This window comes from Carcharhinus amblyrhynchos, chromosome 9, assembly GCF_965287045.1.
Source record: "Carcharhinus amblyrhynchos chromosome 9, sCarAmb.v2.hapA, whole genome shotgun sequence".
Classification (NCBI taxonomy): domain Eukaryota; kingdom Metazoa; phylum Chordata; class Chondrichthyes; order Carcharhiniformes; family Carcharhinidae; genus Carcharhinus; species Carcharhinus amblyrhynchos.
This window is the reverse complement of record NC_137332.1, coordinates 94,936,570-95,008,658: the sequence shown is the minus strand read 5'-3', so window position 1 is coordinate 95,008,658 and position 72,089 is coordinate 94,936,570. Positions and strand designations below refer to the sequence as shown.

Genomic DNA, 72,089 nt, shown 5'->3' with positions numbered 1-72,089 from the left:
GTGAGTGAGTTTGCAAGGTCAAACTACTTTAGACTGTAGATACACTGTATACAGTCTGACCATATGAACTCACAACCAAATTTTATTTATACTGCATGTATTCTGGTCATGTGAACAAATTCTCAGACCATTGTTAAACTGCACACAATCTGACCCTGTAAACTCACTCCTAGGCTGTAGAAACAATGCACATATTCTGACCCAGTGAACCAACTTTCAGACTGTAATTACACTGCACAGTCTAACTCTGTGAAATCACTCCCAGGCTATAGTTTCACTGCATGCAGTCTAACTCTGTGAACTCACTCACAGAATGTAAATACATTGCAGTTTGAGTCTTTTATCCCTTCTCAGTCTGTAGTTATACTGATGAAATTAACCCTATGAACTCACTCCCAGAAGTCAGCTACACCACACAGTTTGACCCGACAAACTACCTCACAGATTGTAGTAAAACCACAAAAAATCTGGTCCTGTGAACTCACTCCTAGAGTTCACAGGGTCAGACTGTATGTAGTGTAGCTACAGTCTGGAAGTCAAATTGGGGGCAGTGTAACTACAGTCTGGGAGTTCACTGGGTCAAACTGTGGACAGTATAACAACAGCCTGGGACTGTGTTTACAGGGAAAACATTGTGACATGTAATTACAGTCTGGGAGTAATTTCACAGGATCAGATTGTGTGCAGTGTATCTGCTGTGTAACTACAGTCAGTGAGTTCACAGGGTCAGATTGTGTGCAGTGTGAGTACAGTCTGTTAGTGAATTCAAAGGGTCAGATTGTGTGCAGTATAATTACAGTCTGGTACTGTGTTCATGAGGTCAAACTGTCATCAGCGAACCTACAGAGAGTTCACAAGGTCAGACTGAGTGCAAGGGGACTGAATTCACTGGTCAGACCGTTTGCAATAGAAAAACAGTCTGTGAGTGAGTTCACAGGGTCAGACTGTGCAGTGCAACTACAGTCTGGGAGTGATGTTACAGTTTGATTCTGTGAATTGACTCTCAGACTGTTACACTGCACACAGCCTGACTGTAGAGTGGGATCAGGAAATGAATGGGGCATAAATAGTGTGTGAGCTGGTTCCTGTTGAAAACGTTTCTAGAAATGAGGGTCACAACCAAAGTGTTGTCTTTGTCGACACCCCGATTCTGAGATGGAAATACTATATTGTAGGCTAGAACAGTGTGAGTGTATGTGATACCATGTTGGCAGCGTGATGATTCCAGTTGTTGCTAGTGTTTACATTATCCGCTCCACTCCTCTGTGACACATTGAACAATTTGTGTGTGCTGATGCCCATTTCTTTCCTGCTCCAGCAGTCGGGGAGAGTACCGGGGAATTTCCACACCTATTCTGCTCGAATGGAGCTGTACTGTGTATGGGAGAGACCCGCTCTTCCTGGGAATCCCCGGCAAGTCAAAGCAGCCCCAGTCACCAGAAACTCAGACAGACCCACAGCTAGCTCCGCTCTCCAACCGGCACTCGACGCAAAAGTTCCTGCTCAAAACCATACATTCTGCACCCCTCTGCTCTTGCAAACTCCTCCCAATATACAACATTGTCCTCTCCAAGCGTTTTCACTGTCACCAACCCCCGTCTCCACCGCACCTAATTCCAACCTTTGCTCGACTCCCTGCTTAAATTCTTCGGATCAATTTCCTGACACAGTGTGGACAGAACGGGAATCGCACTGACAATAATAATACAGGTCCAGGGCTTTGGATGGGGAGGTGGGAGGGAGCTGGGGAGATCACCGCTCCGCTCAATTCCCAAGTAAGGATTGCATGGCAAATGTCCGAGAAAGCAAACTTCCGATGGCCAATTTTCCTGCACTGGGAACCATCGAAAAATGTGACTGAAATCATGAACTTCGGATAGTTCTTACTGTCTTACATCAATAGAAAACGTTAGACCAGTTAAAGGCACTTCATAGACAACTATTGTAGTAACAAATACTGACCACCCTATCAGTATGGCACACTCAGTAGCAGCCGTGTGTACCATCTACAAGATGCATTGCAGGAACTCACAAGGCTCCTTAGGCAGCACCTTCTCAACCCAGGACCATTTCCACCTAGAAAGACAAAAGCAGCAGATACCTGAGAACCACCACCAAGTTCCCCTCCAACCATCCTGACTTGACAATATATTGCTGTTTCCTCATTATCATTGGGTCAAAATCCTGGAATTCCCTCCCAATAAATGCTGGCCAGCCAGTGACGCCAATGTCCCATGAATGAATAACACTGCCCCCCCCCCACACCCCTCTCCCATCAATTGGGCCATCCAGTCACCCCCAACTTGCAACTAGCATCCCCCATTTAAATCCCACTTAAATCCTAGCTAACTTCCAAGCCTGACCTGACCATCCCCACCCTCTGCCTGAGCCCCTCCAAATGCATCCCCCCCACCGACTGTCTGATCGCCCACCATTGCCAGACCTTTACCAATAGCCCAGCACCCCCTCAACTGCCCAGCACCCACCAACTGCTTAGCACGCACTCCCAGCACGCACCGACTACCCAATGCCCACTAACTGCCCAACCCCTGACTGCCTAACCACACCTCATTGCCCAAACCCTACTGACTGCCTGACCCCTATCTACTGCCTGACCCTGACTATCTAATCGCCATCCCATTGCCTGACCCCCATCAACTGTCCCTGCCACATTGTCTGCTGTGACTGCCCAATCCTCTCTGACTACTCAACGCCACTCCCCCGACTGCTAGTTCCAACCCACCCTGACTGTCTGACCCTGCCCAAGTGCCCAACCACCTCTGATTGTCCAACCTCATTCCTCCCCCAGATTATAACCACCTAGCTGACAAATCTAATTTCTCCCTGGCTGGACTTTTAAACACAGCTGATTCAAAACGGGGGCATGGCCTCCTTGAGTACAACTCTGATTGAAGCTCTCAACATAAGGCCCCGGTAGCACGTGGCCCTGCACATTTCAGCCCAGCAGGAGTCAGAAGTTTGGGAAAGAAAGGATTTGAAAGATTCTGAGGCAAACACTAAAGTGACAATCCGACTTGGATTACCATTCTGTGGAAGATCGGGTCCATTATTACTGCATGTGACTGAGAAAGGATCATTCCTCACCTTTCAAAACCTGTCTGCAATCTTTGACACCAATATCCTTCCCATACTTCACGACTGAGGGTCTCTCCAACTTAAGGTCCAGATTTCTCTGACTGAGAGTCTGGGTTTGTACCCTCTCTCCTACAGGAGTCTTTAATCTCCCTTTCCAAGTTATGGTCCAGTTCATTACTCTGTCGGACGAGACAATACTCCCTTGGACTGAGGATCTGTCTTTCCTGTGCATTGCTATGTTGTGTATGTATATATTAGTGTGAATGAGTGATATGCTGAGTTTATGTGTATGAATGTGAATGTGTAATTGTGTGTGCATCTATGTGAGGTTGTATCTTAGATTAAGGGCGGGATTTTCTGCACAATCGCCGCATCTTTCGCAGTGCCAGAGGCAACCCAGTATTGACCAGCGGCGGTCCAGTTGTTGTCAGTGGGGTTTCACATTGAATGCACCCCTTGCTGGTGGGGAACTTGCAGCTGGGGCATGCCATTGGTGGGACCAGAAGATTCCGCCAGCATGAATGGCCAGAAAATTCTGACCTAAGTGTTTGATAGCATACATTTGAGAATGATTGTGTATTGTGTTTTAGTATGTATCTCTGATTGAGTGTGGATTTGTGTATTTAAGTGTGTGATTTATTTTGCGTGATGTGTGCATATGTCTGTGTGTTAGCAAGTAACTGGAAGATTGTGTTTGGTGCAAATGATTGTGTGCGACAGAATATTTTGAGTGTGAGATGGCTTGTTTGTGATTGTGAGTGTAAGTGTATGGGCAATTTGTGTGTTTGCATGTGAGATTGTAGATTTGTGAATGTGTACAAATTCATGCAAATTTGTATGATTGTGAGATAACATGCATGTGTGCAAGTGTGTGCCAGTGATTCTGTATGTGAGAATTAGTGTGTGTATGCAGTGGTGTTTGACATGATGCAATTGTCACTCAAATAATGGTAGTTGTTAATTACCTTTAGGGCTGTGCCATGACTGATTGTGGTGGTACATGTGGGTGCCAGCGACGTAGGCAAAGTGCGGACTGAGGATCTGGGGAGGGAGTATGAGAAGCTGGGAATGGAATTAAAAAGTAGAACCGACAAGGTGGTCTTCTCTGGGCTACTGCCTGAACCGAGTGCAGACGGGCGTAGGGTTGACAGGATAAAGGAAGTGAATGGGTGGCTCAGAGATTGGTGTGGGAGGAATGGGATCGAATTTATGGGGCATTGGCACCAGTATTGGGGTAGGTGGGACTTGTTCGGGCGGGATGGGGTTGGTCTGAATCGTGCTGGGACCAGAGTGCTGGCGAATCGAGTAAAGAGAACTGTAGACAGGGCTTTAAACTAATTAGGGGGGGGGAGGGTGCGAGGGTAGGTGATGTTAGGAGGTCTACAGTTAAGGATAGGGTACAGGTAAGGGAAGAGGCTGAGGATGTCCCAAGTGGTGGCGTTACGGCAAATAGGGTCCAGAAGAAGGCTGGGATGAAAGCGCTTTATCTGAATGCACGAAGCATTCGGAATAAAGTGGATGAGCTGGTGGCGCAGATCGACACAAATGGATACGATCTGGTGGCCATTACAGAGACGTGGCTGCAAGGTGACAGGGACTGGGAGATGAATGTACAGGGCTATCAAGTGTTTAGGAAGGATAGGCAGGAGGAAAGAGGGGGTGGCGTAGCTCTGCTGATTAAGGACAGCATCAAGGTGGTAGCAAGGGATGATATCGGAGCCAAAGAGCAGAAAGTGGAATCGTTGTGGGTGGAGATTAGGAACAGCAAAGGGAGGAAGACGCTGGTGGGTGTCGTCTATAGGCCCCCGAATAATGATCTGGAGGTGGGGCGGGCTGTTAACGCGCAAATAAGTGCGGCGTGCAGGAATGGGACGGCAGTAGTTATGGGGGATTTCAATCTGCATATTGATTGGTCGACCCATGTTGGACGAGGTGGGCTCGAGGAGGAGTTCTTGGAATGCTGCCGGGATAGTTTCCTGGAACAGTGTGTGTTGGAGCCGACGAGGGAGCGAGCTATCTTGGATCTGGTGCTATGTAATGAGGCGGGTAGAATTAGGGACCTTGAGGTGAAGGATCCTCTTGGAGAGAGTGATCATTGTATGGTGGAGTTTCTGTTGCAGATGGAGGAGGAGAAAGTGGGTTCCCGGACACGTGTCCTTTGTTTGAATAGAGGGGAGTATGGTAGGATGAGAGAAGAATTGGCGAATGTGGACTGGGGGAGCGCGTTGGAAGGTAGGTCTGCTGAGGAGCAGTGGAGGATCTTTAAGGAGATCTTTCTTGGTGCTCAGCAGAAATTTATTCCGATGGTTAAAAAGGACAGTAGGAAGAGAGGTAATAAGCCGTGGATAACGAAGGAGGTGAAGGAAAGTGTTAAATTAAAAGCGGAGGAATTTAGAGTAGCTAAGAGCAGTGGGCGAGAAGAGGATTGGGAAAGGTTTAAATGTCAACAAAGATTGACAAAAAAGTTGATAAAGGAGGGTAGAAGAAGCTATGAAGCTGGGCTAGCACTTAATATAAAAAAGGATAGCAAGAGTTTTTATAAATATATAAAAAGGAAGAGGCTGGCTAGGGTGAACGTTGGTCCCTTAGCGGATGAGAAAGGGGACCTAGTGGTAGGGGATGGGGATATGGCTAAGGTCTTGAATAACTTTTTTGTTTCTGTCTTCACGGAGGAGGACGTGAATAATTTGCCGGGTGTTAGCGATGGAAAGGTGGTAGGACTGGAGGGTCTTAATGACATTACTGTTACTAGAGAGGTGGTGCGCGACAGACTGGAGGGGCTGATTGTGGACAAGTCCCCAGGACCGGATGGAATGCATCCGAGGGTTCTGAAAGAAATGGCGGAGGTGATAGTGGATGCCTTGGTGGTTATTTTCCAGACGTCGCTGGATTCCGGGGAAGTGCCGGATGATTGGAAAACGGCTAATGTTACGCCGTTGTTTAAGAAGGGTGCCAGGCAAAAGGCGGGGAATTACAGGCCGGTTAGTTTAACGTCTGTGGTAGGTAAAATGTTAGAATCCGTCATTAAGGAGGAAATTGCGAGGCATCTTGAAGGGAATTGCTTGATAGGGCAGACGCAACACGGTTTCATTAAAGGGAAGTCGTGTCTGACCAATTTACTGGAGTTCTATGAGGATGTGTCTAGGGCGGTGGATAGAGGAGAGCCGGTGGATGTGGTCTTTCTGGATTTTCAGAAGGCGTTTGATAAGGTACCTCACAAGAGGTTACTGCAGAAGGTCAGAGGACATGGAGTTGGGGGTAGGGTGTTAGCGTGGATAGAGGATTGGTTGTCAAATAGGAGGCAGAGAGTGGGGGTCAATGGGTGCTATTCGGATTGGCGGTTGGTGACTAGTGGGGTGCCCCAGGGGTCGGTGCTGGGGCCTCAGCTATTTACCATTTATATAGATGATCTGGAGGAGGGAACCGAGTGTAGGGTGTCGAAATTTGCTGATGACACCAAGATTGGGGGAAAGGCAAATTGTGCGGAGGGTGTGGAGAGTCTGCAGAAGGATCTAGATAGGCTGGGCGAATGGGCCAGGAAATGGCAAATGGAATTTAATGTTGGCAAGTGTGAGGTGGTCCACTTTGGTAGGAAGAATGGTAGGAAGGACTATTACTTACGTGGCGAAAAACTGCAGCAGGCGACGGTGCAGAGGGACCTCGGGGTCCTTGTGCATGAGTCGCAAAAACCCAGCCTGCAGGTGCAGCAGGTGGTCAGGAAGGCGAATGGGATGCTGGCCTTCATAGCGAGGGGGATTGAATATAAAAGTAGGGAGGTCTTGCTGCAGCTGTATAGGGCATTGGTGAGGCCGCAGCTGGAGTACTGTGTGCAGTTTTGGGCGCCGCACCTGCGCAAGGATATTTTGGCCTTGGAGGGAGTGCAGAGGAGGTTTACTAGGCTGATACCGGAGTTGAGGGGGTTGAGCTATGAGGAGAGGCTGAATAAACTAGGCTTGTACTCGTTAGAGTTTAGAAGAATGAGGGGAGATCTCATTGAGACGTATAAGATGATGAATGGGATGGATAGGATAGAGGTGGAAAGACTCTTCCCGCTCAAAAAAGACAGTAGGACTAGGGGGCACAGCCTCAAGATAAAGGGGGGGCAGTTCAGAACGGAGTTGAGGAGGAACTTCTTCACTCAAAGGGTGGTGAATCTCTGGAATTCTCTGCCCGTTGAAGTGGTGGAGGCTGCCTCGCTAAATATTTTTAAGAAGCGGGTTGATGGGTTTTTGGTAAGAGAGGGGATTAAGGGTTATGGGGAGAGGGTGGGAAAGTGGAACTGAGCCACGACAGATCAGCCATGATCTTATTGAATGGCGGGGCAGGCTCGAAGGGCCAGATGGCCTACTCCTGCTCCTATTTCTTATGTTCTTATGTTCTTATTTCTGGGAAATTGCGTAACAGAAAGTCCCTGAGTTTGGCAGATTGTGAGCTTTCAATCTTTAGCTAAATTGCTTCTCGGCCTTTTGGCTAAGGTCAAGTGTAGTATCGACATGCTATGCATGGTTGAAGTCATTAGGTTACATTTCAGCTTCATTTGAAGCAATTTTTAAAAGCGGCATCTGGGCTTTTTGACTAAGATGCAAATGAGATGAAGTTTTGGAGGAGGAGCTATGCCTACTCCAATCAGCTTGGATCATGTAGATCAAGCCCAAGACTGGGGGTGAGAGCCCTGTCTTGTCAGCTTGGATCGGGAATGTCTCAACTTGTTAGGACTCTGAATTGGATTTGATTTGATTGAATTGAAATAAAAACAAAAAACACAGGGCACAGTGCTGTGTCTTATAGTCCAACCAATAGAGAATAAACAGTTTGCAGCATCAGCAGTTACTGGGTAAACCCTGTGAATTACTGTCTGCATTTGCAGTCCCTGTCGCCACTACGTCTCGCTCCTCTCCACCTGGGGCTACACAGAGGCAGCACATGAAGTTCATGCCAAGACTTCTTACTCTCTCACACTATTTCCCAATTGTTTGAAACATATTAGATCCTCAGGTGTATTGATAGGTGGATGTGGAGAGCATGTTTCCTCTCGTGGGAGAATCTAGAACTGGGGTCACTGTTTTCCCACTTATATCTGAGATGAGACAATTTTTCAATGAAGGTAGTGACTGTTTGGAATTCTCTTCCTGAAAAGGTGCTGGAAGCTGAATCTTTGAATATTTTTAAGGCAGAGATGGATAAATTCTTGATAAGTAAGGGGCGAAATGTTATCGGGGATCAGCAGGATGAAGATTTAAGGTTACTACTATTAAATAGCGGAGCAGACTTGAGGGGTTGAATAGCCTATTCCTGCTCCTTGTTCATATGCCTGCTTTCTTTCCCCCACCCCATTACCTGTTCTTCACACTCTACCTTCCTTTTTATTCCCCCCTCCCTCTCTTCCCTCCTGCTCACTCTCTCGCCCATTCTCCACTCTCGCTTCCGCTTTCCTCCCTCTCACTTTCTCATACCCTCACCCTTACTCTTTTTTTAAAAGTTTATTTATTAGTCACAAGTAAGGCTCACCTTAACACTGCAATTAAGTTACTGTGAAATTCCCCTAATCACCATACTCCAGTGCGTGTTTGGGTCAATGCACCTAATGAACACGTCTTTTGGAACGTGGGAGGAAACCGGGGCACCCAGAGGAAATCCACGCAGATACCTCTCTCTCATACTCTCTCACCTTCTCCTTCACTCTTGCCCTTTCCTTTGTACGCTCTCTTTCTCTCACTTTCCTTTTGCCTTTCAATATCCTTCTCATTCTCTCAGTGGGGGAGGCGATGGCCTAGTGGTATTATCGGTAAACTATTAATCCGGAAAACTTGGCTAATGTTCTGGGGGACCAGGTTTCAAATCCCACGATGGCAGTTGGTGGAATTTAAATTCAATAAAAAATATCTGGAATTAAGAGTCTATTGATGACCATGAAACCATTTCTCGATTGTTGAGAAAACCCATTTTCTAATGTCGTTCACTAACATTGTTCAGGGAAGACAATCTGCCGTAATTACTGGTCTGGCCTACATGTGACTCCAGAACTACAGCAATGTGGTTGACTCTCAAGTGCCTTCCAAATTGGCCTAGCAAGCCACTCAGTAGTATCAACTGCTACAAAGTCTCAACAAAGAAATGAAACCAGATGGACTATCTGGCATCGACTTAAGCATTGGAAAAGAAAACTGCAAAACAAACAGCCCTGTTGACTCTGCAAGGTCCTCCATACTAACAGCTGGGGGCTAGTGCTAAAATTGGGAGAGCTGTCTCACAGGCTAGTCAAGCAACAACCTGTTATTCTCGCATAATCATACTTTACAGATAACACCCCAGACACCACCATGACCATCCCTGGATATGTCCTGTCCCCCCCAGCAGGACAGACCCAGCAGAGGTGGTGGCACAGTGGTATACAGTTGGGACGGAGATGCCATTGGAGTCCTCAACATTGACTCTAAACCCCATGAAGTCTCATGGCTTCAGATTAAACTTGGACAAGGATATCTCTTACTGGTTACCATGTACCATCCTCCTTTGGTTGATGAATCAGTACTCCTCCATGGTTTACAACGCTTGGAGGAAGCACTGATGGTAGCAAGGGTGCAAAATGTACTCTTGGTGGGGGATTTCAATGTTCACCACTGAGAGTGACTCAGCAGCAGCACCACTGATCGAGCTGGTTGGGGCCTAAAGGATATAACTGCTGGATTGGGTTGGCACCAGATGATGAAGGAACCAAAAAGAGGGGAAACATGCTTGACCTCATCCTTACCAATTTGCTGGCAGTATCAGTAAGAGTGACCAGCGCAGGGTGCTTGTGGAGCCACAACGCCTTCACATTGAGAATAACCTCCATCGTGTTGTGTGGCACTATTATCGGGCCAAGCTTCAAACAGATCTAGCAACTCAAGACCGGGCATCCATGATGTGCTGTGTGCCATCAAGAGCAGTGGAACTGTACTCCAGCACAATCTACAAACCCATGGCCCAGCATATTCCCCACTCAATTATTATCATCAAGCCAAAAGATCCATACTGGTTCAATGGAGAGTGCAGAGGGCATGCCAGGAGCAGCACCAGGCATATCTAAAAATGAGGTGTCAACCTGGTGAAGCTACCAAACAGGGTTACCTGCATGCCAAACAGCAAGTAAGCAGCAGAGGTAAGTGATCCCACAACCAATGGATCAAATCTAAGCTCTGCAGTTCTGCTACATCCAGCTGTGAATGGTGTTTGGCAAAAAATTTATCGGAGAAAGTGACTCCACAAACATCTTCATCCTCAGTGATGGACGAGCCCAGCCATTGAATCTTTCCACACTTCCCGCTGCCTCGGCAAAGCAGCCAGCATAATTAAGGACCCCATGCAGCCTGGACATTCTCTCTTCCACCTTCCGTCGGGAAAAAGATACAAAAGTCTGAGGTCACGTACCAACCGATTCAAGAACAGTTTCTTCTGTGCTACTGTCAGACTTTTGAATGGACCTATCTTGCATTAAGTTGATCTTTCTCTACACCCTCGCTATGACCGCACTCTCTTGTTTCCTTCTCTATGAACAGTATGTTCTGTCTGTATAGCACGCAAGAAACAATACTTTTCACTGTATGTTAATACATGTGACAATAAATCAAATCAAATCAAATCAAAAAAAAAGGTAAGGCTGCAGCTTTTACAGCAACCTTCAGCCAAAAGTGCAGAGTAGATGATCCATCTCAGCCTCCTCCAGTTGTCTCCAGCAACACAAATGCCCGTCTCCAGCCAATTCAGTTCATTCCATATGATATCAAGAAATGGTTAGAGGTACTGGATACTGCAAAGGCAATGGGCCCTGATAACATTCCGGCAATAGTACTGCAGACTTGTGCTCCAGAACTTGCCGCTCCCCTTGCCAACAGTGCAGCTGAAACACTGGCATCTACCCAACAGTGTGGAAAAGTGCCCAGGTATATCCTGTGAACAAAAAGCAGGACAAATCCAATCCGGCCAATTACCGCCCAATCAGTCTACTCTCGATCATCAGCAAAGTGATGGAAGGGGTCATTAACAGTGCTATCAAGCAGCACCTGTTCAGCAATAACCTGCTCAGTGATGCCCAGTTTGGGTTTCGTCAGTGTCACTCAGCTCCTGACCTCATTACAGCCTTGGTTCAAACATGGACAAAAGAGCTGAGCTTCAGAGGTGAAAGTGACAGCCCTTGACATCAAGGCCACATTCGACCGAAGGAGACCTAGCAAAACTGGAATTAATTGGTATCAAGGGGAAAACTCTCCTCTGGTTGGAGTTATACCTGACATAGGAAGATGGTTGTGGAGGGTCATCCACTCCTGGACATCTCCGCAGGAGTCCCTCATGGTAGTGTCCTGGACCCAATCACCTTCAGCTGCTTCATCAATGACCTTCCCTCCATCAAAAGGTCAGAAGTGGCGATGTTCTTCGATGATTGCACAATGTTCAGCACCATTTGTGACTCCTCAGATAATGAAGCAGTCTATATTCAAATGCAACAAGGTCTGGACAATACACATGGCAAGTAATATTCATGCCACAGAAATGCAGATAATGATCATCAACAGTAAGCGACACTAACCACCGGTCCCTGACATTCAATGGTGTAACCATCATTGAATCCTCTACTGCCAACATCCTTGGGGTTACCATTGACCAGAAACTCAACTGGACTCACCACATTTTCAATGGCTACCAGAGCAGGTCAGAGGCTAGGAATACTGCAGTTAGGTAACTCATTTTCTAACTTCCCAAAGCCTGCCCACCATCGACAAGGCACAGATCAGAAGTGTGATGGAGTACTCTCCATTTGCATAGAAAGGTGGAGCTCCAACAACACTCAAGGAGTTTGACACCATCCAGAACAAATTAGCCTGTTTGATTGGCACCACATCTACAAACATCTTTCCCTCCATCATCGATGCTCAGTAGTAGCAGTGTGTACTATTTACAAGATGCATTGCAGCAATCCACCAAAGATTCCTAGTCAGCACTTCCAAACTCACAACCACTTCCATTTAGAAGGACAAGGGCAACAAATACATGGGAACAGCACCATCTGCAATTTCTCCACCAAGCCACTCACCATCCTGACTTGGAAGTATTTCACCACTCCTTCATTGTTGCTGGGTCAAAATACTGGAATTCCCTCCCTAATGACATTGTGGGACAACTCACAGCACATGGACTGCAGTGATTCAAGAAGGCAGCTCACCATCAGTTTCTTGAGGGCAACTAGGAATGGGCAATAAATGCTGGCCAGCCAGTGATGCCCATGTCCCATGAATGAATAAAAAAAAACCTCTCTTGCACCCTCCCTCATCCTTTCCTTTGGTTACAAGCTCTCCTTCTTACTCTCCCTCACTTTCTTAGTCTCTTGCTTCTTCCCTCTCCTTCATATTGTCTCCTATTCCCTTTCATTGCCTCTCTTACTCTCCATTGCACTTCACAGGTGGGATTCTCCCAAAAAAATGCAAAGTGTTGAAACTGAAGTAAATCCTGCTGTTTTATTCAGCAGAGTTTCAAAATGAATCTCCCACTCTGTGTACTGCAGAGTGCACTGACATGAATCTTGCAGAAAGTCAGTGGGCAGAGTCTATTCCCACTGGAGAGACCAGCAGCATAGCACTGAGCGGCCACTGTGCATGCGCCAATCTGTCAGCGCTGAGATTGGTGCATGCAGTGATCGAGATTTCAGTCCCGGACCTGCTAATTAGATGTAAATTCTAATTTGAATAAATTATACAGCCCTGTACTGATTTCTGGTGTGGAGCTGACGGCGCTAGGAATCTGGAGGCCAGAGACTCATGCAGGCCACAGTGCCCGGCAGAAAGTCTGTGAAACAGCCTCTGCTTGAGTTTCCCGGCCAGTTGCACTGCTAAAGCAATGCAGTGAACTTGGAGAATTGCCCCCACTTCTCATTCACCAGTGTCTCCTGCCTCATTCGTCAAACCCTCACCCTCTTTCTCTCTCCCCCATTTACTTTCCAGAATTTCCTTAGAACCTCTTCTCCCCTCTTTCATGCTTGAAGACACTCCTTAAAATCTACACCCATGACCATGCTTATCATCTTAAAATATCACATGCTTCAACGTCAAATATTGCTTTATAAAACTTCCATAAACTGCCTTGGACCACTTAATTACATTTAAAATATTATATGAATAAAAGCTGCTGTTACTGTTATATTTACTGTAATTCAGAGACTGAATCCTCATTGGTGAGTGTTATATTTACTATAGTTTGGATATTGGGGGCGAAGATTTCCTGTTTTTCTTTCGGCAGAGTGGTGCAGCCAGAAAGAAAAACAGTATGGAAGTCACCGGCCCCAACAATATCTTTCTCTGCTGTATCATTCAGCTGACAGACGATAAAAAAAGTGAAGGGGTGTGTCCCACAACGTCATGTTGGTCGGGTCTGCTCTGACTGAGTCCATCTGTCAGTAATTTAGGTTTTAAATTCCTGAACAACAAGCCCCCCAACCCCCTTCCCTGCCTCCTCCAAAACCCTCCCTCCTCCCCAGGCACTGCCCTGGGCAATGCTAGTAGGCTGTGCCACAGGGCAGTCCAAGGCATAATCCTCTTCCCCCAGTTGCCTGGATCCACAGTTCACCTACCACTGCAACAGGTCCACAGCAGATACCATCTCCTTGGCCTTACACTCAGGCTTAGAACATCTAGATAACAAAGACACCTATGTCAGACTCCTATTCATAGACTACTGCTCAGCCTTTAACACCATTATTCCTATGAGACTCATCTCCAAACCTCATGGCCTGGGGCTCAGATTCTCCCTCTGCAACTGGATCCTAGATTTCCTAAACCACAGACTACAGTCAGTAAAGATAGGCAATGACACCTCCTCCACAATCATCCCCAACACTGGTGCCCCACAAGTCTTCAGCCCCTTACTATACTTCTTATGCAGCTACAACTGCGTAGCCAAATTCCCCTCCAATTCAATTTTCAAGTTTGCTGATATCACCACTGAAGTGGGTCTGATCTCAAACAATGATGAGGCAGAATACAGGAAAATGATAGAGAATTTGGTTAACTGGTGCAATGGTAATAATCTCTCCCTCAATGTCAACAAAATGAAGGGGATAGTCATCAAATTCAGGAAGTGTAGTGTGGGACATGCCCCTATCTATATCAATGGGGGTGAAGTAGAAAATGGTTGAGAGCTTCAAGTTTTTAAGTGTCCAGATCACCAACAACCTGTTCTGTTCCCTCCATGCTGACACTATAGTTAAGAAAACCCTCTGTTGTAAAATCAGTGTGTTTCAACCCTTATACGGTGGACAAATAACTTTGAGTAGACGTCTTATTAGTACAAACAATTTTTATTTAAACCCACACAATCAATAACCACCCAACCAACAATAAGTTATCTTACAGAAAATACTAGAATTCAAGTACAAGACCTTGACTTCACTTTGTGTGACTGACAAGTACCCAAACAGATATTGGCCTTTATCTGTGTGCTGGTCTTGGTAGTTGTCTGTGTACTTTGGTCCTTTGCTCTGGTCTGGCATTCTGGCTGTAGTCTCTCTTTCTTCCTTCTTGGGTGTGGTGGCTCTCCTCTTGCTGGCGATGTTCACCATTGTTGTAGCTTGTTCGTGGGGTCAGAGAGAGAGAGAGATTCCTGGTTGTGCAGCGTCCTTTATACCGTTTGGTTTCACGCCCCTTTTTGGCCATTGCCAATCAATCGATCAGGACTTGATCACCCTGATCGATAAGAGTCCGATCAGGTGTTACCACACCGATCTCCGGGTGTGTCCCCAGCGGCCATGTCTGTAGGTGTTGAAGGCACATAGGTCACATACCTTCCTCCTAAATAAGGATTCACGGTGCCTTTATGTCTGGCACACAACCCAGTGTGACCAGAAAGTCTCTTTCATCCTGGAGATGGCCCATATCCTGTTTATTCACTCATTAGGGTTACAGCCTGTTTGTCTGTCTTTAAACTGCAGCCTGTCGGTTTAGTTTCTTGCCCAATTGTTCCAGAGTGCTTTACAAAACGCCATTTTAGCTGGCTCATTTGGCTACATCACCAATGCCTCTACTTTCTCAGAAGACTAATGAAATTTGGCATGTCCCCTACGACTCTCACTTACTTTTACAGATGCACCATGGAAAGCATTCTTTCTGGTTGTATCACAGCTTAGTATGGCTTCTGCTCTGTTCAAGACCACAAGAAACTACACAGGGTCATGAATGAAGTCCAGTCCATCACTCAAAACAGCCTCCATCTATTGACACTGTCTACATCTCCCACTGCCTCAGAAAAGTAGCTAGCATAATTAAGGACCTCACACACCCTAGACATACTCTTTTCCACCTTCTTCTGTCAGGAAAAAGATACAAAAGTCTGAGGACATATACCAACTGGCTCAAGAACAATTTCTTCCCTGCTACCATCACACTTTTGAATGGACTTACCTCACATTAAGTTTTTGTCTTTTATTCCGCAGGTGGAGGTCCACCTTGTGGTCAAACAAGGGGCATGCACACGGTGGGTCGTGCTTGGGCTGCTCTTGGAGGTTCCGGGAGTGGCCTAGTACTTCGTGTCGGTGTGTGTGCTTGATCCTGGACCGGTAGACGGGCGCCGCAACAGCTCAGTGACTAGCACTGCTAGCTGTGCAGATACATGGATTTGGGCCTGTGTCTGTGGGAGTTTGCACATTCTCCCTGTGGTTGCGTGGGTTTCCTCCGGGCGCTCCGGTTTCCTCCCACACCCCAAAGATGTGCTCTTAGGCTGATTGGTTTACCAAATTGACACTATTCTCCCCTGAATCTGGCTAAGTTAGGGGTTCCATTCGTAGACACGCAGGGTAGAATAGGTGTAGGATGATGCGGCGGCGCGGGCTCGTTGGGCCGAGGGGCCTGTTTCCCGTGCTGGGTTGTTCTTTGTTCTTTGTAAGTTAATCTTTCTCTACACCCTAGCTATGACTGTAACATTACATTCTGCACTCTCTCTCCTTTCTTTTGCTATGTACGGTATACTTTGTATAGTGTGCAAGAAACAATTCCTTTCACTGTATACTAATACATGTGACAATAATAAATCTAATCAAATAATAAATTGAAGTTCAGCGAAGAAAGATTCTCTGGTGTGGCTTATCTTACTGGAATGTCTGAGAAATTGAATATGTTAACGTACACAATTTCACTGAAAATCCAAAATGTTCTTTCTCAAGCAGATTAAAATTAAAAATATACAAAGAGATTTAAGACATGCAGTCACCCATCCCACACAGTTAGTCAGACTAGGTAGACTGGTTAACAGACTAGACCAATTATTCTTCTGGACTTCCCTTGATTATTGTCTTGCTCAATTAAAGGATGAAAAATTCTACTGGGAGGTCCCTCCATCCGTGGTTAAACTAAAAAATGTTAAAGATAATATCAAACTTTAAGAAAAAACATATATTTGCACAAAGACGGTAGTAGGTCAGAAGATTGGACGGAATCTAAACAGCAAAGAATGACAAAAATATTAATGAGGAGAGATTAATTAGCATTTGAGAGGAATTTGGTGAAAAATTTAAGACAGTAAGTTTTTATAGATATTTGAAAAGGAAAAGTTAACAAAGTGTGTGTTGAAGACATAGGAAGTAAAGCGGGGGAATTGATAATGGAAAATAAGGAGAAGGGAAACTAATTGAACAGATAGTTTGCATTGGATGTAGCGATACAAGTAACATCCCAGAAGTGGCTGTAAATTGGGAATTATAAGGAAGGAGGAATTCAAGAAAATTTACAAAGGATCATAGGAATGTGATACTTAACAAGTTGTTGGAACTGCAGGTTGACAAGTTCCCAGGTTGTGAAAAATTTCATACTACGATTTTAAAAGAAATGGCGAGTGAGATAGTCCTTTCCTTGGAACGATGGAGAGACTTGCCATGGTGGAGAAGCTTGAACATTCTGTAAGAGTTAATGTAAGAACATTCTGTAAGAGTGATGCTATCGAGTGTCTTAAATTCCTGGCAGAGTCACCCATGACATCAGCCTTTGATGGAGAAAACATTTCAAGGAACTCCTAAACCTTGATACAATCATGGATGAGGACATGTTTGAGGAAATCCCCCAACTCCCATCAAACATGATCTTGGACTCCCATCAAGCTTGAATAAAGTCAAAGTCCTCATTAAACACATGAAAAATGGAAAAGCCATGTGAGTGAATGGGATTCCAGTGGAGATTTTCAAACCTGGAGGAGGACCATTACCATTACTCAGTTAATGGTAGGGCGTCGGGGAGAGTTACAGAACAAAGAGATCTAGGGGTACATGTTCATAGCTCCTTGAAAATGGAGTCACAGGTGGACAGAATGGTGAAGAAGGCATTCGGCATGCTTGGTTTCATCGGTCTGAAATTGAATACAGGAGTTGGGACATCTTGTTCAAGTTGTACAAAATGTTTGTAAGGCCAAACTTGGAATACTGTGTGCAATTCTGGTCACCCTATTATAGAAAGGATATTATTAGACTAGAAAGAGTGCAGAAAAAATTTACTAGGATGGTATCGGGATTTGATGGATTAAGTTATAAGGAGAGGCTGGATAGAGTGGGACTTTTTTCTCTGGAGCGTAGGAGGCTAAGGGATGACCTTACAGAGGTCTATAAAATAATGAGGGACATAGATAAGGTACATAGCCAATATCTTTTCCCAAAGGTAGTGGAGTCTAAAACTAGAGGGCATGGGTTTAATGTGAGAGGGGAGAGATATAGAAGTGTCCAGAGGGGTAATTTTCTCACACAGAGGGTGGTGAGTGTCCGGAACAAGCTGCCAGAAGCAGTGGTGGAGGCAGGTACAATTTTATCTTTTAAAAAGCGTTTAGATAGTTACATGGGTACAATGGGTATAGAGGATATGAGCCAAATGCGAGAAACTGGGATTAAGTTAGGGGTTTTAAAAAAAGGACAACATGGACAAGTTGGGCTGAAGAGCCTGTTTCCATGCTGTAAACCTCTATGACTCTACGACAGATCACTCATCATCTCCATCAACTGTTCCTGAAAATCTGCGACTGACTTCAAGGATGCTATCATTGCCCCCATCTTCAAGAAAGGAGACAAAGCAGGCTGTGAGAACTACCAAACTATCTCCTACTCTTCACAGTGCTGGGAAAATCATCGCTTAAATCTTCACTCGCTGCCTTTTTCTAGTCTGCAAAGAAATCCTTCTGGAACACAAGTGTTGCTTCTGACCAAACTGTGGAACAATGGACATGATTTTCACTGCTCAACAATTTCAAGTGAAATGCCAGGAACAATATCAAACACTCTACATGGCCTTCATTGATCTGGCCAAGTCAATTGGGAAGTGCTATGGAAGACCCCATCAAAGGCCGGCTGTCCAGGGAAATCAACATCCTCCAATTCCTCCATGGCAAGATGTCAATAACAGTCCTCACCAATGGAAATATGACAGAAAATTTTGAAGTCAAGGCTGGAGTCAAACAGGGATGTCACACCTGCATCCTTTTCTGCATCTTCATCGCAACCATCCTTCACCACCACCATCCTTTCCTTGTCAAGGACAAGCTTCCCAGTGGAGTGGATACCTACAAGATGGATGGGAAACTTTTCAATCTGAATCAGTTGAAATCCAAAAAGAAAATAACACTGACTTCATTCATGGAACTACAGTACATGGATGGCAATGCCAACTCTGCATTCTCAGAAGAGAATCTCCAAGACATGCTTGGCACCTTCATGGAAGCATACCAAAGAATCAATCTCAGTCTCAACTTCAAGAAGGTTCAAACTCCATTAAAACCCACTCCAGGACAAGACCTGGTCTCTTCACCATCAAGTTCAATAAAGAAACTCTCCAAAACTTGGAACATTTCCCCTACCTGGGAAGTCAACTCTCATCTAAGACTTACATTATTGCAGAGATCCAACATCGTATCCAATCCACAAGTGCCTAAACATAAGAATCTTTGATGACTGTGACATCCGTGCTGCCACCAAGATCCTCATGTATAAGGTATGAACTCTTCTGTATGGCTTAGAAACTTGGACTACAGACAGACACCACCTCAAGGCCCTGGAGAGATACTATTAATGTTGTCTAAGACGGATTGTTCACATCTACTGGGAGGACAGGCCTACTAACATCAGCATTCTTGAAGGAGCCAGGAGCACTAGCATTGAGACCATGATCATCCAAAACCAACTCCACTGGGCTGTCAATGTGCTTACAATGTCAGAGTCCCAACAGTCAAAGCATACCTTCTTTGTCAAAGAAGGCTCTTGAGCTAAGGAGACAAAGGAACTGCTTAGTAGATATTGGGAAGGCTGACCTTAAGAAATGCAACATAAACATCAATGCCAAGGAGATCTTTGCTCAGAAGAGACCTACGTAGAGAAACCTCCTGATTGAAGGGAGACATTCTTTGAGGGCTCCCTTTGGCAAGAGGAAACTCTGAAAAGGAGCCTGAGAAAGGAATATCGGCAATCTAGAATCCAAGCAGCAAACCCACCTTCCGGCAACATCTGTCAAGCATGTGGTTGAAGATGTAGCTATAGGATTGGACTTATCAGTCATGCAAGGACTGACAGAATCCATGGCCAATAATAGAGTTTTTAGGGAGGATTATCATACTCATTAGCAAGTGATCACCGAAGAAGACTGAGATAGTTGATGCATTTGTTTTAATTTTCTAAAATTAACTTGATTCAGGGAATGTTCTTTAGATTCAAAATGTAACTCTTTTATTCAACAAGGAGGGAGACAGCAAAAAGGAAACTATAGGCTAATTAGCTTATCTCTCATCGGGGAAATATTGGAGGCTTTACTAATAATGTTATAGCAGGACACTTGGCAAATTTCAAGACGATTAGGCAGAATTAATATGGTTCTGTGATATCATATTTAACCAACTTATTGGAGTTTCCGAGAAAGTGACATGTGGAACCGATGGATGGACTGTAGTGAAGCCTTATGGAAGGCATTTAAGAAGGTGTCTCATCAAATATCATTGATAGTTAAGAAGGTATCTCATCAAATATTGTCGATAACAATAAAAGATCCTGGTGTAGAGGTAGCATATTGGCATACATATTAGATTGGCTAGCTAAGAGAAAACAGAGAGTAGGCATTTTCTGGTTGGCAGAATGTGATGAGTAGTGTGTCACTGCAGGAATTTTAACTCTTCATAATTTATATCGATGAGTTGGATGAAGGGATGGTTCATAAATTTTCTGATGACAGGAAAGTAGGTGAGAAAGTAAAAAGGAGCTACAAAGGCAAATAGATAGGTTATGCGAGTGAGCAAAGATTTGGCAAATATAACATAATATGTAGAAATGTGAAATTGTCCATTTTGGTAGGGCAAATAAAAGAAAGAAGCATATGATCGAATTGGTGAGAGATTGCAGAGCTCAAAGATGCAGAGAGATCTGAGTGCAGTAGTGCGTGAATTGCCAATGTCTGCCAAATGGGTCATCAGACTCAAAATGTTGGTTCTATTCTCTCTCCACGGATGCTGTCAGTCCTGCTAGGATTTTCCAGCATTTTCTGTTTTTGATCACCAGGGTGTGTGCTCAGTCTTTGATTGATCCACGGCCAACTCTGCTTAGGCAATATCGTTTTGTTTTCTCACATGACTCTCCTGTATGCAGTTGTTTAGGAACAGGGAGTCTGGTCCTCCATCTGTTGCTACTTCAATGCTTTATTTGGATTCAAAAGCAGTTGTGCAACTCCCCCTGGCCACACCAACCCCAATAAGTCATGAGACATTTGCATATATCAAAGGAAAACACAACCATATCAAACTGCTTCAGCAGTATTTTTCCTTGCATCTCAGGCATTCTTTTAAGCAAGTTTATACAGCAATTATGAAAAAAATTCTTAAATTACTATTGGTTTAATAATTGTACTCACACTATTGTGAGTTATATTTATTTGCACTCAGTGACTGCAATCTCACAGGTTATTTTAAATTTAATATTGATTCAGGCGAGTACTCTATCACAGCGAGGAAGAAGGGTTCCAGGACGAGGATAAATTAACCATGTTAACCAAGGAAGTTAAGGATAGTATTAAACTCAAAGAAAAAACAATACAATGTGACAGAGTTGAGTGGTAAGCCAGAGGACTGCGGAAGTTTTAAAGACCGACAAAAGGTGAGCAACAAAAAAAAGAGGAGATAAACTATGAGAGTAAACTAGCAAGTAATGTAAAAGCTGACAGCAGACTTCTTTAAATACATAGAAAGGAAGAGAGACCAACGCGAATATAGGCCCCTTACAGAATGAGATTGGTGACATAATAATGACGCAGCACAAAATGGTAGAGGAGTTAAATAAATACTTTTCATCAGTCCTCGCCCTTGAACACATGAATAATGTTTCAAATATACTAAATAATCAAGGGGTAAAAGGGGAGGAGGAAGTAAATATGATAACTATCACTAGAGAAAACGTACAAGGGAAACAATTCGGGCTAATAACCAATAATTCCCCTGGACCTGATGGGTTGCATCCAGGATATTAAAAGAAGCAACTACAGAGATAGTGGATGCAGTATGTAGTAATCTTCAAAGAATTCATACATTCAGAAAAAGTCCCAGAGGATTAGAAAATTGCCAATGTCTCCCTTATTCAAATAGGGAGACAAAAACAAGGGGGTGATTCTCCCATCCCACTGCACTGATTTTTAGCACAGGGGATCGGGAGATTTGGGCGGTGTCTGATCCGTGGGATCCGCGCTAGGTATCCGGCTCCAAGTGTGTCTCCCAGCACTGGCAGCTCCATGCCGGAAATCAGCACAGTAGCGCATAATTTATGTTAATACAAATTTACGTATCACTTAAATGCTATTTGCACGCCCAGGTCTGAAATCTCAGGGTCCACTAGTTTATAGTCGCTCCCAACTTTTAAGGAGCTGGTGATCCGACCCCTCTGGAGTGAAGGGGGGGAAGAAATCAGGGCCCCATAGAAGGTTGGGCACTGGGGGGGTAGTGCCCCTTGGGCATTGGCACCTCCTCAGCATTGGCAGCTTGGCAGTGCCAGCTTGGCCCCTGGCACTGTCCAAGGGGCAAAATGCCAATGCCCAGGGGGCACCTTGGCACTGCTTACCAGGCATGGGGCAGTGCCAAGGAGGTGGGGCCTAATGGGACAGGGTCTGATGGGGGCTGGACTTCCAGGGGCGATATATAAGGGTGGGGGTCTTGCTGCCACTCTGCACTTGGGCTGAGAAACAGGAGGGAGGCCAGCAATCAGGGCTGGCCATCGGTGTGGGATGGGGGAGGGGTGGAAGGCTGGAGCAGCCTGCTGGAAGGGGTTGGGACTGCTGGTGGGGGTGGAAATCGGTTGGAGGGGTTGCGGGAAATTAAGGGTGGGGGGATGGGTGAAGCTGGGCCCAGTTATGCTGGGCGGGTGGGGGGGTGGTGTAGGGGGCAGAAATTGGCCAATGAGGCAGGGCTGGCCAACAATTGGGAGGCCGGCAGACAGGAGCAACTGCACATGCACCGATCTTGGCACTGACAGAGCAGAGCATGCGCAGTAGCCTGCTCAGCCTCTGATTTTTTTATGTGATTCATGCTAGTGCACTCTGCACTGTTAGAGCGTGAGATTCTTCTCTGAACTCCCACTGAAAAAAAGTGTGATTTGTTCCAGTTTTCACACAAATTCAACACTTAGAATTTTTTTGGGAGCAGCAGGTGGTCAGGAAGGCGAATGGGATGCTGGCCTTCATAGCGAGGGGGATTGAATATAAAAGTAGGGAGGTCTTGCTGCGGCTATATAGGGCATTGGTGAGGCCACAGCTGGAGTACTGTGTGCAGTTTTGGGCGCCGTACTTACTCAAGGATATTTTGGCCTTGGAGGGAGTGCAGAGGAGGTTTACTAGGCTGATGCTGGAGTTGAGGGGGTTGAGCTATGAGGAGAGGCTGAATAAATTAGGCTTGTACTCGTTAGAGTTTAGAAGAATGAGGGGAGATCTCATTAAGACGTATAAGATGATGAATGGGATGGATAGGATAGAGGTGGAGAGACTCTTCCCGCTCAGAAAGGATAGTAGGACTAGGGGGCACAGCCTCAAGATAAAGGGGGGGGGCGGTTTAGAACAGAGTTGAGGAGGAACTTCTTCACTCAAAGGGTGGTGAATCTCTGGAATTCTCTGCCCGTTGAAGTGGTGGAGGCTACCTCGCTAAATATTTTTAAGTCGTGGGTTGATGGGTTTTTGATAAGCGAGGGGATTAAGGGTTATGGGGAGAGGGCGGGAATGTGGAACTGAGCCACAACAGATCAGCCATGATCTTATTGAATGGCGGGGCAGGCTCAAAGGGCTAGATGGCCTACTCCTGCTCCTATTTCTTATGTTCTTATGTTCTAATGAATCGCGTGCGATGCTAAAAATTTGACTGGCGCTTTGTGCCAAATGATTTACAATGTTCCTGGCTCCTCTCCAATGGTATGTACCACTTCATGCCCAGAAAGGGCACAAAGCCGATTAGCAGATTTGAATTAGCATTTACAGATGCATAGCCCATGGAACCTTCCAGCCTTTAGGCGCAGCACCATCATGGCAAGAAGCAGCATAGGTCTCCAGTGGTGCAGATCTCGCGTGATGGTCATGCCAGGGGGGCTCAGAGTCCATCAAGGATGATTGGGGGCATACCTGGGTAGTGTCCATTGGGCACCCCAGCAGTGGCCACAAGGCAATGCTAGTTGGACACTGTCAGTGTGCCAGGAGCAGTGCTAGGGGATGGGGCCTGGGTGAGGGCCATAATGGGGTGGGAGAGGCTATATAAAGGAGCCGTGGAAGGGTCAATCGTGGAGTGGGTCTTGATGGGGGACATCAGGGGGTCCTTGATGTCTTGATGCAGGTGACCTGTGTTGCAAGGGGGTGGGGGTAGAGGGGGAAATATGCTGCCAATGAAGAGAGTGGGGAGTTCCCTACATCAGTGAGGGAGGGGGGGGGGTGACAGGGAATCTCCCAGTGCACAGTGATATCAAGACACCCTTGCGAAATGGCACCAGTTCACCAGTGTGTTTAGGCCCTGCCACCCTCAGTACTGGCCCAAAACTCCTAGCTGTCCAAAAAAGTGATTGAGTGTCAAAAGATTGCAACGTAGGCCACACCTGAGAGATCGCCATGGTTCACCCCATTTTTCCTCACTGTTATGACACTTGGAAATTTTTTGGGAAACCTCTGCCCAATATATCATGCAGGGGAACAGGGCGGATTCTCCCAGCCTGCTGAGCTGCTCCAGGAGACATCAACGGAGGTCCTCGCTGGGCCTCCACGCATCTTGGGGCCAGGATTTTTGAAGCATTCTCTGTTTAAATTGTCATTTAAATTTTATTAGTGGGCCCGGTACTGAGGTAGTAATGAGCAGCATATATAAGGGGGAACCAACAGATGTAGTATAATTTGATTTTCAAAATGTGTTCAATAAGGTATCGCACAAAAGGCTACTTGATAAAATAACAGCCCATGGTATTGGGATAATAGCATGGATAGAAGATTGGCTAACTGATAGAAAAACATGGTTGAGATAAGAGAGGCATTTTCAGGATGGTAACTGTAACTAGTGGAATACTACAGGGATCAGTGTTGAGAGCTTAATTATTTAGAATTCATTTTAATGACTTGGACGAGGGAAGTGAATATATTTTGCCATGATTGCAGATGACACAAGAATGAGTAGGAAGATGAGTGGTGAGGATGACACAAAGGCCCTGATTTTACCAACATGGCCGCCCAACGCTCGTAAGATTGTGCCCAAACAGGAATGCTGTTCTGCAAGCCTCGCCTGCCCTGATTTCGGGGCGGCTGTGCTGGTAAAATCAGGGCCAAAGAGTCTACAGAGGGATATAGACAGGTTAAGTGAGTGAGTAAAAACCAGGCAGATGGAATTATAATGTGGGAAAATGTGAAGTTTTGCACTTTGTGGGGAAGAATAAAGAAGATGAATATTATTGAAATGGAAAAAGACAGTAGAAAGCTGCAGGATTTGAGGATCTTGTGGATAAATCACAAAAAGCTAGCATGTAAGTTCAGCAGGTAATAGGGAAGGCAAATGGAATGTTAGTTTTATTTCAAAGGGAATAGAGTGCAAAAATAGCAAAGTCTTACTGAAACTATACAAGGCACAAGCTAGACCACACCTGGAGTAGTGGGAACAGTTTTGGTCCTCTTATCTAAGGAAAGATATACTGGCATTGGAGGCAGTCCAGAGAAGGATCACTGGGTTGATTCCAGATATGGAAGGATTCTTCTTATGAGGAGAGGTTGAGTAGGTTGTCTCTGTACTCATTGGAATTAAGAAGAATGAGAGACAAACTTATTGAGATATATCGGAGTCTCAGGAGGTTTGACAGGGTAGATAGAGAGGTTGCTTCCCCTTGTGGGAGAGTCTAGGACCAGACGGCATAATCTCAGAATAAGGGTTTACCCATTTGAGACAGATATGAGGAGGAATTTCTTCTCTCAGTGGGTAGCGAATCTGTGGAATTCTTTATCGCAGAGAACAGTAGAGGCTGGGTCATTAAGTATGTTCAAGTCTGAGATAGATAGATTTTTAATGAAGAAGGCAATAAAGGGTTATGGAGATAATGTGGGTAATTGTGACTGAGGATTCTCAAATGGGCTGAATGGCTTACTTTTATTCCGATGTCTTATGATCTTATGGTATTATGGCCACGAAGTGACAAGATCCATCCACACTGCATTTTATTTATGATAGTTTAGGCATTAAAACATTACTGATGTGTAGTATAACTTTATTCCTTTATTCACTACATATTCATTGGTGCAGTCAATGTTTACTGCAGTTTAGTGACTGGTTCCTGACTGTGCTGGGTAACATTTACTATAGCTTACAAATTGGATCCTCACTAGTGTGTGTTATATTTACTGTAGTTTAGAAACTGGATCCTCACTGTGTGACTTTATATTCAACGTAGATTTGTGACTAGATCCTCATTATACTTACTGTAATTTAGTAACTGGATCACATTGGTCTGGGTTATACTTAATGTTGTTTAGATACTGGATCCTCACTGGTGTGGTGTTATATTCACCATACACGTAGTGACGCCAAAGGTTCAGGCACTGCAGTAGCGATGGAGTGAGGAGATGAGTATCACTGAGCACCTGGGTGCAGTGGTGAGGGAGGTGGTGCAGGATCTCAGTGGAGTAATGTAGGGGGGCTTACATGGATAGGCTACATTAATGAAGGTTTTATAAGTCTCTGCTTCTGCAATGCACCCTGGCCTGGATGTCAGTTATAGTTCTCTCCCTCAACTCCCCGAGCAGTTCCATGGCCTGCTTTGAAGGCGGTGAGGATGCGCAGCTCGGGGACCCCACCTCCGGTCTTTGCCCTTTCCCTTTTGTTATGGGCCATCTTCTCCTGCAGGGACAAAAGGAGGGGAAGGATGGATGGGATTGAAAAACTGATGCCTGAATGGCCAGGCTGGGGTCAGTTGGGTGTGACCGTTAGCAAGCAGGCATTGTGGAGGATGATGCCAGAGGGATTAGAATCATAGAATCCTACAGTGCAGAAGAGGCCATTCGGCCCATTGAGTCGGCACTGACCACAATCCCACCCAGGTCCCATTCCTGTCATCCCACGTATTTACCCCAGCTAATCCCCCGACACTAGGATAGCCATTAGCCATTAGCATGGCCAATCCACTTAACCTGCACATTTTTGGATCGTGGAAGGAAACAGGAGCACTTGGAGGAAACCCATGCAGACACAGGGAGAATGTGCAAACTTCACACATACAGTGACCAAGGTCGGAATGGTATCTGGTGCTGTGAAGAAGCAGCGCTAACCACTGTGCCCACAGGTTGGAGGAAGGTGCTAGGTGGTCAGGTGCTGGGAGACTGGGAGTGACTTGACATAGACATTGCAGGCGTAACAGATGGACTGATGTCAGGATGGGATGGACACTCATCTTGCCTGAACAGTGTTGTTCATTTACTTTCTGCACTTGCTGCTGGTATACGGCACTGGCTGGCACTGCCACTGTCTTCCAGGCTACGTTGCTGGCCTGACCCATGGCCTGCCAGCCATTTTGGTGGGGAGGGTGTGGGGGAAATATTGCCCTCCTCTCCTCTTTGGCGTCCAGCAACCATCCCAGCTCCCCCTCAATGAGCCATTGGGCTGCTTTGTGGGCTATCGTAACTTACTGTCCATCATTAGTGTTTCTATGGACTCCTCCGTGTAGCTAGTTTGGGCAAAACAGGCGCATGCAGCCACCAATCCAGCGAGAATGGCATGGAGGCTTCTTCATTGCACCGAGTGTTGAACAAAATGGTGGGGGCATGCTTGAAAAGACTGGCATGATTAACTCCTGTTTTTAGACTTTTTTGATACTTAGGGCCCCATTTTGATTCTAAGTGCTGGGCAGACTTGAAATTGGGAGCATTTCAGATCTGACTTTTAGACCCGTTCTCAGGCGTCCCCATGTGCACTCTGCCTGCAAAAATGTTAGTGATTCTGAATCATGGACCCCAAGCCCTGCAGCTCTGATTGGTGCCTCCAACTACATACGCGCAGAAAAAAAAGTGACAGAATGCTGCTCCCCTTCCACATCCCTCCTGGGCCAGATAATTCCTCCCCCCTGCCCTCACAAACATTGCTGCCCCCCCCCCCCCCCGCACCCACCCAAGTCCCAGCATTACTGACCCCCTTATCTCCCCACACCCCTGCCACCCAAGTGGATCGTGGGCCCTTCCCCCCACCGATCTCAGGCAGAGTGGCAGCGGATTCCACCGCCCCCCCCCCAACACCACACCAATCCCAAGCAGACAGCAATCGGATGCTAGGCGCCTACCTTCTCACTAACTGGAGTGCCCGAATCAGATTTTTGTGGAGCATGTCTGTTTCGATTCTGGATGGGCGAATGTGATGGTAAAGGGGGAAGCACCAGTAAGGATGGGTGTGCAGCCCATTAAGTCAATTTGAATGCATTCAAATGGCCATTTTGTCTGTTTTGGGTGCAGTTTCAATTGTGGCTATTTTCGGGCCTTGGGGGAACCGGCATGGAGGCGGGTGCAGATCGTGCTACTCACCTCATGCCCGATTTTACTGAATTTTTGTGCCTAAAAACAGTGCAACTTGTTGGTAAAATTGGGTCCTTAGGGTGCAATCTTATGAAGAATGACTGTGGCCTCCTGTCACCACCTCCCTCCCATTCCCATCATGAGTAGCAGTGCAACCTCACCCTCTCCCACATTCACCCTACTCAATGGCAACAATAGTCACCAACGTCGGGGCACTCCTGATGTGTCTCCTGTCATAAACCCTTCCACAGCCCACCCTGCATTTCCTGCTCCCCCCTCCCACAGCCCCCACTGTGCTAGTCTCCCCACCGCAATCATGCCCTTGCATACCACCCTTCACCAATTATCCCCTTTGCATAACCCTCCATCCTGCTGGTCACCACCCCCCTTGCACAAGCACCCCACCCAACCCAGTCAATCACCCCTCCCCTTACATATTCCACTGCCAATCATCATCTGTCTGCACAGTTCCCTTGCCCCGTTCTGCAAAGTTGCCTGACCACCTGCAGAGCTCTGCCCCTTGCCTCCCTGTCATAGCCCCACCCACCACTCAGGCTCCATCCCCTTGGCATTGCCCCGATAGTTACGGTGCCCAGTGCGCAGTGGCACTGTCAGTGCTAGGCTAACAGTATCTCATGGGCACTGTTCGGTCATGTCCCTGATCAGCTGGTGGCTTCAATGGCATGGGGCGGCATGGTAGCACTGCTGCTTCACAGCTCCAGGGTTCGATTCCCGGCTCAGGTCACTGTCTGTGTGGAGTTTGCACATTCTCCTCATGTCTGCGTGGGTTTCCTCTGGGTACTCTGCTCTGGTTTCCTCCAGGTACTCTGCTCTGGTTTCCTCCCACAGTCCAAAGCTGTGCGGGTTAGGTTGATTGGCCATGCTAAGAAATTGCCCCTTAGTGTCCAGGGAAGAGTAGGTTAGAGGAATTAGTGAGTATAATATGTAGGGATATGGGGGTAGGGCCTGAGTGGGATTGTGTTCGGTGCAGACTCAATGGGCCAAAGGGCCTCTTTCTGCACTGTAGGGTTCTATGATTCTGATCCCCTCAGTGATGACATCATGTCTAGTTTCCACTAGTGGAGACCAGCTATATTTCTCTGTGATGTGAGATCCAATTACTGAGGAGGTAAGTGTCAGTGAAGCCAGAAGAGACAGCGCAGGACTCATTAATGACATGTGCAATTCGGCTTTGCGCCTCTTTTTGGGTGTGAAGCCAATCGGCAAAATAGTGCCGGTAATTTTCCATACAGCTCAAAAATGGGTGCAAACACTAGGTTTTGCTCTGCACACAATCTTACGAGCTTGCCACATGGGTCGATTGCCGTAACGAACAAATAACAAATTTTGGCAAGGTTAGCCCCTGTATTTGTGTTACATTTACTGTAACCCACTGACCCTCACTGGTGTGTGTTCTATTTATTAATCTTAATAATTACTGAGGTATAGAGACTAGATCCTTACTGGTGTGTGATATACTTACTGTGCTTGGAGACAGGATTCTCACTGTGTTATGTGTACTGTAGGCTCATGAATTGACCCTAATTTACTGTTATATTTACTGTAGTTTCGTGACTGGATCATCACTCGTTTGTGTTATATTTAATGTACTTTATATCAGAATCTTCACTGGCATGTGTTATATCTAGTGTAGTTTAGAGAGAAGTTCCACAGGGTGCGTATTTTACTTACTATAGGTTAGAGACTGGATTCTCACTGGTGAGTGACTTATTTAATGGTGAATGGTAAAGGGTGGTGAATCTCTGGAATTCTCTGCCCATTGAAGTGGTGGAGGCTACCTCGCTAAATATATTTAAGACACGAGTAGATAGGTTTTTGACAGACAAGGGAATTAAGGGTTATGGGGAGAAAGCGGGAAAGTGGAACTGAGCCACTTCAGATCAGCCATGATCTTATTGAATGGCGGCGCAGGTTCGAAGGGCTAGATGGCCTACTCCTGCTCCTATTTCTTATGTTCTTATTAATGCAATTCAGAGACTGGTTCCCCACAGGTGTGTGTTATATTTACTGTCATTTAGGGACTAGTTCCACAGTGGTTTGTGTTACATTTACTGTAGATTAGTGAGTGGCTCCTCACTGTTAAGTGTTTTATTTACTGTAATTTAGAGACTAGATCCTCACACGTAGGTGTTACATATATTCTAGTTTAGACACTGGATCCATACTGGTGTGCATTATACTTACTGTACATTAGAGACTGGATCCTCACTGTATGTTATGTTTACTGTAATTTAAAGACTGGATCCTCACTGATATATATTTTCATAGAATCTTACAGTGCAGAAGGAGGCTATTCAGCCCATCAAGTCTGCACTGAACACAATCTCACCCAGGCCCCATCCCCACAACGCCATGCATTTACCCTAGCTAGTCCCCACAACTCTTAAGGGGCGATTTAGCATGGCCAATCCACCTAACCAGCACACCTTTGGAGTGTGGGAGGAAACTGGAGCACCCCGGGGGAAACCCACGCAAGCATGGGGAGAATATACAAACTCCACACGGCAGTGACCCAAGCCGGAAATCGAACCTGGATCTCTGGCGCTGAGAGGCAGCAGTGCTAACTGGTGTGCCACTGTGCTGCTTAAATTATATTTCAAGTAATTTAGAAACTGGATGTTCACTGGAATGTGTTATATTTACTGTCGTTTAGTGACTTTTATAACTGTAGATTAGTGATTAACCTCACTGGTGCGTGTTATATTTACTATAAATTAATGACTGGATCATCAATGGTGTGTGTTATATTTACTGCGATTTCGAGACTGGGTCATCACTGCTGTATATTATATTTACTCTAATTTTGAGACTAGATCCTCACTGGTGTGTTATATTTACTGTAATTTAGTGACTAGATCCTTGCTAGTGTGTGTTATACTTACAATAATTTAGGGACCAGATCCTCACTGATGTGTGTGTTACATTTTCTGTCATTTAGAGACCAGTGTTTTGTGTTATATTTATTGTAGATTAGTGACTAGGTCATCACTGTTGAGCCTTTTACTTGTGTAATTTAGAGACTAAATCTTCACTGGTATGGGTTACACTTACTGTAATACAGAGGCTGGAACATCACTGGTGTGTGTTATACTTGCAGTAATTTAGGGACCAAATCATCACTGGCGCATGTTCTATTTATTGTAATTTAGAGACTGGATTATCACCAGTAATTGTTAAATTTACTATAGTTTAGAGACTAGTACCGTGGACTAGTACCGTAGACTAGATTAATGACTATGTCCTCACTGTTCAGCATTTTATTTACTGTAATTTAGAGACTGGATCCTCACAGGTGTGTGTTATATTTACTGAAACTTAGAGACTGCATCCTTACTGGTCTGTGTTACACTTACTGCAATTTACAGACTGGATCATCACTGGCATATGTTATATTTACTGAAATATAGTGACTGGATCATGATTGGTGTTATATTTCCTGTCATTTAGAGACCAGTACCACACTGATGTGTGTCCATTTACTGTAATTTAGGGACTGGGTCCTCACTGGTGTCTTATATTTACTGTAACTTAAAGACTACATCCTCAGAGTGTGTGTTATACTTACAGTAATTTAGGGACCAAGTCCTTATTGTAACTTAAGGACTGGTCCTCACTGGTGTGTGTTATATTTACTGTCATTTAGAGACCAGTACCCAGGTGGTTTATGTTATATTTACAGTAGATTAATGACTGCATCTCACTGTTCAGCATTTGATTTGTTGTAATTTAGAGACTGGATCCTCACAGGTGTACGTTATATTTACAGTAACTTAGAAACTTCATCCTTACTGGTGGGTGTTATATTTACTGTAATTTAGAGACTGGATGCTTAAGGTGTTACATTTACTGTAGTTTAGAGGGTGGGTCCACAGTGGTTTGTGTTGTATTTACTGTAATTTAGTGACTGGATCCTCATGCTGTGTTATACTTACTAAAACTTAGAGACTCTATCCTTACTGGCATGTGTTACATTTACTGCAATTTAGAGACTGGATTCTCACAGGTGTGTGTTATACTCACAGTAATTTAGGAACCAGTTCCTCATTGGTGTGTGTTATATTTACTGTAGATTTGAGACTGGATCTTCACTGGTGTTTTATATTTACTGTAATTCAGAAACTGGATCCTCACTGGTGTGTGTTATACTTACTGTTGATTAGTGACTGGATCCTCACTTTTGAGCATTTTCCTTGCTGTAATTTATTGATTAGATCCTCACTGGTGCATTATATTTACTTTAAATTGGAGATTAGATCCTCAATTCTATGTGCTTTATTTACTGTCATGTAGAAACTGGTACTGCAGTGATTTGTGTTGTGTTTACTGTAGGTTAAATATTGGATCCTCGCTGGTGTGTTATACTTACTGTAGTTTAATGATTTGATCATCATTAGTGTGTACTATATTCCTGTCATTTAGAGATCAGTACCACTGTAGTTTGTGTTATATTTACTGTAATTTAGAGATTGGATCCTTAATGGTGTGCGTATTATTTGCTGTAGTTTTGGACACCAGTATCATAGCGGTTTGTGTTATATTTACTGTAGGCTAGAGACTGGATCCTCACTTGTTTGCATTATATTTACTGTAGTTTAGAGATTAGATCCATAGTGGTTTGCATTATACTTACTGTATTATAGAGTCTTCACACCTCTGGTGTGTGTTATATTTGTTGTAGTTTATAGACTGAATCGTCACTGGGGTGATGGTATATATACTGTAACTGACACACTGGATGTTCACTGGCATAGATTATATTTACTGTAGTTTAAGACCAGTTCCACAGTGGGTTGTGTTACATTTACTGTACTTTAGTGACTAGATCCTAACTGGTGTGTATTATATTTACTATAATTTAGAGACTGTATCCTCATTGGTGTGTGTTATATTTACTATAGATTAGTGACTGGATTCTCACTGGTGTGTGTTTTATTTGCTGTAATTTATAGATTGAATCATCACTGGTGTTATGTTTACAGTAATTTACATACTGGATCCTCACTGGTGTGTTATATTTACTGTAGTTTAGACACCAGATCCATAGTGGTTTGTGTTCTATTTACTATAGTTGAGAGACTAGATCTTCACTGCTGCGTTATAATTAGAGTAATTTAGTGACTGAATCCACATTGGTGTGTATTATATTTACTGTAGATTAGTGACTGGATTCTCACTGGTGTGTGTTATATTTGCTGTAATTTAGTGACTGGATCCTCACTGGTATATGTTATACTTGCTGTAATGTAGTGACTGGATCCTGGTATGTGTTAGCTGTACTGTCATTTAGAGACCAGTACCACAGTGATTTATGTTAAATTTACTGTAGCTTAGTGACTGGATTCTCACTGGTATGTGTAATATTTACAGCAATTTAGCCATGTAACCTCACTGTTGTGTGTAATAGTTGCAGTAATATGGAGACAGGATCCTTTCTGGTTTGTGTTATATTCAGTGTAGTTTTGAAGATCAATACCACAGTGGTTTGAGTTATATTTACTGTAGTTTGAGAAATCATATCTAGGGTGGTATGTGTTATATTTATAGTGATTTAGAGACTGGATTCTCACTGGTGTGTTATATTTACAGTAACTCAGATGCTGAACCCTTACTGGTGTGTATAATATTTGCAGCAATTTAGAGACTGGATCCTCACTACTGTGTGATATTTACAGTATTTTGGAGACTGGATCCTTACAGGTGTGTTATAATTACAGTAGATTGGTGAGTGGATCCTCACTGTTTTATTTACCGTAATTTAGTGAATTGATAGTCATTGGTGTGTGTTATATTTACTATAATTCTGAGACTGGATCCTTACTGGTGTGTTATATTTACTATAGTTTTGGAGACCAGTATCACAGTGGTGTGTTTTAATATTACTGTACTTTAGAGACTGGATTCTCACTTATCTTTACAGTAGTTTTGAGATCAGATCCATAGTGGTGTTATATTTATTGTAGATTATGGACTGGATCATCATTGATGCGTAATGTAGTTATTGTAATTTAGAGAATGGAACCTTACTGCTGTTATATTTTCTGTAGTTTTGGAGACCAGTGGTTTATGTTATATTTACTGGAGATTTGAGACTAGATTCTCACTGGTGCCTTTTACTTTTACTGTAATTTAGAGTCTGGATCATCACTGTGCATGTTATATTTATTGAAATTTAGAGACTAGATCATCACCGGTGTGTATTATATTTACAGTAAATTAGAGACTGAATCCTCACTGGTTTGTGTTATATTTATTGTAATTTAGAGACCGGATCCTCACTGGTGTGTTATGTACAGTAATTTAGGGGCTGGATCCTTACTGGTGTGTTATAATTACGACAGGTTAGTGACTGGATCCTCACTGTTTTATTTACTGCAATTTAGTGAATAGATCCTCTCTGCTGTGTGTTATATTTACTACAATTTTGAGATTGGATCCTCACTTGTGTTTTATATTTACTGTAGATTAGAGACTGGAACCTTACTGGTGTGTTATATTTACTGTAGTTTGGAAATCTGTACCACAGTGCTGTGTATTATACTTACTGTAGATTACAAACTGGATCCTCACTGTGTTTTACTTACATTAATTTAGAAATCATATCTATAGTGGTATGTTATATTTACTGTAGATTATGTATTGGGTCCTCACTGGTGCATGTTATATTTACTGTAATTTAGAGACTGAATCCTTACTGGTGTGCATTATTTTACTGTAATATAGAATCTGGATTATCACTGGTATGTGTTATATTTCCAGTAATTTAGAGACTTCATCCTCACAGGTATTTGTTACATTTACTGTAATTTAGAGACTGGATCCTCACTGGTGTGTTATATTTCCAGTAATTTAGAGATTTGATCCTCACTGGTGCATGTTTTATTTACTATAATTTAGAGACTGGATTCTTACTAATGTGTATTATTTTACTATAGTTTAGAATTTGGATCAACACTGGCATATCATATTTACTGAAATTAAGAAACTGGATCCTCACTGGTGTGAGTTAGATTTACTGTAGTTTTGGACACTAGTGGTTAATGCTACATTTATTGTAGGTTTGAGACTAGATCCTCACTCATGTATTTTATTTTTACTGTAATTTAGAGTCTGGATCCTGACTAGTGTGTCTTATTTTACTGTAACTTAGAGAGTGAATCCTCACTGGTGTTATTTTATTGCAATTTACCAACTCGATTCTTACCAATTTGCGTTCTTTTTACAGTAATTGAGAGACTGGATCCTCACTGGTGTGTTATATTTTGTGCATTATAGACTGGATCCTCACTGGTGCTATAATTACAATAGAATGGTGACTGGATCCTCACAGTTTTATGTACTATAATTTAGTGAATAGATCCTCACTGGTGCGTGTTCTATTTACTGTAATTTTGAGACAGGACCATAACTGGTGTATTATATTTCCTGTCATTTAGACACCAGTACCGTGGTGGTTTGTGTTATATTTGCAGTGGATTAATGACTAAATTTTCATTTTCAGCATTTTACTTACTGTAATTTAGAGACTTGATCCTCACTTGTGTTTTATATTTACTGTAATTTAGAGACTGGATCTTTACTGCTGTGTGTTATACTTACTGTAGCTTTGGACCAGTAATACAGTGTTATATTTTAATACTACTGTAGTTCAGAAACTGGATCCTCACTGTTACCGGTTATATTTACAGTAATTTTGAGATAGATCTATGTTGCTGTGTGTTAGATTTATCGTAGATTATGGATTGGATAATTATTGGTGTGTGTCATACTTACTGTAATTTAGAGGCAGAATCAAAGAACAAAGAACAACACAGCACGGGAAACAGGCCCTTCGGCCCAACGAGCCCGCGCCGCCGTCCCACTGTCTCAGTGTCCTATTCATGATTTTAGTCTACGCCTAATGTGCGAGGATCAGGGAGGTCCAATTTAGGGACAATTTAGTACCCAATCAATCAGCCTAAAAGCACATCTTTGGGGATGTGGGAGGAAACCGGAGCACCCGGAGGAAACCCACGCAACCACGGGGAGAACGTGCAAACTCCCACAGACACAGGCCCAAATCCATGTGTCCGCACAGCAACAGAGATAGTCTCTGAGCTGTCATGTTGCCCTCGAGATGGTCCAGTTTAAGCACACTAACGACATGAAGCAATAGGCAACTCCCGAAGCAACGTCCAAGAGCAGCCCACTACAACCTGCCGCATGCATGCCCCTTGCTGGACTTAAATGCCTGTGGAGACAAAAAAATTCATTATTAAACAGGCAAAGACTGTAACATCCCTGAGGCAAAACGTATTCCCAAGCCTACAATGCTTAGTAAGGCCTACTATATCCCCCTATATGTAGCCCGCTCATGTGGCTGTCTAAGTGACTCTTAAACAACCCTAGCGTGCCTGCTTCCACCACCTTACTCGGCAGTGCATTCCACACCCCCACTACCCTTTGCGTGAAAAACTGCCCTCTAATATTTGTCTTATACCTAGCCCCCCTCACCCTAAGCCCGTGACCCCTCGTTCTATCCATTTCTAATAGCGGAAAAAGCTTACCACCATTTACTCTATCTATCCCCTTCATAATCTTATAAACCTCTATTAGATCCCCCCTCAGCCGACATCTCTCAAGGGAAAACAGCCCAAGTTCGTTCAATCTTTCCTCGTAAGACAGCCCTTCCATACCAGGCAGCATCCTGGTAAATCTCCTCTGCACTCTCTCCAGGATCTCTACATCCTTCCGGTAGTACGGCGACCAGAACTGGACGCAGTACTCCAAGTGAGGCCTAACCAACGTTCTATACAACTGCAACATCAGACTCCTACTCTTATATTCTATACCTCTTCCTATGAAGGCTAACATACCATAAGCTTTCCTCATCACATTCTGCTTCCTTACTGGTGTGTGTTATACTTTCTGTAGTTTTGGAGGCCAATGGTTTGTGTTATGTTTGCTGCAGCTTTGTGACTAGATCTTCACTAATGCGTCTTACTTTTACTGTAATTTAGAGTCTGGATCTTCACTGGTGTATGTTACATTTGCTGTAGTTTGAAGACCAGTACCACAGTTGTTTGTGTTACATTTACTGTTGTTTAGAGATTAAATCCATAGTGCTTTGAATAATATTTACAGTAATTTAGAAGCTGGATCCTTACTCGTGTATTATAATTACAGTAGATTGGTGACTGGATCCTCACTGTTTTATTTACTGTGATTTAGTGAACTTTCCACATTGGTGTGTGTTATATTTATTATAATTTTGAGACTGGATTATCACAGTGTGTGTTGTATTTCCTGTCATTTAGAGTCCAGTACCTTGGTGATTTGTATTATATTTACAGTAGATTAATGACTATATTCTCACTTTTCAACATTTTATTTACTATAATTTTGAGACTGGATCCTCACTTATGTTTTATATTTACTGTAATTTAGAGACTGGATTCTCACTGATGTGTGTTATATTTACAGCAATTTAATGATGTCATAGAATCATAGAATCCCTACAGTGCAGAAGGAGGCAACTGGGTCCATTGAATCTGCATCAACCACAATCCCATATCGCCTCACTAGTGTGTGTGTAGTATTTACAGTAATCTGGAGACTGGATCCTTCCTGGTGTACACTTACTGTAGTTTTGGGGACCAGTACCCCAGTATTTTGTGTTATCTTTACTGTAGTTTAGCAATCAGATCCATAGTGATGTGTTATACTTACTGTAGTTTTGGATACCAGTGGTTTGCGTTATATTTATATATATTTGGTGTTACAGGTTTGAGACTAGATTCTCACTGGTGTGTTTTGTTTTTACTGTAATTTAGAGTCTGGATCACCACTGGTGTGTGTTATATTTACAGTAATTTAGAAATCCTCACTGGGTGCGTGTTATATTACTATAATTTAGAGAATGGATCTTCACTGGTGTCGATTATATTTACTGTAGTTTTGGAGATCAATACCATGGTGGCTTGTGTTATCTTTACTGTAGTTTAGCGTGTTATACTTACTTTGATTAGATACTGGATCCTCACTTTCGTGTGTTGCACTCACAGTAGAGACTGTATTATACTAGTGTGAATTATAATTATTGTAGATTAGTGACAGGATCCACACTGGTGTGTGTTATATTTACAGTAGATTAGTGACTGGATCCTCACTGCTAAGCATTTTATTTACAGTAATTTAGAGACTAGAGCTTCACTAGTGTCATATTTACTGTCATTTAGATACCAGTACCACAGTGGTTTGTGTTACATTTGCTGTAATTTAGAAGTTGGGTTCTTACCGGTTTGCATTGCATTTACTGTAATATAGAGACTGGATCCTCACCAGTTTGCATTATACTTACTGTAATTTAGACACCGGATCATCACCGGTTTGTGTTTTTTTACTATAATTTAGAGACTGGATCCTCACCAGTTTGCATTGTATTTACTGTAATTTAGAGACTGGATCCCCACCGGCTTGAGTTATAATTACCGTAATATAGAGACTGAACCCTCATTGGTATGTGTTATACTTATTGTCATTTAGATACCAGTACCACGGTGGTTTGTGTTACATTTACTGTAATATAGAGACTAGATCCTCACCATTTTGTATTATTTTTACTGTAATTTAGAGGCTGGATCCTCACCAGTTTGCGTTGTATTTACTGTAATTTAGAGACTGGATCCTCATCAGTTTGCCTTATAATTACTATAATTTAGAGACTGGATCCTCACAGTTTGTGTTATATTTGCTATAATTTAGAGACTGGATTCTTATCGGTTTGAATTATGTTTAGAGACTGGATCTTCACTGGTGCATTATATTTACTGCAAGTTTACAGATTTGATCCTCACTGATGTGTGTTATTTTACTGTAGTTTTTGGACACCAGTGGTTTGTGCTATATTTATTGTAGGTTTGCGACTTGATGTATTTTCTTTTTACTGTAATTTAGAGACTGGATCCTCACCGATTTGCATTCTTTTTACTGTTAATTTAGACTGGATCCTCACTGGTGCGTTATATTTTCTGTATTATAGACTGGATCCTCACTGGTGTTATAATTACAACAGATTGGTGACTGGATCCTCACAGTTTTATACACTGTAATTTAGTGAATAGATCCTCACTGGTGTGTATTCTATTTACTGTAATTTTGAGACAGGATCATCACTGGTGTATTACATTTCCTATCATTTAGACACCAGTATCACAGTGGTTTGTGTTATATTTACATTGGATTAATGACTAAATCCTCACTGTTCAACATTTTATTTACTGTAATTTACAGACTTGATGCTTACTTGTGTTTTATATTTACTGGTTTGTGTCATATTTTCTGTATCTTTGGAGACCAGTACCACAGGGCTATGTTTTAATACTACTGCAGTTTAAAAACTGGATCCTCGCTGGTGCCTGTTATATTTACAGCAATTTCGAGATCAGATTTATGGTGCTGTGCGTTATAGTTACTGTGGATTATGAACTGGGTAACTACTGGTGTGTGTTATACTTACTATAATTTAGAGGCTGGATTCTTACTGGTGTGTGTTATATTTTCTGTAGTTTTGGAGACCAATGGTTTGTGTTATATTTGCTGCAAACTAGATCCACACTAGTGTGTTTTATTTTTACTGTAATTTATAGTCTGGTGTGTGTTATATTTACTGTGAATTAGAGACTGGATCTTCACTGGTTTGTGTTATATCTACTGTAAATTAGAGACTGGATCTTCACTGGTGTGTGTTATATTTGTTGTGGTTTGGAGACCAGTAACACAGTGGTTTGTGTTACGTTTACTGCCCTTTAGAAATCAGATCCATAGTGCTGTGAGTAATATTTGCAGTATTTTAGAGTCTGGATCTTCACTGGTGTGTTATATTTGCTGTAATTTGGAGACCAGTACCACAGTGATTTGTGGTATATTTACTGTCGTTTAGAGGTCAGATCCATAATGCTGTGAGTAATATTTGCAGTATCTTAGAGTCTGGATCTTCGCTGGTGTGTGTTATATTTGCTGTAATTTGGAGACCAGTACCACAGTAGTTTGTGTTATATTTAAGAACATAAGAACATAAGAACATAAGAAATAGGAGCAGGAGTAGGCCATCCAGCCCTTCGAGCCTGCCCCGCCATTCAATAAGATCATGGCTGATCTGTCGCTGCTCAGTTCCACTTTCCCACCCTCTCCCCATAACCCTTAATCCCCTCTCCTATCAAAAACCCATCAACCCGCGTCTTAAAAATATTTAGCGAGGCAGCCTCCACCACTTCAACGGGCAGAGAATTCCAGAGATTCACCACCCTTTGAGTGAAGAAGTTCCTCCTCAACTCCGTTCTAAACCGCCCCCCTTTTATCTTGAGGCTGTGCCCCCTAGTCCTATTGTCTTTTTTGAGCGGGAAGAGTCTTTCCACCTCTATCCTATCCATCCCATTCATCATCTTATACGTCTCAATGAGATCTCCTCTCATTCTTCTAAACTCTAACGAGTACAAGCCCAGTTTATTCAGCCTCTCCTCATAGCTCAACCCCCTCAACTCCGGTATCAGCCTAGTAAACCTCCTCTGCACTCCCTCCAAGGCCAAAATATCTTTGTGCAGGTGCGGCGCCCAAAAATGCACACAGTACTCCAGTTGCGGCCTCACCAATGCCCTATACAGCTGCAGCAAGACCTCCCTACTTCTATATTCAATCCCCTTCGCTATGAAGGCCAGCATCCCATTCGCCTTCCTGACCACCTGCTGCACCTGCAAGCTGGGTTTTTGCGACTCATGCACAAGGACCCCGAGGTCCCTCTGCACCGTCGTCTGCTGCAGTTTTTCGCCTCGTAAGTAATAGTCCTTCCTACCATTTTTCCTACCATATTTACTGTCATTTAGAGATCACATCCATAGTGTTGTGAGTAATATTTACAGCATTTTAGAGACTGGATCCTTACAGGTGTGTTATAATTAGATTGGTGACTGGATCCTCACGGTTTTACTCACTGTAATTAAGTGAACAGATCCTCATTTGTGCATGTTATATTTATTAAAATTTTGAGACTGGATCATCATAGAGTGTGTTATATTTCCTGTCATTTAGAGACCAGTACCAAGGTGGTTGCTATTATGTTTACAGTAGATTAATGACTATATTCTCACTGTTCAATATTTATTTACTATAATTTTGAGACTGGATCCTCACTTGTGTTTCATATTTGCTATAATTTAGAGAGTGTGTGTTATATTTACTATCGTTTAGAGAGCTGCAGCACAATGGCTTGTGTTAAATTTACTGTAGATCAGTGACTGGAATCTCACGTGTGTTATATTTACTATAGATTATGGACTGGATCCTTACTGGTGTGTGTTATATTTACTGTAGCTTTGGGGACCAGTACCACAGTGGTTTGCGTTATCTTTGCTGTAGTTTAGCGATCAGATCCATAGTAGTACTATATTTATTGTAGATTATGGACTGGGTCCTTACTGGTGTGTTATATATACTGTAATTTTGAGACTGGATCCTTACTAGTGTGCGTCATATTGTGTGTTATATTTTCTGTAGTTTTGGACACCACTGGTGTGCGTTATATTTATATATATTTGGTGTTACAGGTTTGAGACTAAATCCTCACCGGTGCATGTTGTATTACTGTAATTTAGAGTCTGGATCGTCACTGGTGTGTGTTATATTTACTGTAGTTTTGGTGACCAGCACCACAATGGTTGTGTTGTCTTTACTGTAGTTTAACGATCAGATCCACAGTTGTGCGTGTTATATTTAGTATAGATTAGATACTGGATTCTCACTCGCGTGTGTTACAATCACAGTAATTTAGAGACTGTATCCTTACTGGTACAAATTATATTTATTGTAGATTAGTGGCAGGATCCACACTGGTACGTGTTATATTTATAGCAGATTGGTGACTGGATCCCCACTGCTGAGCATTTTATTTACAGTTATTTAGAGACTAGAGCCTCACTAGTGTGCGTCATAGTTTCTGTAATTTAGGGATTGAACCCTCACTGATATGTTATAGTAACTGTGATTTAGAGACTGGATCCTCACTGGTGTGTGTTATATTTACTGTCATTTAGATACCAGTACCACAGTGGTTTGAGTTACATTTACTGTAATTTAGAAGCTGGATCTTCACCGGTTTGCATTGCATTTACTGTAATATGGAGACTGGATCCTTACCATTTTGTATTACTTTTACTGTAATTTAGAGACTGTATCTTCACCAGTTTGCGTTATATTTACTGTAATTTAGAGACAGGATCCTCACCAGTTTGAGTTATATTTACTGTAATTTAGAGACTGGATCATCACTGGTGTGTGTTATATTTACTGTCGTTTAGAGACCAGTACCACAATGTTTTCTGTTACACTTCCTGTAGATTAGTGACTAGGTCCTCACTGGTGTGCGTTATATTTACTGCAATTTAGAGACTGAATCATCAGTGGTGTGTATTATACTTACAATAATTTAGAGACATGATCCTCACTGGTATGTGTTATATTTTTTGTAATTTAGAGACAGGATCCTCACTTGCATGTGTTATATTTACTGTTGTTTAGAGAGCTGTACCACAGTGGTTTGCATCAAATTTACTGTAGATTAGTGGCTGGAATCTCACTTGTGTGTGTTATATTTACAGCAATTTTGAGATATCATCTCAATGGTATGTGTTATATTTATAGTAATTTGGAGACTGGATCCTTTCTGGTGTGTGTTTAGAGACTGGGTCATTACTGCCCTGTACTTTGTTTTACTATAATTTATACAGAGGATCCTAACTGGAATTACTTACTGTAATATAGTGACTCCATCCTCACTGGTGCATGTGATTATTATATTAAATCTAGTTTAGAGACTGTATCCTCAACTGGTTTGTCAGATGTTCACTTCAGGTTTGAAATTGGAACCTCAGTGTTATATTTCCTGAACTTTAGAGAGTGGATCCTCACTAATATGTTATATTTACTGTAGTTGATGCCACGTCCGTCAATGTTGTGCTTTATTTATTATGAATTTGGACTGGATCCTCACTGGTTTACTTAATATTTACCGAGATTTAGAGGCCAAATTTTTAGTGGTGGGTGATATATTTCCTGTGGTTTACAGACTGGATAGAGTGTGTTATATAAACTCTAGGTTGTGAATTGGAATCTAATATAACACAAACTAGTGAGGATTCAGTTTCTAAGTTACAGTAAGTATAAAATAAACCAGTGAGGATTTGGCCTCTAAACTACACACACCAGTGAGGATCTAATCTCTAAGCAAGACATAATATAACACCACACCAGTGAGGATTCAGTCTCTAACCTATAATAAATATAACACAAACTAGTGAGGATCTTGTCTCTAACCACAGTAAATATAACATACACCAGTGAGGATCTAATCACTGAACTACCGTAACTATCATGCCACAGAGTGAGAATACAATGACTGAATTACATTAAATTATATAGAATCCCTACCATGGAGAAGGAGGCCATTGAGCCTCCACCGACTCTCCGACAGCATCATTCACTTCACGAAATTACAATAAATATAACCCACACCAGTGAGAATGCAGTCATTAAACTACAGTAAATACAACACATAACAGTGAGACTTCAGTCTCTAAATTATTGTAAAGATAACCCAAACCAGTGAGGATCCAGTCACTAAATTACAGCAACTATAATGCTCAACCGTGAGGATGCAACCGTGAGGATTTTGTGACTGGATCACACTCATTTGTATTATATTTACTGTAGATCTTCACTGATGCGTGTTATATTTACTGTAATCTAAAGACCGAATCATCATTGATGTGGTGTTATATTTAACTGCAGTTTCATTACTTGTTCCTCAAATTTGTGCTGTTATGAATTAGACTGGGTCCTCACTGGTTTACTTAATATTTATGGATATTTAGAGGCAGGATTCTCACTGTATCTTTGTGAATGGATCCTAATTGGTATACATTATATTTGCTGTAGTTTCATGACTAGATCATCTCTGTTGTGTGTTATATTTATTGTAGTTTCTGGATTGGATCATCTCATGTATGTGTTATACTTTATTTGTATTTTGTAGCTGGATCCTAACAGATATAACGTTTACTGTTTTTTAGAGGTTGGGTCCTCACTGATATGGATTAGATTTGATGTAATTTAATGACGGGATCATCATTCGTTCGTATTGTATTTACTATAGTTTCCAGACTGGAACCTCACCGATGTAATATTTACTGTTTTTTAAAGGCAGAATCCTTACTGGCTTGTGTTATATTTACTGTGATTTTGGGGCTGGACCATCATTGCTGTGTGTTATATTAATATAATTTAGACTGGATCCTCAGTGGTGTGGGTTATATTTACTGCAGTTTAGAGACTGGATGTTCACTGGTATAGGTTATATTTACTGTTGTCTCGAGACTAGACCTCACTGGTGTGGGTTATATTTAATGTAGTTTAGTGACTGGATCATCTTTGGTTTGTGTTATATTTCTTGTAATTTATAGATTGGTCCTCACTGTTTTTTGTGGCATGTGCTTTAGGTTAGAAATTGGATTCTGTCTGGTTTCTGTTATTTTTACTGCACCTAGACACTGGATCTTCACTGGTGTGTGTTATATTGCTGTTGCATAGAGATTGGATTCTCAAAGGTGGCTGTATATTGTTTGTAATTCAGTGATTGCATCCTCAATGCTGTGTGTTATATTTAATGTAGCTGAGACTGGATCCTCATTGATGTGTATTATATTTAATGTGCATTAGTGACTGGATCCTCACTGTTAAACATTTTACTTGCTGTAATTTAGTGACTAGATCCTCACTGGTGTGTGCTATATTTCTTGCAGCATAAATGGCTCGTGTTAGATTTATTGTAGTTCAGTGACTGGTTCCTTGCCAGTGAGTGTTATATTTACTATAATTGAGAGATCAGATCTTCGCTAATGTGTGTTTCATTTTGTGTAATTTACTGACAGGATCCTCACTGCTTTATGTCATATTTACAGTATTTTAGAGACTGAATCCTAACGAGTCATAAATTTACTGTTGTTTAGTGACTAGATCCTCACTGGTTTGTTTATTTACTTTAATTTTGTGTTTATTGAATTGATCCACTTACAGTGATTCATATATTTGAAACCAATCTTTATGCCTTATATTTATTTATATTTATTTTGTGTATTGACTATAGCCTCATGGGGGACTTTCTTTTGTGCTATTTGTTTTGGTCTGCTCCTCACTAGTGCCTGTGATCCAGCAGTTTATTGACTATATCTTCTTTGGTGCAGGTTATATTTGCTGTAGTTTAGTGACTGGACCTTCACTGTGTTACTTTGCTCCAATTGGGAAATTGTGTTTTCACTGGCATATGTCAAATTAAGCAAGTTCAGCCAATAGAACTTAAGTTGTTTATTTGTCAAATTTAACATAGTTTATTGTCTGGCTGCTCACTCATGCTTCATAATTGCTCTAATGACTAGGTGCTTATTTGTCTGCATTTGTGACCGAATCTTCAGTGGTATGCTAGCTTTACTGTAATTTATTGGCTAGATAGGGACGGCATGGTGGTGCAGTGGTTAGCTGTCTCACAGCACCAGGGACCCAGGTTCAAATTCGGCCTTGGGTGACTGTCTGTGTGGAGTTTGCATGTTTTCCCAGTGCCTACATAGGTTTCCTCTGGCTGCTCCAGACCAAAGCTGTGCAGGTTAGGTTAACTAGCCACGCTAAATTTTCCCTTTATGTCCAAAGATATATAGATCAGCTTGAGGTTTTTTTTATTATTGCCATAACTAGGCTTACATTAACACTGCAATGAAGTCACTGCAGTGAAAAGGTTGGGGGATTATAGGCTAAATACATGGGGTTATGGGGATAGGGCCTGGTTAACATGCTCTGAGAGTCAGTGCAGACTCAATGGGCTGAATGGCCACCTTACACAGCTTCTTTGAGATACTCACTGGCATGTGTTACATTGACAGTAATTTACTGAGTAGCTCCTTAACGTCTTGAGAATATGTTCACTGCAACTCTGGGACCTATTATGAGTAAAATGGAGATTAGGGAATGAATTATTGTCAGCATCTTTATGAAGATCTGTTTTGGTTTTTTTTGTTGATTATGGTCTTGCCTTATCCTTTGTTGGGAAGTGTCTGTCTACACTTCCTGCTGCTTTGGAAAAGCTGCCAGCATAACCAGGTCCCCATGCACTCTGGACATATTCTCTTCAATCTTCTTCTGTCAGGAAAAAGGTACAGAAGTCTGAGGTTACATACCAACCAACTCAAGAACAGCTTCTTCACTACTGCCAACAGACTTTTGAATGGACATACCTTAAATTAAATTGATCTTTCTCTACACCCTAGCTATGACTGTAAAACTACCTCGCCTTTCCTTCTCTATGAATAGTATGCTTTGTTTGCATGGCACCCAAGGAACAATACTTTTCACTGTATACCCATACATGCGACAATAATAAATCAGATGTGTTTTCTTCTGTTTAAAACTTGTGTGTTCAAGGAGCTAACAAATTTGCGTAATCAGAGCATAAGCATCCACTGCTTGACCAGCATGTATCTCCAACATGTTGAGAAAAAATGCTGGATTGATTTGGGAGTCAAGGGTGATGGGGTACAGGCAGGAAAGTGGAGGCCAAATAGTCTGTTCTTGCTCCTATCATTGTGATCTAGGATATCTGCTTTAGACCATCATTCATTTCAAAACCACTGCTGGACAATGAACAATAGCAATCTTAATTGGCCAAGTTTACAAGTGTTGTAACATGAGTCACCAAATGTTGGATGTACCCCCGTACTAACTTGGGAGATCAATGGTGGGATGTTTGAAAGAATTGGACCAAGTTCAGAACCCACTTGAGTTGTAGATTATGAAGCTATAGAACCATGTTGTTCTGCATTGCTTTTGCTCATGAAATTGTGGATTGCTTTTAATTTTGTTTGTTTTCTTGGCACTGGCTAATCCAATCCTAGATTTTATGCTCATGTTTTAGTTAGAATGCAGCATTTCCTTAGCACATCTTGGATGTTAAATACACCACCCAGTCTGTTGAATTGCTAAACCTTTGTTGCCTTTTGTTAGGCATTTTTGGACAACAGCTCTAGTGATGTGAGAGGGGTGCCTTATCTGCTGTGTGCATTCTTAGGGAAAAAAATACATATAACTGCAATAAATCTGGTCTGTGCCTTGTTACCGATTTTACAGGGTGGGGGATGGAAGTGAATCCCAGCCCTAAGCTTTGCTTTGCAGAGACAAAGGTGGAACGAAGAGTAAGGGCTGGGGAAAGAGAGGAAATGCGCATGCGCATTGGCAGCCCGCTTCCCATCCCCCTCTCTCTGCACATGCGCAGTTTCTCCTTCAGCGGGACCACGCCGACATTAACCCGAAGCCGCCATCACAGTCAAGACACCCGAGAGGGTTAAAGAACGTGCAAAGGGCGCTGCTGCAGACTTGATACTCACGGAAGTCGATGCATCGCGGCGCCAATGCTGCATTTCGCGGACAGCAGGCTGAAAAGCGGCAGCCGAGGAGGAAGAAAAAGAGTTTTAAAGCCGGCGGCGCGTCACGTGACCGGAGGCGGCCAATGGGCGGGCGCCTGCGGGGCGATCGCTGACGTAGCCGGAGATTTTCTTTGTTAACATTTTGTGGAAAATGGAGGACAAAAGGCGGTTAAAAGCGGCCTCCCGGAGCAGGGCTCGACGCAGGGGACGGAAGAGGATGCGGCCTAAGCGCTGGGAGCTCGGCCGTAGGGCGAAAGGTGAGAAATGGGCTCAATTTCAGGCTGAGTTGTCGGCGAGGGGAGGCTGCGGGGTCATGTGACCGGCCGCAGCCAATTAGCCGTCGAGCTGGCGAAGCAGCAGCCGTTAGGAAATGGAAGCTAGAGGAAGATTTCAAACCCAGTTCCAAATTCCTGACAGCTCAACCGAATTTAACGGTGCAAAACAAACTCCACCAAAAACCATCTACCCTTTAAAAATACCCCGGGCCGCTTCTTCCGCAATATCACTTATTGGCAGTAAATTGTGCGGGGAAGGGGGTCGATTATTTTTGAAAAAAATGAAAAAGGAACAAAATTTCAGTGTTTGAAAACTTAACCCGCAATTTTGTGGATTTTAAGTAAATTCGTCAGGCTTTCAGGGAGTTGGCTGATGCAACTTGGGGAGAGGGGATGGGGGAAAGGAAAGTATAAACTAATTAAATCAATCAACCTTTTGTTTTCAAAATATTTCTTGACCTAATTTCAAGTTAGCCAAGAGCAGTTGGAAAGGTGCCTTCATGATCTGGGAACTTGTTTTTCTGACTGGTTGGGTTTGCGTTGTTGGCTTTCAGGTTTTTTGGAGGTGGAGGTTTGGTGATTATCTTCTTATCCCTCCCCCCGACACAATGTCCCTTTTCTCCTTTGGAGGGGAGTAACAGGATGAGTTGGCTGCTTAGAGCTGTTTGCCACATATTCCCTTCCTCCGCCCCTCTCTCTTTGCCCACTGGCAGTCTTGTTGTGTGCGCGGTGTGGTTGTGTATTTTTTTTGCTGTGTAATGTTACCAAAGATGGCGGCGGGCTTGTGTTTTGCAGCCTGAGGCCTGGTCCCAGCTGGCACCGCCTGTTGCATTGCCTGATTGCTGGCTTATTCTGCAGCAGCCGGCGCTACTCACACTCATGTTGATGGGGTAGAGAGGGGCTCGGGGGACTTACCTATTGTTGGTTCCCCCCACCCCGGTTTTTACTGGGTAAAGGACAACGACTGGGGGAGGGGTCGTTATGTTAATCCTTTCGAGGAGTGAAATCCTCCTCTTGGTGGGCTGAGTGTTTTGTTTCCTTTTTCCCTCCTCTCCAGTGTTTGAATGTGGAAAGGTAGGGGTTTCGGCTCCGGCTTCAGTATCCCTGACCCCCCCTTTCCCCCCCTTTCCCCCCCCCAAATATGTTTGTGTGTCCCCTCCCTGTTGTGTAATGGCTGACTTGTCCTTTCTCTCCCTCTCGGCTGACGGCGGCCACCGGCCTGGCCGCGTGACTCGCCCGTCGCGGCCAATCGTGGCGCGCCCGGCCGCGGGGCCCGCGCTCACGTGTCGCTCCTCGGCCAATGGCGGTCGGCGGCGTGTGACGGGCAGGCGGGTCGCCCTGCGGTACCGGCCAATCAGCAGTGGCGGCCGGGCACTGGGCGGTATAAAAGGGGGGCTGGAGCGTCGCGGCGCCATTTGCTTTTGCCGAAACCGGAGAGGGAGAGACGTGGGGGAGAGAACCGAGTGGACGCGCAATCAGGCGGCATCTGATGGAAACGGCCACTCATCCGGGGCTCGACAGGTACGGCAGAGCAGTGCAGATCTCCGGCCGTGTTTTGGAAGCAGTATTGAAGAGAAATGCAAGGGCAAGCAGGCAGAAAATCCCGGAGGCGGAGAGAGAGAGAGTACCCAGGGAGCAGGAGCAGGCCCGGCAGCCGGGGCCGCCATTTTCTGCCATTCACAAACAGTATACATACAGTACACATCCGGGCTGGGATGCAGGGGAGCGGGGATTCACTGAACTGGGGAACAGGAGAAAGGCGAAATTCAAAATAATAAATTATAATCATTTCCAACTATTTATATTCATCTGTCCACAAGTGTACTTTTGCAAATGTGGATTTTTTATTTTATTCTGAACCGTAATTCTAAATTTTTGTTCTATAACTTCAGTGCTGCTTACACCATATCCCTATTAAAGGTTCGATTTTGACTAATATTCACAGGATAACAACGTTTTTATAAAATCTACAATTCTCTAGTTTTTTTTGTATGTTGCATAAGTTCAGTAATTTGAATGAATTGCAGGAGTTCTGTCACCATTGACGTGCTTTTGCCCATCTTTTCGACTGTTGGAAAAACAGCCATGCTGTGTATTTTTGGGAGGGATGCTCCAAATGTAAACAGAACAAAACGGGTTTCATTTAATGTTTAATAGACCCTTTACCATTCCTGGACGTGGGTGATTTGAGAATCTAGTGATAAATAGTTACCGTTTAAATTTAAACGGTGTATCATTGGTACGCAGCACTTTTAATGGGAATACCCATAGGCTCAAGTACACAAATTTCAAGATTATGAACAGTTACTAAGAGAATACTGCAAGTCAAGGTTCAATAGTATGCTGTATCATCTGTGTTCAACTATTTGCATTGTACTTCTATTTATCTCTTAAATTAAAATTTTTCAAGCTGGTCTGTTGAGCTGTTTCATTCTTATTTTGATTTATTTTGAATTTCGGTATTAGTTACATTAGTTGTTGTAAACAAATGCATGATAATGTAATTTATAGGTTCAGTACAGATTGTCTTAAATACAGGAGAGAGTTATCTTTTGGGCAATCAATATTTGGAACTGTTCTTGAGGGAAGGAGGGAGGGGCTCCAGGACCAAGTAGCCATGTGGAAATGTAGCTGATGTCACTTGTAGCAGAGTGGGTGTGTAGCAGGGCATTAGATGTTGTGCTGAGTTTTTCTGTCTCACCCAAGTTTTAACTGTATTTGACCAGTTACCAATGTGGGTACACTACATCTGTTTTTACAGCTATACAAACAATTTCCCCAAGATACATGCAGGTGTGCATACTCTCGGAGTTGAATGTGAGCAATATTAGATTGCCAAGTGGACAGCAAACATTAGGATGGAAAGGTAGCTTGCAATACTCATTCTCTACTTTTTTAAAAGCAATATTTCAACTGTTAATTGGGTTTGTTCTGTGCTGTGCCCCCCCACCAACTGCATCACCAAAACTGAGGTGCAGGAACAGCAAACCTATCTTTTAAGCAAGGATTCATAACATTTACAATTTTCTATCTTTATTTTCCCTCACATTTCTTTAAAAACATTTTTTTTTGTTCTGATTCACCAGTGCAAGCACTAGATTTAGCCTGATGTGTGTATTTTATCTGCATTGCTCTTTGGTTCAGGGTTTGGTAATTCACAATGAGTATAGGTGAACATTTCCTTTTATTTCATTTCTTTTTAATTTTTTTCTGATAGTAACCCTATTTTGTAGCTCTCCATGCTCCCCTCTATGTTTACTAAATGCTTACAGTCCTGAAGTTTTGTAATTTCATGCACCATAAATTTTAATTTCACTCTGATCAGCTTGAAACTTTTTATTTTTAGCCCATTATTGACTCTAATTCCATCTTTTTAGCTTTAGTAAATACAAGATGAGTCTAAATAGCACGTCATAAGTCGATTGTGGATCCCATATGATCCTGTGCAATCTGATTGTTGACTTAGTCAAGATACTGAATGTGCATCCACATAGACTGACAAATAAATTCCGGGACTGGAATTCCAACTGGAAATGTTCACCATGGATGACTTCAGATTTTTGTTAAAACAAAACAAATTCACTATTGATTCTTACAATTTGGAATCGTACACTGAAAAAAATGGGTGTTAGTTTCCTTAAGAGGTTAGACTTCGGCTGCAGCTTTTAGTAGGGGATGGGAATTGCATTCGTCCAGGCAGTTACTGATTACATTCTTGATACCTCAACTGTTTTGGAGGATGAAAAATCTTGTATTTGCTGAAGCAGTTGCTTTTGGCAAAAAAAGCTCTCGCTGTGCTAAGTCATTGGAGTTGCAAATGGGCCTCTGCATTTCTTTAAACATTGCTATTGCATCGTCTGGTAGGACTGGACAGATGGTCTTGCCGACTGCTGAAGAGACGAGCTGCAATGGGAAGACTGCAGTCGTTGAGATGTGCACAAGCCAATTCAATGGCACTGATTCTAATACTTAGTACTTCTATGCAACATGTTGCATACTTTAACTATAAAGGAGAATTATTGTGAATTGATGCAAATTAGATTGATTTGACTGGCAGAAACATGCATGGAGCTGGTTAGTTTAATATACCAGTGACTTTGTTACACTTGCCAGGGGATTCATCAGTTCATTCATTCAAAGACTAATGATGGATGAAACAATTCTCATAGCACTTTGGCTAAGAGTGGTGTTTCTCTTAGAGGCTTCTGGTTTGTTAAACAGTGCTACAGTGTTTCATATATTTGTACTGCAGTATTTTCAGGCTCCTTTGTAGCTGCTGTGAATATCAGGTACACCAAACATTTACAGTTTTTTCCTGTCTACGCAGAATAGCTGCTTTGTTCTGAGATGAACTATAGATTATGTCCAGAGTACCCATATAGGGTTTGCTACTCACTAGCTTTGGCAGATAGTGACTGGATAATCTGAGAAATTTGTACTTCTACTGCACCTACTGTTGTACTTCACCTTTCTGTTGGTCATACAGCAAAGTGAGAACTGTTTGCTTCAGAGTATTATGGTTTATTTTGAATTATTGCGCTGTCGTGGTAGGCTGCAAGATTCACCATGGAATTGAGCTTTTAAACATTGATGGAATCCAGTTTTTCTTTGACTCTCTCATCCCTGTATGTGTTTTTAAGCATGGAATGCATTAACTGCAGTAATGAGTCATCCATCAATTTAAAAGAAAACTATTGATCATGTTTGTGAAGAAATCTATAGCAATCTTTTCCCCTTGTTCCTGCTTTAAAAGATTAATTGTTATTAACCATTGGAAATGCATTATTATAAATGCATCAAAGTTACCTCAAGCATTTTTGCCTGAAATGAAAGCTTGGAATTTGGATGATGTATAGACAGTCAGGAATTGCACTTGTAAGGCATTTCCATTTTTGAGTAGTTTGGTAAATATTGCAACCTGTTGACTTTGTTTGGAGAAGAGGAATAATGGATGTTTGAGTGACGTGAGTGAGGAACCAACTTTGCTAAAATATGGAATTTTACCATTAATGACCCTATTTTCTTTTTTGTGGGGGCCATAGTTCTCCTGAATCTTCCTTGGATTGTGAGCAAGTAATACTATGTACTCAGTGTCTTACCATGTGCAAATTCTGCTTTTATGATTCATTGTAGTCTGAGTTGCCAATTTTTTTCCTGTGACTCTGGAGGTGCTTGGTCTGGTTCCTGGAAGTCATGCCTGGTGTGACTTCTTGTAATGACAATTAATTCACACTGGTCATGGTACTATCCTTGCTGATAAATGGTCAGAAGGATTACTGAGTACTGACATGTACTTTGTGGGCAGTTAAAAGTGACAAATGAAATGCTGCTGCTTTCAAAAAGGTGTTTGAACATTTTGTATTTTTTTTGTTTCTTATAGCAAAATTTCCCATGACGAACTTAGAGTTATCAGGACTGAACAGTACTGACGGCAGAGAAGACGATCTACAGCCAGGCCTTTTATGTAGTTTCCTGTCTATAGGGATCCTCAGAAAATCAAGCAACTGTTAGCCTGATTTCTAGTGGTTGGTATTTTTTATTTTATTTTATTATTTTTGCACCAGTAGAACTCAGTCAGGTTGGAGAAGTAGTTTCCATCAAGCTGATAGCAATAAAACTGTGGGAGTGGATGTCTGGGGTTCCTTATGGTAAATGGGGTCTTGCGAATATGGTCCGCATGGCATTGTGTTCCCTGGCGCAATGTGCAGTGTAGATGTGGCATTTACGCATGATGGGAGGAGGGACAGTTTGGACATCTTGAAAGCGAACATGATCCTTATGACATTAAATATACCTTGGAGTCTGGATGTATCAGTCTAAATAGGTACAGTCAGATAATTTTGTAAATTTTAGAGCTGCATTAGGATGTTTAATGCAGTGCGTATTGAGTTGTTTTTCTTTTATTGAAGGTTGCAGGGGGACACTGGTAATGGGATAACTGGCCTGTCTGCTGATCCAGGGTCTGGGAAGCGCATCCGGAAGCCATCTATGCTGTATGAAGATTTTGAGAGTCCCACCATGTCCATGTCTACTTCAATTCATTCTCAGAACAATTTTGTAATTAGTCCCCCTCCACCTGAGGTATCCAATCCCAAGAAACCTGGACGAATGACTAATCAGGTCCAGTACATGCAGAAAGTGCTTATGAAAGCTCTTTGGAAACACCAGTTTGCGTGGCCGTTCTACCAGCCAGTGGATGCAGTAAAACTCAGTCTCCCGGTGAGTGAGGGATACCTGTGGGCAAGTTATGTGCTGAAGTATGATGAAATAAGTGACAAGTAACGTGAAATGTTTATAAACATTGCTCTTATTAAATGTGCATCCATGTAGAATGACAAATAAATTCCAGGACTGGGATTCCACCTAGAAATGTTTATCATGGAAAGTTTCTGATTTTTGTTAAAACAAATTAACATCATTAAACATTTATGACTGGCTAAGTAGATCTATTATATAGATTAAAGAAAGTTTAATTGCTTTAGATTGCTTTGTCCATGCTGACATGGCTATCCATGTTAAAATGCAGCAAAGTTCCATTTTCTTAAAGGGTGGTACTTTTGGAAGAGGAAGGGCCTTATTGCACTACGCTGTATTGTGATGATCACGTGTGTCAGCTGATCCCAGAGTTTGCCAGGTGACTGGCTGCTTGCTGACATTCTGTCTGAATAATATTTGGTTACTGGAAGGTTTTGGGAATATGATCATGCTCTTTTGAAAACTGTTTCTGCATATATGGTAGGTCATTTAGTTTAGAAGTTAGATTCTTTTGGAGTGATATTGCTATTGGAAACTTGTAAAATGGATCCTTGTGTTTCATTTTGTTTTACTAATGTGATTGCCAGTTTAGAACAAGTTCTTGTGCTAGCTTTGCCTTAGTTTACACTTCTGTCCATTGTAACATTTTTGCAAATCAACATCAAGTATGATTTCTAACCTATATTCAATTAACTAATATCTGAGAATGACATTGGTGATAACAACACCATTTGTCTCCCAACTGCTGAATAGTTTAGTTTTATATTCCTGGTCCTGATTTGAATTAGCAAAAATATTCTGCAATCCTGTGATGATACAGTGTTTCTTTTTTAAAGAATAAGCAATGTGGGCGAAGTTACCTGATAGTGTTCTTTTCAGAATGTTAGATACTTCTGAATGTGGTCACTTAGGAAAGGTGGCAGTCAACTTCAAAAAAATGCAGTACTCCCTCAGATTGTAATGTCAGCTTAGAATACACTCAATAGGATAAGATATAAACCTACAATAATGGGAGTAATGCACTTGACTTTTTTTGTGATTCATGTAGTAATTGAGATTCTGTATCTTGTGATTTGGATAGAGCTACTGGGTTTGACATCTGTGTTCTTATGCTTACGCAGTATAATATCTGGGCAGCTTTATCAAGAAACCCTACTAAACCTTGTTCTATTCCAGGATTATCACAAGATAATCAAGCAACCAATGGACATGGGCACCATCAAGAAGCGTTTAGAAAATAATTATTATTGGAGTGCCAGTGAGTGCATGCAAGACTTCAATACAATGTTTACTAACTGTTACATTTACAACAAGGTAAATATGTCTCTGTTAATTGGTGCTTTTTATTAACCTACATGCTTTTTTTGCATATTTTAATTGTTATAAAAATGCCAGTAAATAAATAGTCCTTGATACTGATTTCAATAACTTGTTGTGCACAGCCCACGGATGACATTGTGCTGATGGCTCAGACTCTGGAAAAGCTTTTCCTACAGAAGGTGGCGCAGATGCCTCAGGAAGAAGTAGAACTAACACCTGCACCAAAATCAAAGCAGTCAAAGGGCCGTAAAACGGGAGGTAATAACGCACTGGGATGGGGCGGTGGGTATCGTGTTAATTTTGTGCACAAATACTAGTGCTGTGGATTGTGACACCTAGTGCAGAATTTCTATCCAGATTTGGAAGTTAGCAGTCCTTTTCTGTGTTTGGAAAATGGCTGGTGGCCCTTGTGGCTATTATGTAATACGTAATGGGACAGCCTGAGTGTTTTCAGTATTGGTACTGATTGTACGTCGCAATTGGTGAAAAGCAAACTTGACACTCCTGTGGTTTGTTGTGGCTCTTTTTGAGAGTTAGGATAGAACGATGCCCACTATATTCTTACAGGTTGTCATAAACTAATTTTCAGCCTTTGTGACCCACACATCTAGACAATGTTCATTTCAACGTGAATCTCCTTTTACTGTTGTTAGATCAAAATTCCAAAACTCCCTCCCTAACAGCACTGGGTGTACCTACATCACATGGACTGCAGCAGCACAATCAACAAGGCAGCTCACCAGCACTTTCTCAAGCACAATGGGGATGGGCAACAAATATTGTCGCAACCAGCAACTCCCGCATCCCTTGGAGGAAAAAATAAAGATCAGCATGCACAATCTGCTTTCCATAATCAGAAGTTTTAATCAAAATGGAAATATATTGCTTGTTGCTAGTGGGATTGGGAGGGGCTATATTGCACTGTGCCATTTTGTGATGATCACATGCGTGTCAACTGATCCCAGCAGTTATCTGGTAGCTGGCACCTTACTGATGTTTTATCAGTGACTGATGCTGATTGCTGGAGAATCCTGGGAGTATGATCATGCTTTTCACTTCTGAAAATGGTTGCTATGTTGATGAGACTTTGGGAATAAGCAGAAAACTAGTTTAAAGCAAAACTCACACTTTTTTGCATCTAATTTAAATGGTGGTTTCCATTATAGTAAAGTGAAAACTCGGGTGCTGATGGGTTCTTTTTCACAGGGGTGCCATCTATCCCAGGAGGAGTGACCATGTCTCAGGTCCCAATGGTATCATCGGTGTCTCAGCCAACAGCCTACTCTCCTCCGACACCAGAAGTGCCCACACCTATTCTTGATGTATCTCAGACGTCAGTCATCTCTACACCAATTGTGCATAAGCCTTCGCATTCACCCCCTCAGTCTGTGTTGGCTGTACCACCCCCTGCACAGCCTGTCACCAAGGTAAGCAGGGCTCTCTGCTGTGAGACAATACCTGCATAAATTAAGTTTTTTGCTGTCACAGTGTGGCCCAATAGAATTTTGATATTTTGAGAATTAGCAGTCTTAAAATAAACTGCCAGCTAATTTAATGTGGTGGTTCTGATAACTTGGGAGTATATTGTCAGCTTGTTCTACTTGACTGTTGTACTGAGAAGGTTTAACAACCTGGCCACTTTCAAAAGAATGTTAAGAATGCCTTTCCAGGGTGGGGTTTTGATCTGAATTGTTTCTGGAAGTAGTGGGAAGAATGTCTTGCTGTGGGGGTGGAAGTGAATGAACGACATATCCAGTAATCTAGATTATGCCCTGTAAGTAGTGTTTTTGATGTCGAATTCACTTGATTTAGATTCTGAAGTGCCTTGTAAGTGGTGGATGAACCTGGTTTTGAGTACTAAGGAATAGAATCATTTTTAATTGGTATAAGTGAGATTTTTTTAACCATGACATATTAATACCCTCTTCTTTTGCAGGTGTGTTTTGATAAGTTCCCAGTTGGATGGGATATTGTTTTTCCTCTGCTGGGTGTATACTATAACTACGTCAGCACAACTGAGTAATTGTCAGCCAGTTGTTTCAAATATTTAAATGGTACTAGTGCAGTTGATAGGCAGACCCTATTGCCTGTATCAGTTTGAACTGCATCAGGCATTGTGGTGTACTGGGAATTCTGTTCACAGTCTAGAACCTGCTTTTTTTTATGTGATGTAAGCATGATAAAGCAGTGCCCAGTGGCACAAAGATGGTAATATCTGCAACTTCCACGCTATACTTTGAAAGATCTCTGGATAAGTTGTAGCATTTTTCATATTTAGTACTCTACTTAAAGCAAAGCAAGCATTTGGAGAGCAGATTGTCTCCATGTTGGGATTGTGAGAAATGATGACATGATTGTAGCGAGTAATGTTTTTCTCTTGCAGAAGAAAGGCGTGAAGAGGAAAGCAGATACAACAACTCCAACCACTTCTGTTGTCACCACGAGTGGGGAGTCATCTCCATCAGTAGCTGAAAGTAAGGCTGCAAAAATTCCAGTTAGGCGGGAAAGTGGCAGACCGATCAAACCGCCAAAGAAAGACTTGCCAGACTCCCAGCAACACCAGAGTTCAAAGAAAGGCAAATTGAGTGAACAGTTGAAGTACTGTAATGGCATCTTAAAAGAGCTGCTTTCGAAGAAGCATGCCGCATATGCCTGGCCCTTTTATAAACCTGTGGATGCCAAAGCCCTTGGGCTTCACGACTACCATGATATAATCAAGCATCCCATGGACCTGAGCACTATCAAAGTATGTCACGTCCAAGCAACAAATTGTTTTAACACCATACCACTTGTACACGGATACAGTGAAACCTGTACATTAAACTGACTCCTTTCTTCATGGTGCTCTTTCCCAGCCAAGGGCTTTACTCTGAGTCAATTATCTCTAATATCTGGAGTAAGCAGCCGTCTGCCTTGAGGTCACATTTGCTGCTTCTAACAATAAGAAACTAGCAATTATAAGGGAATGGAACATGCACCTGGATTAATCGACATTTAACATTGACTCCAAAATAGTAAATTTTCAGCATGGCTGGGTTGAGCTGTAATACTACCAGGATTCAGATACTGTTTTTCTTCAGTCTTAAAAGTGACTGCTAAATGCAGGTTTCACTGTACCATATAACTGAACCACTCCCATAGCTACTGCAGAGTAAATATGGAGAGGAGAAATGTCATGTTGTGCTTCTGATGTTGGGTTAGGGAATCTGCATATTTATTTGCTCATATGCATTTTAAATGACTTATTTGGACAGGTAACAGTGAAACATTTCCAGTACTTGTTCAGATCCTCTTTTACTGCCTTTGGACATCGCAACATTCCCCAACCGAATGAACAACTAACATCAGTTACAGCACTAGAAGAATCCCTGGTCCATGACACCATAAATCATAGATGTGGGTAGCATTATTGGGATAATATCCCTTGAGATCCGTTAAACTCATTTATTATTGCATGTATTTTTAAACATCGGTAGAAACTGCTGAACTTGTAGAAGAAGCATTGAAATTCTCAATAATGGAGCAGAAGCTTGAGTCGCCTGTTGGATACTTAAGCAGGTAGCTGCTGTAGTCCAGCATTGAATTGCAAACTCTAGCACACAATTCTGGTTTGTAAATATGTAGAAGATTGGCCTCTAGTAGGTCAGCTCTGTCTTGTTCTCACCTGATATCTGGTGCCATCTCATATCGCTGAGGAGGGATTGCCAGTTTGCTTGTGGGCCTTTGCTACACACTTTAATGGCACGTGGAGATTGTTATATGTTTTGGACTGATTTTACTTGTATTATGGCTAATTGCCAAGTTACATGGCTAATTGGGAATTTTGCTTATGTTCTGCCACTTAGAATGTGGTGGTTAGGATCCCATTTAATACTGACGATCATCTAGGCCTCTAGATTGCTCCTGATGCTGTACTAATTTTGAGGCTTTTCTGTAAAATGTGGTGGCGAACTGAAATTCACTGCTGTTGCACCTCATTGCATATCAGATGTTGAACATCCAGTCACTAAAATTCATGAGTTGTCCTAGCATTGTATTTCCCCAGTACATAAATCTAATGATGTGGAGATGCTGGCATTGGACTGGGTGGGCATAGTAAAAAGTCTCAAGGTTAAAATCCAACAGATTTGTTTGGTATCACAAGCTTTCATTGCTCCTTTGTTAGGTGAATGGTCACTTGATGAAGGAGCAGCACTTCAAAAGCTCATTATACCAAATAAACCTATTGGACTCTACCCTGGTGTTGCAGTATATCTGATTATGGAGAGGTGTGCAGTATGGCATCTGCAAGATAGTATTTGTCCTAAACTGCTCCACTTAATGGAAGCACTGTCCTTCTAAATGTGAAGTGAATTTGTACATCTTTAAAAAAGACACCTCTCAGTTGAATTATCAGCACAAATGATTTTCATTTCATGGAGTTGATGTATCTTTAATTGAGTAGAAAATATTCAAAAATGGTTGAATTCAGTGCTGTCATTGAATTGCTTGTACCCAAAAGGAGGGATAATTAATCCATTCAGCTTTGAGTTTTGGTGGGCTTTTGCTGCTAAATTCGCATTCTGATAATGGTGCAGCTTGATAATGACCTGTCTTGTATTTCCTCCTTTAGCGGAAGATGGATGAGCGGGAATATCAGGATGCACAAGAATTTGCAGCCGATGTGAGATTAATGTTCTCAAATTGTTACAAGTATAACCCGCCAGACCATGATGTGGTTGCCATGGCCAGAAAACTGCAGGTGCTTTAAGCCTTAGTACTTGAGAGAAATGTGTGTATGTTTCAAGTTTCTTCAGAATCTGCCACTGTTATGTGACTGCAAGGCGTTCAATTTCACTTGTTAAATTTTTAGCCCCAACTGTTAAGGATTTCAATCCTCTTAGGCTGACAGTGGTTTCAAATGCTACAAGAGTGATGTTTGTTCATTCATTGGTGGCAAGGTGGCACAGTGCTTAGCACTGCTGCCTCAAGGTGCCATGTGCTGGTTAGGTGCATTGGCCATGCTAAATTCTTCCTCAGTGTGCACAAACAAGTGCCAGAGTGTTGCAACCAGGGAATTTTCAGAATAACTTCATTGTAGCGTTAATGTAGGCCTAAGTAGGGTAGTTGACCATTTATGAATTGCAACTTACTATTCCCCACCAACCTATTTTCATCCAGTGTTAGTGTCGTGTGACTTAATGTTTGGAACATAGATTTTGTGAAGGGGTAGGCCTTCTAACCTGTTGCACCTTTGTGGTGTAAGATCACTGCTGATCTTATTGCAGTCTTTACTTTCCTATTTGCCCTCCATATCCCTCTTGTCTTAAACTCTACCTTGAATAAGTTCAACAATGCAACTTTCACTGTTTTCTGGGGAACGCTTTTCCACATACTAATGTGAGAAGTATTCCCACTTTTTTGCCTATAAATCTTTGGCTCTCCCAACACCCTCCAGACTTCTGCAACCTGAAGCCATATTCACTACATAAAATGAATTTTTCTGATCTGGCTCATTTTTCCTATAGGCAATGTGAATGGTATCCTTTGTCCTTTTCTCTGGGCAGTTTGGGCTAGATATAAACTTTGAATGTCTTGTTTGTGCTGATCACTATAAAAAGTGTTTAATACTTTGATAGCTTTCACTTCACTGTATTGAAATAGTTTCTTGGCTGTGTTAAGAGCGATGACCATCTTTTAATTGTATACTCAGATCTGTTCATTTTTGTATCAGGATGTCTTTGAATTCCGTTTTGCCAAGATGCCAGATGAGCCTATAGAATTTACACCTCCACCTGCACCAACTCCTCTTCCTCCTGTTGTGACCAAATCATCATCTGATTCTTCGAGTAACAGCAGCAGTGAGAGCTCGTCGGACACTGAGACCTCCGATGATTCAGAGGAAGAGCGAGCAAATCGTTTAGCAGAATTACAGGAGCAGGTAATCAGTAATCCTTTATTCTTAAATAACCTGGCTTCTTTTCCTTCTGTTGGGAGATGTCTTCCCTCCAAAATGGATTAATCACTGCTGGCTATGCTCTGGTTGTTGGTGGCTGGTGCTCTAGTTAGAAAAATGAAGATCAAACTGGAACTATGTTATCTCTAAACCCACAACCCTTCTCAGTTTAGAGAACTTGAAAGCCGTCTTCCTCAAGATTTAATTCTTTGTTATAACAAAAACTTATGGAGCACTGATTTTCACTATTACAAAAGTAACTTTTTAAGGGCATGACTGCCCTGTACAAGTGTAAATTACATCTGTGTATTACCCCAACGTGGTGGTCCGCACTACTGCCTCACAGCACAGGGGACGTGGGTTCAATTTCAGTCTTGGTGCACATTCTTCCATTGTCTGCATGGGTTTCCGCCAGGTACTTCAGTTTGCTCCCAGAGTCCAAAAATGTTCATGTTAAGTGTGTTGGCATGCTAAAATTACACCTTGTTAGGATATTAGCAGGGTAAATGCGTGTGGTATTGGGGATAAGGCCGGGGTAGCATGCTGAGTTGTGCAGATTTAATGGACTTCCTTCTGCATTGTAGAGATTCTGTGATTTTTGTAATGTGATATGGATGAAGGGGCAGCACAGTGGTTAGCACTGCTGCCTCAGTGCCAGGGAACTGGGTTCAATTCCTGGCTCAGGTCACTCTGTGTTTGCACATTTTCCCCGTGTCTGCCTGGGTTTCCTCCCATGGTCTCCCAAATCGTGCAGGTTAGGTGTATTGACTATGCTAAATTGATGTTTTAGTATCAGGGGATTAGCAAGGTAAATAATATCTGGTTACTGGTATTAGACCTGGGTGGGATTGTGGTCAGTGCAGACTTGGTGGGCCTCCTACACTAGGGATTCTATGATTAGAGGTTGTTGCACATGTGATCATGGCCTGTTAGAAAATTCTGAGCAAGTGGTGTAATGGGGTGATGTATTTCTTTCTCTAGCTAAGGGCTGTCCATGAGCAGTTAGCTGCCCTTTCACAGGCTCCTATGTCCAAACCAAAGAAAAAGCGGGACAAGAAAGAGAAGAAAGACAAAAAGAAGAGGAAAGATAAGCACAAGATGAAAGATGAGGAGGAAAAATCATCCAAACCATCCAAATCAAAAGCTGCGCCCAAGAAACAATCCAAGAAAGCATCTGGAGGCAGCAGTTCAGGGAGTAACAATAAGTAAGTGTTTTTGCATGCCTGCTGATGCCCAATACAATGATTTTATTTATTTGAGCATCAAAATGCTCCAGTTTGAGTACATGATAAATCTGGATTAGAGCAATTAATACAAATATTGAGATCTAAATACCATGGGATTGGTCAATCTATCTGTAAACACTGCAAAGTATCATTGCTGTATTGAGACATCGTCTAAACCTGATTTGTAAAACAAATAGCATTCAGTCACTGGCTTGATGACTATATTTTTTTCCCCCATCAGATCGACCATGTCGACATGCTATATTTTAAGCCAAGAATGTCTGATAGTGACAGTGACTGAATTCGTATGGCTCTCCCTTGTAAACTGCTTTATGAATGAGAGACTTGGATTTGCTTTAGAGTAAAGACAGCTTGATTTTAACTTTTCACTTTTGGATTTACTGTTCACAGGCAGCCCAAGAAAGTGAAGCAACCTCCCCCACCACCACCTCCACCTCCTCCGGGCTATGATTCAGAAGAAGAAGATAACTGCAGACCCATGACATATGATGAAAAACGACAGTTGAGCTTGGACATTAATAAACTGCCTGGCGACAAGTTGGGCCGTGTGGTACATATCATTCAGTCCCGAGAGCCGTCGCTTAGAGACTCCAACCCTGATGAGATTGAGATAGACTTTGAAACACTTAAACCATCCACCCTTCGGGAGCTTGAACGCTATGTTATGTCCTGTTTACGGAAGAAACCTCGGAAACCTTACTGTAAGTACAGGATGGGAACCTTTTTGATGTTCAGCTGTTATTCTAGGACCTTAACCTGGGTGATTTTGAGCCAGATGGTCTAGAATAATGCAGTTGTACTCCCGAACCAGTCAGTAGAATGCACAGGTCTCCTTGTTAGGTGAGAACTGTTGACAGAGTTCTATCAAGAGAATAGTGGCAAAGCACACATCGTACAAGTGAGATGGAGAAGTGGGTAGTGGCTGTTGTGGCACATGGAACAGTTGAGTCAAATGACTGAGCTGCAAATCTAAAGTAATTGATTGCAGAATATTTTAAAACCTGTGGTCACCAGTTTATTGACCTTGTCTCAAATTGGGAAATTATGTTACTAACTGTTGCCTTGATCTTCCAGCCAAGAAACAAGCAGGGAAGACCAAGGAAGAACTGGCTCTGGAAAAGAAAAAAGAGTTAGAAAAAAGGCTTCAGGATGTGAGCGGACAGTTGAACCCCAGTAAAAAACCTCCCAAGAAAGGTATTTGTTCGTCAATGATGGGGTGTTAGTAATTTGTAATGAAATACAGATGAGGATAAGTTAATATTGGGAGATACATATGTTTTCACTGTTAATCTCTAATTATGTGCATTCTTTAAATGTCTGAGTTTTTTTGCATTCTGTGTTTATAGCTGCTCTGGAATATTAAAATCGAGTTTCTGCTTATATACAATTTGCGTTTAATTAGGATTAACTGCCAGGTGAAGAGTAGACTGGAATGAACCTTCTAGATTAGAACCTGTTTTGGATTGACCTGAACTAAATCCTGAAATATTATTTTAAAACAGTTCTCAAGGGCAAGCAACTGACTTATCAGAAGATTGTGGATTTATTGGTTTTGGGGAAGAGTATGGAGATGGAGAGGCAGGGGTGGGCAGAGGGAAGGTAATGTAAAACTGTATGGGGTAAATGTGTTTGGAGAACTTTACTATCTCGACAACTTGGTTGAATATTTAAGAATTGTGCCTTTCTATGCATTCTGCAGCATAAGAATTGATGCTTCACATGAGTGGCTTAGAGTGGTTGAGAAACACTGATAAGCTTTCTCTCTTTGCAGCAACTGAAAAGCCAGATCCTGTTCAGCCAGTAGGTCCTTCACGCCTGAGTGCCAGCAGCAGCAGTTCTTCAGGATCTGACACTAGTAGCACTTCCAGTGGATCGAGTTCTTCAGACACCAGTGATTCTGACTCTGGTTAGAATTGGCAAATGCATTGGCAGGTTTCTGGCAGGGGAAGGGGGGAATTGGTGTAGGATTGGTTCGAACTAATCTGCAGGGTCGGACGAAGTATGAACCAGACTTTTGGGAGATGGCCTGTCCCCACTTGCCCGCCACTACTGACTGCAGTGTACATGGTTTGATGTGATTTGGTTTTTTATATAAAAAAAACTACACAAGCGATGCATCGCAAGGACAGACATGGTAGAGGATTGTACCACTCCCTTACATATCAGCTAGATCTCTTAACTCGTCTGTCCCAAAAACATGTGCCGTGTGCAAGGCCAAACAGGGGCCAAGGGGTATTCGAGGCTGAGGATTGGTTCCTTCTTGCTCTCAATGGTGGAAGGCAACTCGAGGTCAGAACAGAAGAAAGACTGCAGCCTCTAAACCCAGAACCCTCCTCTTTGTTGCATAAATCATGTGCAGGATCCAATGTGATATTTGTAGAGGGGTGAACAGCTTTGAACCCATGTGTAGTGTCACAGTAAGCAGTTTTATTTTTGTTTTGGAAGATTTTTCCAGTTTGAAAGCATTTTAAAGCTGTTGGTCTCTGAACTGTCACTCTGAAACCCATGTTATATAGCAATGTTCAGTGAAAGTATTGTTTTTCATACATATTTTAGTTCATTATATCTTTAAGATGGAGCACAATCCTTATGCACCGTCTTGACCTGTGTTCAGCCACTGTCCAGAGGCTACTGGCTCCTAGTTAGCATGGCAATTCGAGAAGCATTTTGAAAAGTCTGGCTGAACAGGAGCAGATACGCTAAGTTCTGCTCAATGCTTTATTTTACCAGTACATCCGATACTTGAATGCAGAGCAGTAATGCTGTAACCATGGTAGTGTTGGTCAGTGCACAGTCTGTAAGCAATTGCTTGATGTGCCTACCTTATTTTCCCCTCTTTTGGTTTGGACTAGGCTGATTGGATAGTCTTGCTGATTATCTTCTAATTGGTGCTCTGTCTTGTTCAGTTGCACGACTTGGCTTGGAGCGACGGATTGTTTTTAACGTGTACAGTTTAGTTGTAGTCTTCATTTCTGCAGAGGTTACAGGAAAAGCTGACAGCTGAATTTAATCTTTCTTTCATCCAGTTACCTGGTTTTATTTATTTTGTTACAAAATAATTATGTTTTATATTGTAAAGACTGAACCAATGTGCCTGTTGATGCAGGTCACAAGAGAGTGTAGAGTGAGATTTTAACAAGTATTGTATATACAAAGATGCACAATTGAGACGCATGTTTCTTAATGTAAAGGTGATTTTATTTTTTATCTTAATCTGTAAAGTTTTTTTCTACAGTCCGTTCCTCCGTTTTTTGTTATTTGTAGAATTGATCTCGTAGCAGTTAACAACTTGTATGTGACAATGTGTATTTGTTAAACCTTCAGTTCTCAAACCTGTACAGTAAAAATGTTCTTTAAAACTGTCCGTTGATAAAATTGATTTATTGGGATTAGATCTTTGTAAGAATAGAGTTCAGAACCATATATGTACTTGGGTGGGAAACTGAAAGATAATGTGTTTGCGATATGAACTCAAAAGGACAATATAGGAAGTTCTAGACACCAAACGAAAATATGTTTAAGATCAGGAAGATTTATAGTGTTCAAAATAGACCATGGTCAATATGCAGATTTTCTCCAGGAAGCCAACTCTGCATACTTTCCTTAATTATTTACGTGCACAATATTCAGTAGCTTTCATAATCTTTGACTTCAGTCATCATGATTAAAAGTAACTGGTTCTTCAATACACACTGAATCGTACAGCAGAGGAAATAATTTGGTTGAAGGGTCTGTGCCAACTCAAGTTACCAATACATCCTGTTCTTTCATCATCTGCATTTTCTCCCCTTCCCCTGCCCCCCAACCAACCCCTTTCTCTGTCAATCACTTGTGAAGGATCAGCAAATCCATGCTAGGTTTCATTTATTAGCCCATACATTTCCAGAATGCCAAACATTTTGTTCTGATTGTTGTCTCACTATTGACATGAGGCTAGCTGGCTGGCCTATAGTTGTTTGATTTATTCCTTTAACTTGTATAACATTTGCATTCTTAGTCCCTGGCATTATCTTTGTATCTAAAGAAGATAATATTCTGATCTGAGACATTGCAATTTGAATCTTTGACACAGGGTGGATCAGAACAGATGGCCTTTCAGGTCTGCTGATCAGTACCTGTTCTCACCCTGTCTGATATTGTTGTCTTCTGCTTTGCATTATTCTCTTCAGTGCAGACAAATACAAAGTATTGCAACTCTTTGACTAATATTTATCAAAAGGACTTTTTGTTTTGTATGCTCACTGCTAATTCTCAAAAGTTTTCGCATCTTAGTTTCTTTCTTGGATCTTTCTATACTGACTTGGTTCTGTTAATACGTGGATTATATTTGTCATAAAGATCTCCTTCTTGTTAAATGTATTTTGGGACTTGAGCTTTGAATTTCCTCCAAGTCTTCCATCATTCAATTATGGTTTTGCCTACCAGTTTATTGATTCCTAACACCTGGCCAGACCTGGCTGAAATTGGTCCTCCATCAGCTAAGTATTTTACACTTGAATGGTGCCTTTTCCTTCAGAACCATTCAAAATCTAATATTGCTGTCCATATTTTTATGTTCATTCCTGGGATGTGAGTATTGCTGGCTTTTATTAATTCATGGGATGTGGACAATACTGGCTAGGCCAGCATTTGTTGTTTTATCTCTAATTGCCCTTAAAAGTGATGGTGAGCTGCTTTCTTCACCTGCAGTTCAAGTGGTATAGTTTCATGCATTACTGTTGGGGAGGAAATCCAGGATTTTGATTTAGTGACATTGAAGGAATGGTGTTGCAAGTCAGGATGGTGACTGATATGAAGGGGAAAAAATGCTGGTGTTCCCATTGCATCTCTTGTCCTAGGTAGATTGGAATTAGATAGATTGGAAGCAGTGATAATGCTGTTTAATATCACGGGGAGATGGTTGCAATTTTTCTTGTTGGATATGGACATTACCTGGCACTTGTGATAATCCCTCACTAAAATGCTTGCCTCATTCATTCCCTACAACTAAATCCAACACACTTTCTGCCTGGTTGACTGTGTTAGCACTGATTGAAGACATTTCTCCACTGGTTTATCCAGGCAGTGGATAGAATGCAGAACTTATCATTGAGTAGTTGAGGTTGCAAGAATGGATGAATCTAGACAAAAGATAGAGTGAGAAGTAGGTGCATGTAGATAGTGCAGGAATGTAGAATGTATTCATCTTTGCATTTCCCCTGACACTATCCTGTCTATATTAGAATTTAAATCACCGGAATCAGACAGCGTAGAAGAGGCTCATCAGCCCATTGAGTTCGCACCACACACTGGAAACACCTGAATGCTCACCTAATCCCATCTGCCAGCACTTGGGGGGCCCATAGCCTTGAATGCTATAATGTGCCAAGTGCTCATCCAGATACTTTTTTAAAGAATGTGAAGCGACCTGCCTCCACCATCCCTACAGGCAGGACATCCCAGACAGTCACCACCACCTTGGTAAAACTTTTCCTCACAACCCACCTTAAATCTCCTACCCTAAACCTTGAACCTATGTCCTCTTGTGACTGACCCTTCAACTAAGGGGAATAGTTGCTCCTTATTCACTCTGTCCATGTCTTTCATAATCTTGTACACCCTTGGTCAGATTACCCCTCAGTCTTCTCTACTCCAATGAAAACCCAAGCCCAATCTCTTTTTCATAACTTAAGTGTTCCATTCCAGGCTGCATCCTGGTAAATCCCCTCCAGTGCAATTATCATTCCGATGAATATGACAACCAGAACTGCATGCACTACTCTAGCTGTGGCCTCATCAAAGTTCTATACAACCCTAACATGACTTCCCTGCTTTTGTAATCTATGCCTCGTTTGATAAAGGCAAGTATCCCATATGCCTATTTCAGCTTTGAGATCTGTGGACAAACATGCTGTGGTCCCTTTGTTCCACAGAGCTTCCTAGTGTCCTACCATTCATTGAGTAATTTGACAAAGTATTCAAAGTGTATCACCCCTCTTTTCTGGGTTAAATTCCATCTGCCACTTACCTGCCCACTTGACCATTCTGTCTATATCTTGCAGCTCAGACACTCCACCTTGCTGTTAACCACCCATTCAATCTTTGTCATCGGCAAACTTACTAATCCTACCCCCACATTCTCATCAATGTCATTTATATAAATGATGAATAGGGGGCCCAACACAGATCCCTGTGGTATGCCACTGGACACTGATACTCAGTCACTAAAGCAGCCTTTCTATCATCTGTCTCTGACAACTGAGCCTATTTTGAATTCCCTTCATAAGAGATACAGGATAACTTGAATTTTTTAACCACCTTTACAAGTGTTCCACGTGGAATTTTGTCAAAGGCTTTGCTGAAAGCCATTTAAGCTACATCGACTACTACCCTTGTCTACAGACTTAAAAATTCAATCAAATATGTTAGGCATAACCTCTCTCTAATGAAACCATGCTGAATATCCTTGATCAAGCTTTGCCTTGCCAAGTGGAGACAGATGTTCTCCTTCAGAAGTTTCTAATAGTTTTTCTTCCATTGTTTATCTTTACAATCCTTCTTAAATAGCAGAATCATGTTATCCAGTTGTCTTAACACTTTCCCATAGCCAGAGAGGAACAGAAATTTGGTCCTGTGCCTCTGCAATTTCTTACCTTGCTTCCAGCAGCCTGGGAGACAATTCATCTGGACCTGGAGATTTATCCACTTGTAAGGCTGCCAACACCTCCAATACTTTGTTCTTCCCTCCATCAATTTGCTCAAAAACCCCACAGCCTCTCTGCCCTGAATTTCATATCATCGTCTTCACATCTGTCTTTCAAGAGAATGAAGTATTCATTCAATACTATCAATGTTCTCTGGGTCTGCTCACAGATTGCCCCCATGTCCATGCTCTTTCCCTGGTTATCCTCTTCGCATTGATATACTTGAAGAATATTTTGGGATTTTCCCTACCTTTTATCAGCCAGAGCTTTCTCATGTTCCTGTCTTTGCATTCCTAATTATTAAGCTCCACCCTGCACTTGCTATACCTCACGAATGCCTCCACTGATTTGCTCCCCTTGTACTTTTTAAAGATTTTCCTCCTTGTCGTATCCTGAATATCACTGACCATCCGTGGTTCTCTGTGATTGAATAACAATTGTTATTCTTCTCTAATACTTTGGAGAAAACATGCTAGGTTTGTATCCTCCCCATTTCCTTCTTGAATACCTGCATTGCACTAGATTTTCCTATTGGTGGCTGCTCCCAAGTCTACCATGGCCAGATCCTGTCTTATTAAAATTCACTCCCCCTCCATTCTTTTGCAACTTGTTGATTTCTTTTGTCCATAACTTAAATTGTACAATATTGTGATAGTTATCACTAAAATGCTCTCCCATCACCACCTCAACTACTTGTCCCGGTTCATTCTCCAGCATCAGGTCCAGCACAGCTCCCTCCCTTGTTGGACCCTCCACATACTGATTTTAAAAAATTCTGTACATTTTCAAGAAATTTACTCCATTCAAGCCCTTAACACTATATGTATATTCTAGTTGATGTTGGGAAAGTTGAAATCCCTTGTTAGCACTGTTACCTCAGCTCCAGGGACTTGGGTTTGATTCCTGGTTTAAGTCATTCTGTGTGGAGTTTGCCCCCAGCAGTTCTCGTTGTGCCTGTGGGTCTCCTGTGGGTGCTCCAGTTTCCTCCCACAGTCCAAAGATGTGCAAGTTAGGTTGATTGGCCATGCTAAATTGCCTCCTTAATGTCCCAGGATGTGTAGGTTAGAGGGATTAGTGGGGTAAATGGGTGTGGTTGTAGAAGCAAGGTTTGGGGTGGGACTGTGTTTGGTGCAGTATCGATGGGCCAAATGGCTGGCCCCTGCAGTATAGGATTCTATGATTTTATTATTTTTATACACCTCCACAAACTAAGCACACTTGTTCCTCATCCTACTGAGGGTCTATAATAAGCACTTAACCATATGGCGTTTTTTTTTTATTCCTAAGCTTCTACCCACAGGTTCATTTGATGTCCTGTCCAATATATCATCTCTCCAACTGCAGTAACTGACTCATTAACTAATAATGCCTCTTCCTTTTTTTACCACCTCCCTGTCTTGCCTGAAGATTCTATATCCCAGAATGTTCAATTGCCAATTGTGTCCTTCAACCATGTCTCTGTGATGGCTATTACATCACATTGCATCAATCATTGCCCTCAACTCATCCATGTTACCTGCAATACTCAGCATTAAACTAGAGGCCATCCAGCCTGGTCTTACTCCCCCATTATCTTCTCAGAACATCAAATTTGCTGTACCATTCAACTAAATCATGGCTGATTTGTCTACCTGAATACAATTTTCCCTCATCCCCATTTCCCTCATCCCCATTTCCCTTTATTAGAATCTAGAAACCATTGATTTCTGACTAAGCCTCCACTGTCATCTGGGGTTCAAAAAGCTAAAGATTCACCATCCTGAGTGGCTCCATCTTCTAAATGGTTTGTGTCTCATTCTAAGACTATCCTTGCTGGCAGGGTCTAGAACAAGGGGAGAAACATTGTTTCACCAGCTACTTGTTCACCTCTTGGTAAGTTTTTAAATTCTTTGTTCCTCTCATCATTTCCTCCTTTATGCTCAGTTAATGTAATCAATGCTACCAAGGTCTGCCTACTTTTTTCCTTTCCTGAATAAAGTAGAGCCAGGAGCATGACCAGAAATTTAATCTACTTGAGACAGGATCTTCATCCCATGTAATGACTCTCCATCTCTCCAGCCCTATTTACTATATTGCATTCTCATACACTCCAAAGCCATACTAGATTGTTTTATGTATTTTCTGTTGTCTTATCCCTTTTTTGATTATTCTTTAATGCTTTTTCTGCTCCCAGCTCTCAGTTCATCATGTTCCCACCTTTTCAATCTTTAATTCTGTTGCCTACCCAAGCTAAATTAACTATTGCCGCAAGAGAAGTTTTAATCAGCCTGCACAGAAATGTTATTCAGGAAATTCCGTTTCCTGCCTTGCTGTGATTCCAGCTGCTCCTCAATCTTTTGTGCTTGTCTTTGAGGAACTGGTGACGCTTCCTGCACGAATGATCTGTTAGTTTTCACATGGTATAAGAATTGCAAATAACTGGTCCCCACTGTCCTAACATTTTACTTGGATTTACCTACTTAATCTGTTGAACTATTAATCATGTGTACTAGGTTTTATTACATTTCAGATATCTTCCATGTGGGGAAAATTAGAATTTATGAAATTTTACCTTTTTAGTTTATTGTTCTTTCCCGCACCTAACCATGTTCTTACACCATTCTGCTTGGCAGATTCTCAGATCTGTGCGGTTAACTGATCTGCCAGCTTCAATAATTTAACATATAGTCAGAGACCCTCTTTTAGATGGTTAACTGTTAACTATCACTGGTTTCAGTGAAGTCTAGGAAACAAAATGAATCACTC

The 72,089-nt window shown here is 42.3% G+C and overlaps 1 protein-coding gene, 1 long non-coding RNA gene and 3 other non-coding genes across 8 annotated transcripts; 4 read left to right on the top strand and 1 right to left on the bottom strand.

The window, feature by feature from the left end:
* Positions 1–45,560: 45,560 nt before the first annotated feature.
* LOC145348092 (uncharacterized) lies at positions 45,561–47,687 on the bottom strand. Its single transcript, XR_013887905.1, has 3 exons — positions 47,591–47,687; positions 46,243–46,349; positions 45,561–46,150 (listed from the first exon to the last, which is right to left on the bottom strand). It is a non-coding gene; the product is annotated as an uncharacterized LOC145348092 (long non-coding RNA).
* A 7-nt stretch (positions 47,688–47,694) lies between these two features.
* Positions 47,695–66,023, top strand: LOC145348091 (bromodomain-containing protein 2-like). 4 transcript variants are annotated; one of them, XM_080196231.1, is made up of 13 exons: positions 47,695–47,886; positions 53,285–53,429; positions 53,814–54,123; positions 55,336–55,473; positions 55,602–55,737; positions 56,686–56,906; positions 57,863–58,225; positions 60,092–60,220; positions 61,193–61,399; positions 62,396–62,619; positions 63,052–63,362; positions 63,736–63,855; positions 64,433–66,023. In XM_080196231.1, exons 3-13 carry the CDS (start codon positions 53,893–53,895, stop codon positions 64,570–64,572), a joined length of 2,220 nt encoding a protein of 739 aa, XP_080052357.1. In that variant the 5' UTR covers positions 47,695–47,886; positions 53,285–53,429; positions 53,814–53,892; the 3' UTR covers positions 64,573–66,023. The 4 variants fall into 4 exon arrangements, with proteins under 4 accessions (XP_080052357.1, XP_080052356.1, XP_080052358.1 ...); XM_080196232.1 differs by lacking the exon at positions 47,695–47,886 and adding an exon at positions 49,301–49,425; XM_080196230.1 differs by lacking the exon at positions 53,285–53,429.
* On the top strand, positions 54,494–54,623 carry LOC145348761 (small nucleolar RNA SNORD10). The gene has a single exon (XR_013888001.1). It is a non-coding gene; the product is annotated as a small nucleolar RNA SNORD10 (small nucleolar RNA).
* On the top strand, positions 56,408–56,545 carry LOC145348760 (small nucleolar RNA SNORD10). The gene has a single exon (XR_013888000.1). It is a non-coding gene; the product is annotated as a small nucleolar RNA SNORD10 (small nucleolar RNA).
* Positions 62,844–62,938, top strand: LOC145348757 (small nucleolar SNORD12/SNORD106). Its single transcript, XR_013887998.1, has one exon. It is a non-coding gene; the product is annotated as a small nucleolar SNORD12/SNORD106 (small nucleolar RNA).
* Positions 66,024–72,089: the final 6,066 nt, after the last annotated feature.

Coding starts and splice junctions, on each gene's coding strand:
- LOC145348091 (XM_080196229.1), top strand. CDS start 49,394: ATGGAAACGGCCACTCATCCGGGGCTCGACAG. Junction 55,474..55,601: donor ACTGTTACATTTACAACAAG/GTAAATATGTCT, acceptor TGTTGTGCACAG/CCCACGGATGACATTGTGCT. Junction 62,620..63,051: donor AGTTCAGGGAGTAACAATAA/GTAAGTGTTTTT, acceptor TACTGTTCACAG/GCAGCCCAAGAAAGTGAAGC.